The 72089-nt window shown below is 43.8% G+C and overlaps 2 protein-coding genes and 1 pseudogene across 2 annotated transcripts; all 3 read right to left on the bottom strand.

Annotated features, from left to right (window-relative positions):
- Nucleotides 1-28916: 28916 nt before the first annotated feature.
- LOC124664437 lies at nucleotides 28917-31036 on the bottom strand (annotated as a pseudogene).
- Nucleotides 31037-31146: 110 nt separating this feature from the next.
- On the bottom strand, nucleotides 31147-36779 carry LOC124664435 (endo-1,4-beta-xylanase 1-like). Its single transcript, XM_047201958.1, has 3 exons — nucleotides 36702-36779; nucleotides 35991-36179; nucleotides 31147-32766 (listed from the first exon to the last, which is right to left on the bottom strand). Exons 1-3 carry the CDS (start codon nucleotides 36777-36779, stop codon nucleotides 31147-31149), a joined length of 1887 nt encoding a protein of 628 aa, XP_047057914.1.
- Nucleotides 36780-40648: 3869 nt separating this feature from the next.
- On the bottom strand, nucleotides 40649-42460 carry LOC124664434 (endo-1,4-beta-xylanase 1-like). The gene has a single exon (XM_047201957.1). The coding sequence runs from the start codon at nucleotides 42458-42460 to the stop codon at nucleotides 40649-40651; it is 1812 nt and encodes a 603-aa protein (XP_047057913.1).
- Between the last annotated feature and the right edge of the window lie 29629 nt (nucleotides 42461-72089).

Here is a 72089-nt window from a genome sequence, read left to right as displayed (position 1 = left end):
CTTAATGGAGACATTGAGGAAGAGTTGTATATGGTACAACCCAAAGGTTTTATCGATCCTAAAAATGCTGACAAAGTATGCAAACTTCAACGTTCAATTTATGGACTGAAACAAGCATCGAGAAGTTGGAACCGACGCTTTGATAAGGTGATCAAAGACTTCGGGTTTATACAGTGTCATGCAGAGGCCTGTATTTACAAGAAAGTGAGTGGGAGCTCTGTAGCATTCCTGATATTATATGTAGATGACATATTATTGATTGGGAATGATATAGAACTATTAAGCAGTGTAAAAGGTTATTTGAATAATAGTTTTTCAATGAAAGACCTTGGTGAAGCATCGTATATATTAGGCATCAAGATTTATAGAGATAGATCAAGATGCCTAATAGGGCTATCACGAGTACATACCTGGACAAGATTCTAAAGAAGTTTAGAATGGACGAAAGTAAGAAAGGATTCTTACCTATGTTACTGTGCAAGGTCTTGAGTAAGACTCAAGGTCCAGCTACGGCAGAAGAAAGAGAAAGGATGAGTCAGATCCCCTATGCCTTGGCAGTAGACTCTATCATGTATGCCATGCTATGTACTAGACTGGATATAGCACATGCTGTTAGTTTAACTAGCAGATATCAAAGTGATCCAGGAATGGAACACTGGACAGCGGTCAAGAATATCCTGAAGTACTTGAAAAGAACTAAGGATATGTTTCTTTGTTATGGAGGTGACCAAGAGCTCGTTGTAACAAGTTACACCGATGCAAGTTGGAACACCGATCCCGATGACTCTAAGTCACAGTCCGGGTACGTGTTTATATTGAATGGTGCTGCAAGTAAGCTGGGCAAGCTCGAAGCAGTGCACGGTGGCGAAGTCTTCAACAGAATCGGAGTACATAGCGGCTTCAGAGGCTTCATCAGAAGCGGTATGGATGAAGAGGTTCATTGTAGAGCTCGGTGTGGTTCCTAGTGCATTGGACCCACTAGTCGTCTACTGTGACAACATGGGTGCCATCGCCAATGCACAACAACCAAGGTCACACAAGAGGCTGAAGCATATCAAGCTGCGTTATCATTCGATTCGCGAGTACATCGAAGATGGAGAAGTAGAGATTTGCAAAGTACACACTGATCTGAATGTAGCAGATCCGTTGACTAAAGCTCTCCCTAGGGAAAAGCATGACCAACACCGAATGCCATGGGTGTTAGGTACCTTACAATGTAATCTAGATTATTGACTCTAGTGCAAGTGGGAGACTGTTGGAGATATGCCCAAGAGGCAATAATAAAAGTAGTTATTATATATCTTTATGTTTATGATAAATGTTTATATACCATGCTATAATTGTATTAACCGAAACATTGATACATGTGTGATATGTAAACAACAATGAGTCCCTAGTAAGCCTCTTAATTAGCTTGTTGATTAATAGATGATTAGTTTCATAATCATGAACATTGGATGTTATTAATAACAAGGTTATATCATTATATGAATGATGTAATGGACACACCCAATTAAGCGTAGCATAAGATCACGTCATTAAGTTATTTGCTATAAGCTTTCGATACATAGTTACCTAGTCCTTTCGACCATGAGATCATGTAAATCACTTATACCGGAAAGGTACTTTGATTACATCAAACGCCACTACGTAAATGGATGGTCATAAAGGTGGGATTAAGTATCCGGAAAGTATGAGCTGAGGCATATGGATCAACAGTGGGATTTGTCCATCCCGATGACGGATAGATATACTCTGGGCCCTCTCGGTGGAATGTTGTCTAATGTCTTGCAAGCATATGAATAATTTCATAAGAGACCACATACCACGGTACGAGTAAAGAGTACTTGTCATGAGACGAGGTTGAACAAGGTATAGAGTGATACCGATGATCAAACCTCGGACAAGTAAAATATCGCGTGACAAAGGGAATTGGTATCGTATGTGAATGGTTCATTCGATCACCGAGTCATCGTTGAATGTGTGGGAGCCACTATGGATCTCCAGATCCCGCTATTGGTTATTGGTCGGAGAGAGTTCTCACCCATGTCCACATAGTTCACGAACCGTAGGGTGACACACTTAAGGTTTGATGTTGTAATAGTAGAACTTGAATATGGAATGGAGTTCGAAGTATTGTTCGAAGTCTCGGCTGGGATCCCGGACATCACGAGGAGTTCCAGAATGGTCCGGAGAATAAGATTCATATATATAGGAAGTCATATTCCAAGTTTGGAAATGATCCGGTGCATTTATGGAAGGTTCTAGAAGGTTCTAGAAAAGTCCGGAAGAAATCACTTTGGAAGGCGGAGTCCCGGAGGGACTCCACCACCATGGCCGGCCAACCCTAGGGGTGGAGTCCCGGGTGGACTCCACCTAAGGTGGCCGGCCACCCCCTCCCAAGGAAAGGTGGGAGTCCCACCTCAAGTGGGAATCCCACCTTGGGTAGGTTTCATGTCATATGGAAGGTTTTGGTTTGGGGTCTTATTCGAAGACTTGTAGACCAACTCTTGGGTGTTCCACCTATATAATGAGGAGCAAGGGGAGGGGGCCGGCCACAACAAAAGCCATTGTGGCCGCACCCCTCATAGTGGCCAGCCACCTCCCCTCTCCCAAACCCTAGCCGCCCCATCTCCTTCACCTCTCCCGCAACGCTTAGCGAAGCTCCACCGGAGTTCTCCATCGCCACCGCCACCACACCGTCGTGCTGCCGGAGTCAAGGAGGAGCTACTACTTCCGCTGACCGCTGGAACGGGGAGAAGGACGTCGTCTTCATCAACACCGAACGTGTGACCGAGTACGGAGGTGCTGCCCGATTGTGGCACCGTCAAGATCTTCTACGCGCTTTTGAAAGCGGCAAGTGATCATCTACCGCAGCAACAAGAGCCTCATCTTGTAGGCTTTGGAAATCTTCAAGGGTGAGTCTCGATCATCTCCTCGTTGCTCCCATCTTCTAGATTGCATCTTGGCTTGGTTTGCGTTCTCGCGGTAGGAAATTTTTTGTTTTCTATGCAACGTATCCCTACACGGCTAGCGTGATGGATGATATTAAGTTCATCACCATCCTGTTGGCACAAAGTGACTCCGACAGATTCGTGGCTTGCCTCACAAAGTAAATCAAAAGGTTTCTTCCAATCAGGTGGTTGTATCATTAGAGCTTTGAGTAGAGCTTGTTTAAAAATGTTGAAAGAATTAAGACAATTTTCATCAAATATAAACCGAACATCCTTTTGTAACAAATTAGTAAGGGGTCTTGCTATTTTTAGAAAAAATTCTAATGAACCTTCTGTAAAATCCAGCATGACCAGGGAAACTTCTTATACCTTTGATATCTCGTGGAGGTGGTATATTTTATTGCTTCCACCTTTGACTTGTCAACTTCTATGCCTCTTCCCGAGATCTTATGTCCAAGTACTATCCCTTATAGAAACATGAAATGGCATTTCTCCCAGTTTAAGACTAGATTGGTATCTTCGGATCTCTGCAACACTTTATGCAAATTACGCAAGCAATGGTTAAACAAAGTTCCATAGACGGAAAAGTCATCCATGAACACTTCCATTATGTGCTCAATATAATCGAAAAATATAGCGATCATGCATCTTTGAAAAGTAGCTGGTCCATTGCACAATCCGAAAGGCATTCTTCGATAAGCATATAATCCAAAAGGACAAGTGAAAGTTGTTTTCAATTGATCTTCCAGATGAACAACTATTTGGGAGAACCCATTGCTGGAGATATGCCCAAGAGGCAATAATAAAATATTTATTATTATATCTTTGTGTTTATGACAAATGTTTATATCACATGCTATAACTGTATTAGCCAGAAACATTAATACTTCTGTGTTTTGTAAACATAAAAGAGTCCCTAGTAAGCCTCTTGTTAAACTAGCTTGTTGATTAATAGATGATCATAGTTTAATGATCATGAACATTGGATGTTATTAATAACAATATCATATCATTAGGTGAATGATGTGATGGACATACACTCATAGTAAGCGTAGCATATGATCAAGTCATTTAGTTCGTTGTGCTTCAAGCTTTAAGATACATAGTAACCTAATCCTTCGACCATGAGATCATGTTAATCACCTACACCGGATGGATGCTTTGATGACACCAAACACTACTTCGTAAATGGGTTGTTATAAAGGTGGAATTAAGTGTTCGAAAAGTATAGGGTTGAAGCACGAAGATCAATAGTGGGATTTGTCCATCCAAATGACAGATAGATATACTCTGGGCCCTCTCGGTGGAATGACATCCAACTAGCTTGCAAGCATGTGACGGGCTCACAAGGGATATCATATCATGGTACGAGTAAAGAGTACTTATCAGTAACGAGGTTAAACTAGGTATAGAGATACCGACGATCAAATTTTGGATAAGTAAAATATCGCGATACAAAGGGAATCGGTATCGTATGTAAATGGCTCTTTCGATCAGGAAGTAATCGTTGAATATGTGGGAGCTATTATGGATCTCCAGGTACCACTATTAGTTATTGATCGGAGAAGAGTTTTGATCATGTCTGCATAGTTCACGAACCGTAGGGTGACACACTTAAGGTTCGATGTTGTTTTAAGTAGATATGGAATATGGAATGGAGTTTGAATTTTGTTCGGAGTCTCGGATGGGATCCGGGACATCACGAGGAGTTCCGGAATTTTCCGGTGAATAAGATTCATATATAGGAAGTCACTTTCCAAGTTTGATAATCATCCGGTGCATTTATGGAAGGTACTAGAATGTTCTAGAAACATCTGAAATAAATCACTATGGAAGGTGGAGTCCCGGATGGACTCCACCAACCCTAGCCAGCCAACCAAGAGGGAAGGTGGAGTCCATGGTGGACTCCACCACCTTGGTCGGCCAAGGAGCAAGGAAAGGGAGCAATCCCACTTGACCTAGGTTTCCCTATTATGGTAAGTTTTGGAGTTGGACTCCAAAGTGGTTTTTAGGGCAACCCTAGGGGTTCCACCTATATAAAGAGGAGGAGAGGGGAGGGGGCTGGCCACACCAAGCCAGCCACACCACCAAGGGCACCCAAGGCCGGTGCCACAAGTGCCCCCCTCTCCCAAACCCTAGCTACTCCATCCTCCCTATTTCTCCTGCGGTGCTTACGGCAAAACCCTACCGAAGATATCCACCACCAACGTCACCATGCCTTCATGCATGCGGGATTCCGAGGAGGATCTACTACATCTGCTGCCTGCTGGAATGGGGAGAAGGACGTCGTTATCAACACCGTATGTGTGACCGAGTGCAGAGATGCTGCGTGTAAAGGTTAATGATGACATTGGTCATTATTTCTAGACAAAAAAAGGTTTGCGCCAAGGGGACCCCTTTTCTCCAATGCTTTCTAATATTATAGTTGACATGCTTGCCATCTTAATTGAACGTCCAAAACAGGATGGCTAAGTCGGAGGACTTATTCCCCATCTTGTTGAGGGTGGTCTCTCTATATTACAGTATGCAGATGATACGATTCTTTTTTTGGAACATGACCTCCAGAAAACGGTTAATATGAAACTAATTCTATATCTGTTTGAAGAGCTATCAGGACTTAAGATTAATTTCCATAAAAGTCAGATTTTTTTATTTTGGAAAGGCCAAGGATGAGGAGGGCCAATACAAGCAGATCTTGGATGTGATGCTGGATCACTCCCCTTTAGATACTTGGGTATTCCTATCCATTACAGAAAGCTCCGGAATTTTGATTGGTATCCGGTGGAGACCCGGTTTGAGAGTAAATTGGGTTGCTGGAAAGGGAAATTACTATCCTATGGTGATAGGTTAGTCCTTATCAATTCAGTCTTGACTAGTTTACCTATGTTTATGTTGTCCTTCCTACAGATACCCGTTGGGGTAAAGAAACGTTTGGACTTTTATAGATCTAGGTTCTTTTGGCAGTCCAAAGAAAATAAAAGGAAATATCGGCTCACAAAGTGGAACATCGTTTGTCGATCTAAAGATCAAGGCGGCTTAGGTATTGAGGTTCTCGAAATCAAAAACAAATATTTATTGAGTAAATGGTTGTTTAAACTTCTTAATGAAGACGGGGTGTGGCAAGAGCTGCTACACAATAAGTACCTAAGATAGAAGACCTTATCTGAGGTACAGGCTAAGCCTACCGATTCTCCTTTCTGGAAGGGATTGATGGGGGTCAAAGTTGAGTTTTTTGTAGAGGTTTCTTCAAAGTGGGTAATGGAATTAGTACCCGTTTCTGGGATGATACATGGTTAGGAAAAACTTCATTAGCTCAGCAGTATCCATCCTTATATAATATTGTACATCACAAGAATGTAACAATAGCCCATGTGTTAGCCCAAACCCCGCTGAATATTACTTTCCGACGGGTGTTGAGTGATAACAAATGGACTTCATGGTTACAATTATGTCGAAAACTGATGACGGTAAACTTGAAAGAAGAGAATGATGATTTTGTCTAGGATCTGATATTCAATGGTTTGTTTACGGTGAAGTCTATATATGAGGATATTATGAATGACTATACCTCTTTTTTGAGAAAGTATCTCTGGAAGGTTAAAGTTCCCCTTAAGATAAAGATTTTCATGTGGTTTTTGAGTAACAAGGTTCTGTTAATTAAAGATAATTTAGCTAAACGTCACTGAAATGGGTGTACGAAATGTGTTTTCTGCGGGGACCAGAAAACTATTTAACACCTTTTTATTGAATGTCCTTTAGCTAAGCTTCTTTAGCGTATGGTTAATTTCACTTATGATATTCCACCTCCAACCAATATTACTAATATATTTGGTAAGTGACTGAATAGAGTAGATAGACAATCTAAGACTTTTATCCGGATTGGGGTTTCTGCTTTATGTTGGTCTATATGGAGGGTCAGAAATGATATCATCTTTTTAAAAAAATTCCTTTCACTTTTTGCAGGTTATCCATATGGTGGCACATTGGGTTCAGCTTTGGGCCCTCCTTTCACTGGAGAGACAGTGGGATACCATGTTTTCTGGATGCACACGGTTCTAGATAGTAGCTCAGGATATCTTGTGCCTGGCTGACTGGCGACATACTAGGAGACTATGTTGATGTGTAGTTATAGTATGTCTTGTTTTTTTCGCTGATTGATTTTTGTATCAATTCTTGGCGATGCTTGAGTTGTAACCAATACTGAAACTGGACACTTTTAATAAATCCGTGTGGATCATCGCGATGCAGAAACTGGGTACATCCCCATTTGGAAAAAAAGATACGAGGTGGCATACAAGATTCTCCATTCCTGGATGATTCGTTTGGGATGATTCTCCATTCCTGGAAATGCAGTTATCCGAAAGATTCAGCAGCACATCGACATCGGCACTTGCAGCTGCAGCTGCACGGATCTCCAAGCAAAATCGAAGAGCAGCAACCGTGTAACGAACTCCTCTACGGTTCTTCCTTCTTTCAAACAACCAGCTTCCCTCTTCCAGAACGCTCCTCGCTTCCGCTTCTTTTCTCCCTCGTCGTCCCACGCCAGATACTCAATCGATCTGCAGTTCCTCATGGACCAGGACGAGCGCGCGGTTTTTGATCCGTCCGAGGTGAGCACGGGGCAGGGCGGCGAGGCTCCTCTTGCTACGGCTCTCGACGGCGAGGTGGCCGGTGCCGACGAGCGCGTCTCCGAGGTGGACAGCTCCGTCCGCTTCGCCTCGTCGGAGGGCGCCAAGAAACTGGATCTTGAGGTCAATGATGCCGATTCAGATAGTCTGGGCGGCGCGAAATGCTCTCTTCTTGAATCTTGACGTGCTTCTTGGTTCGTCCCTTCCCCCGCAGGTGCCTTCGCCGGAGTCGGGCGCGCGACGAGGTCGCGGCGGCGTCATCGGGCGGTGTCGTGAGCGAGGACAGCGGGGCGTTCGAGGACCCTGTCGAGGCGCACTTCGGTAAGACTTCCAACCATGCATTGGCATGCGTTTCGCGGTGGCAAGAAGCGCTGGGTCTTCTGTTCTTGATTCTTGATTCGGTTTGCGCGATAATTTGTCAGAGTTCCGACCCGCGGCTGCCCATTTTCCTGTTCTCGGCGCGTCGTCGTCTTCCGCGGCGGCGCCGGCGACAAGTTCGCAGGAGGACGTTCCTGCAATGGCGGACGGCGATCAGGGCGCCGCACCGGGAGACGACAAAAAAACTGATGGTTGGATTCGGATGCGATACCATTCCAATTTTAGAGTACCCCCACAATACCTGATTATGGGTAAGGCTTTAGCTGGAAATTTATGTATGTTAGTATGGGTTTCCTCTGAACAAGCGTCATAGAGGTTATGCCAATGCTGCCTCCGTTGAAAGTGATATAACGTGAAAAAGAGATGAATGTCCTACCCAAGTCCTGTGCAGTTCCTAGGATGGCAGTTTTCCATCACTAGGAGGCCAAGCTCATAGGGGAGGTGCCTATACTAGAGTATGTAAGTGAAAGGTTAATGGATGATGGTCCACATACTGAGTTATGATGATTCAGGGCTATCCCTGATGGATGTAATCAAAAGTTGTGGCACAAGAGTACGACCTCTGCAGAGTGTTAAACTATTCGAATAGCCCCGTCCGCGGTCATGGACAGTTGGATGACCATACTGTTCCGTTGTCAGATGTTTTTTCTAAGAATGAATGATGACTTGAATGTGCGATTTGAATGTCGAAAAAAGGGCAAAGGTGATGGCAATATTTTGAACATCTTTGCAGATTCATCTTTCATTGTTTAATTAGCTGAACTAGTCAAGTATGCATGGAGCAAGGCAATGCATAAGTATGCTCTTTCCTAGTATTGATCTACGCATCTTATATTTACTAATTGGAGGCACCATAAAAGCCTCCACGTTAAGCCACATCATTAAGATAATTTAAAACAATTAGATCAAAAATTAAGGGCTACGATTAGCCGAGAAGGTTTCAATTTATAATGTCACGGAAGTAGTTACGTAGACACGTTACCTAGACACATAGTTTGTTTTTCCACCCACAAAAGTGTAAACACGTTATTTCTTTCATAATATTACGTACCGGACAGATTTCCGCGGTTAGTCGTTCAACTTGCAAGGCGCTAAAAAGTTGAGGTCCATAGAGTCCCACCTATACACGCCTCCCCAGATCATAGGTATGCCATCTATCTGAGTTTTTTTTCCTTACGATAAGGATATTGGCTATCTTATATTTAAAACGAATCACAGGGTACGATCGGGAATCAAACCAACCAATACATGTACGATCGGAAATCAGGAAATCTTCGTTTGAAGGACACGCGGAATTAACCTCCACATATCCTGTCTTCATGGGAACTTTTAAAATCTCTATATAATGCCAGTTTTCTTGCCGATCAAAACAACAAAAGCTCTAAACCTTTCTCCCTTGGTCGTTGCATCTTCTCCATCTTCTCCAGGCAATCACGACGCGCCGGCCGCAACACTGCCTGCCGACTTTCCACCTTTGGTTGTTGCATCTTCTCCAGGGATCACGACGTGCCGGCCGCAACACCGTCTGCCAACTTTCCAACGCCTCAAGCAACAGACGTCTTGCCGCCTTTCCAGGTTTGGATACAAAAGCTATCATGTAACATTATGAAGCATACTCATCCAAATATCCGTAACTATCTAATTTGATTGATGTTTCAGTTCAATGGTGAAATCTGCAATGACATGCAAAGCCTTGCGTGAGATTCAAGCTACCAGTAGAGGAAAGGAAATAACAATCAAGGCGAGAGTAGCAAGACTATGGGATTCAGTATTGATTAGTACTGGTGAATTAGTTAGTCTTGATATGATCCTTATTGATCAAGAGGTATAAAGGTTCTCTTATTGCAACTACAAATTTTCTGACTTATTTCAAATGATATTGTTTGAATCACCATGCTAATTACAAGTACAACAGGGGACCATGGTGCATGGAGTTATCAGCAAGGCCTACGCTGCGAAGTTCAAACCATTGATTCTAGAAGGCAATGTGTATACCATTACAAACGTGAGGGTCATGCCAGCACCACCTAAATTTCGACCAGTAGAAAATGACAAAATAATCAACTTCTCTCCCACAACCAATATAGAGGAGATCCAAGATAAAGAAGACATCCCAAAGCATGGTTTCAACTTTTCAAGCATAGAGGTGCTTTCTACAAGAGTAGGTGTTGACATTTATCTCTCAGGTATGATATTACAAGTTTTTTTGTAGATACATATCTCCTTTTTTGTGGGACATGTCATCTAAAATTCATGTTTTAACAGATGTTATAGGAATTTCAGCATACATAGGACCAATTGAAGAAAGTCAAACATCTTTTGGAACCTCAAAATATCGTGATATTCTACTTTGGGTCGAGTATGTGAAACAAATACGACATATTTGCAACCAAGGTGCTCAAGTTATATCTTTATAATTATTTTACTTTTTGCTCACAGAGATCAAGAAGTCAAAGTTAGATTATGGGGTGCCAAATCTGAACTAATTGATGCCAGGTCAACAGGAGATGTCATTATAATTACATCTACAACAGTCAAGAAATATGGAAGTATGTCTTCTCTTAAATTTGTTCACCCATTTTGTCATCTTACTTCTTGGTATTGCATATAAGCATAGTTATTATTTAAACCAATATGCAGGATATTCTCTATCGTCAAATAGTGCAACTCAAGTGTATATTAATTTGCCTATTCCTGAGACTATGGATATACAGAACAGGTAACGAAATTCCAGTACATATGTTTTCATTTAAATATACTATATATATATATCACTTCCATGATGATATTTTCTCTATCAAAATAGCATCTGTTCCCAGGAAAATAATACGAAAGAATTCCATATGGAGGAAGGGCATCTAAAAGGGACAATGGAAGAGCAAATGAGCTATAACAGAAAAACTTTACAAGAGTTAAATGATATTATATTTAAGTCATCAAATAAGGTTTGCAATCGATTAATAATCATGCATTCACTCAATAATGTACACATATTTATGTCATAAATCTGCAGGAAAGAATATTTACCGTGGAGGCAGTAATTGATGAAGTTAATACAAGATATAGCTGGTACTACATATCATGTAGCAAAGATAACTGCAAGAAGCAACTTGAAAAGAAAAATGATCACTATTACTGCAGCAAATGTGATAGAAAAGCTGAAGCCAAACCAAGGTAAAAGAGTTCAACAGAAACCATCTTAGAAATTTTGTAAGGTTTTTTTCCAATTAATTACTTACATAATTTGCAGATATAAGGTGAAGCTTGAAATAAGTGATCCAACTGCATCTGCATCTTGCGTTCTTTTTGATAAAGAAGCTCAACAATTAATCAATGAGCCGGCAGAAAACATGGTTGTGTCATCTTCCAATGAAAGTAATGAGCTTCCAAGACCAATCCAAGCGATCTGTGGGAAGATGATAATTTTTCAGTTTCGATTGACGGACTACAATTTTGAAAGCTGTAGACCAGACTACACAGTATCAAAAATATTTCTCCTGGATGACAAAATTTCATCTATGAAGATTGAGAATCATGATAAGGTATAATATTCACAGATTTTCTTCCATTATGTTATATTCCTCACATTTATAACTTATATGCACTATCTAATTCAACAAAATTCTATTGAATACAAAATCACTTATCCTCTGTAGAGAAACTCGAAGAAAACTTCCAAATGTGTTGTCATTAAAAAGGAGCCCAAAGAAGATATTGAAGATGTAGATATATGCGAAGATGACGATGATGAAGAAGAAGCATTCAAAGTGATACGCAGGAGTAAAAGGATAGAAAGGAATCAGAGGCATGTTGTTCATCTTGATGAAGATGAAGAATCGGGAGTCCAATTCAACAGCCAAAGGTCGAGAAAAAGACGAGCCTAGCAAATATTGGTGGCGGATGAAGACAAAAAACAATGTGGATATGAGAAAATTTATTGTTAGAATATAAACTATAGATCACTAGGTAGTGGAGGACAAGAATATTACTATTCTATATTACCAGAACTATTTCATAGATAAATTCATGATTGATGAACTACGATTTTCTTCTTTTAACTGAATACATGAGTTATTCTCCTTTCTATTTCGCTTGGGAGAAAAAATTTCTTACATAGATCATGTATAAAATTTATATAAAACAAGATAGGCCTTACCAATATACCTAAATGTCAAGCCAAAGCATCTTTGTGCTTTAAGTAGGATAGATAAGCTGACGAAGAGAAGTGCAACCATCAGGTCTAGCTATCCATAGTAGAACCAGATGGCTTGCTACAAAACCTACATATATGCAAAACTTTAGTTAGCGTTTGAAGTTATTGATCTCGATGACAGTTGTGTCCCTGAAATTTTACTCCTTCAAAATTATTGAATAAGTTTTTACATGGCAATATTAGACTAATTGAGCTTGGAAGAAAATATTCATTTTGATTTAGGGAGTGTCTAAGTGAGCATTATTTAATTATCAATCGATTTTAAAATTCATGCCGTATGTGTCAAACAAAAATTTCACAATGATGTAGCTACTTATTTCGGAGTTAGAAAAATGTGAAGTTTTGCATGAATCGGTAATTGATCTTGGTGCCGACTAAGAGTTAAGAGATTCTAAGCCTGACAAGTTTTCACAAAAAAAACGAAGAAAATCTAGAATCACATATACTAACAAAACAACATATTATTATAAATTCATAATTAAAATTCAAGAAAAAAAAGGGAGTGTCTAAGTGAGCATTAGTTAATTATCAATCGATTTTAAAAATTCATGCCGTATGTGTCAAACAAAAAGTTCACAATGATGTAGCTACTTATTTCGGAGTTAGAAAAAATGTGAAGTTTTGCATGAATCGGTAATTGATTTGGTGCCGACTAAGAGTTAAGAGATTCTAAGTCTGACAAGTTTTCACAAAAAAAACGAAGAAAATCTAGAATCACATATACTAACAAAACAACATATTATTATAAATAAATTCAAGAAAAAAAATATTTACTAGAGATTGAAAATTATCAGATTAGAAAATTCAGATTACCCTGCACCACACTAAGATATGGATGCCCGTATTACATCAGCTATATTATATCTCAAAGAATAGGAGTTTTGGTGTTCGACAAGTTCTCATGTTGAACAAGACTCAGATAGGTGTGAACATGAATTTGAGACACGCGTCCAGATATAATAATTAAATACAGTCCGTGGTAAACAAGTCTTGCAGAGTCCAACCCCAACACGTCTGATTGCCATTATTATATAAGAATATCTATGCATACTTTTTACCCATTAATACTCCAGATCTTCCGACGGACAGGAGACTAAAGAAACGCACAAGGTGGGATCAAGGTTATTGTAATTGTAATTCATGTTTATCTCACGTTGGTGTTTCTATAATTATGAGTGTCCATGATTTTACAGCACTATACATTAGGTCTGGAGAAGACAAAAAAGTTCTACGTTGTTGCAAAGGGATCGATCAAAACTTCTAAACTCAGCAGCAATAGCCTCGGCCTCCATGTCGAAGAATCATGTGCCTCTGCAACAAAAAGGAAATAAAACCAACCAAAGGTAAAATACATAATGGTGGCCGAGGCTACTGCAAATAAAGTGTGCACATATGATTCTTAGTATAATTTGCAATCTATTTTCATCTTATATTTGGAAAAGAAAAGGTTCTAATAGAGCCTATCGATTTTTTTTAATCTTAATATTTTCACTACTGCAGCTAATAGTTCATAACACATGCAGGGGTACTATCTTGGGCAAAAAAGATGCATCACCTGACAAAACAAAGGTACAACTTCACGAATATAATTCCATCATTTTCTTAAAAAGATGTTCCACGCATCCTTCAATATATTAACCTAATGCTCCAAATTAGATTTTCTCAAATTCTCAGGAAAAACCAGAAAATAATGACATAGGGGAAGGCAAAAACATCAGGTGAATTATCAAGCAATTTATATTATCTACCAGATCTATAGTGTCTTAAAACAGTAGAGTAATCTGCAAATAATCTACGAAATACTGTATGCAGACAAGCTCGGTTGAAGCGAAGTCAACCTCCAAATAAAGACAAATATATCAAGCGCCCAAAGTTATTAAAGGTTACATGTAACCAATCGGATATGCATGTCGAGCAAGATGAAGTACATCATCACAATGGAAGGTAATGCCTTGCATTGCGTGTTAACAAGGAAATAGTCCCAGGGGTGTGCTATAGCGTGTAGATATAACTGATCACTAAAAAAATATATTGCAGGCTTTTGACAGGCATATATACATCCACTGATGATGTACCTGACCAAACAAGAAAAAAGGTAATAATATACTGATGATCGTATTCTAATTTTGCCAAGTATGGTATGCCGATCAACTTTAATTCCTTTTCCATCCAGGAAATATCCAACAATCATTCTATAGAACTGCATGCTAAAACATCAAACAAGGAGAAAGAAAGGTGCCCACTATCACTATTAACATTATTATTATCATGCCCATTAGTAAATGTCCTTTACAAAGGACTATGAACAAGGCATTTGTAATGTTGCAGGACTTCAACAGGTCCAGATAAACGAAACCCGCCGAAGAGGAAACAGACGGTTCATGGAAATCAGTGTAGCAAGCGTGCAAGGTTGGTACAGAGCAAAAATAGTGAGGACCCAACAGTTGATGTACATGCTTCAGAAAAAGAAGTTTCGCCACAGACTTTGAAGATAGTGATTTGATTGGAAGAAGACAGATGAGTAAGTCAATTCGAGAAAACAGAATAAAGTTACAAGCAATGAAAAAAGTTGGTAAATCCCAGAGCCCTCCAACCGAAGTTTCGAATTTTGGAAAGCCAACTTGCATATGCCCATACTGTCAAGCTATAATGTGGCATCAAGAGAGAAGCAAGCATAACACGAACAAATCAAGGCCGACATTTGGACTCTGTTGCAAGGAAGGGAAAGTTAAATTGCCACCATTGAAAAAGCCACCCAGCATACCTTCAGCAGCTACTGAAGTCTAATGAAAAGGGAGATTCGTCAAATTATAGAGAAAATATCAGGAACTATAATTCAATGTTCGCATTTACTTCAATGGGTGGCCAGATTGACTACGAGATTAACAGACAAGGGGGTGCCCCTTATGTTTTTCGCTTGAATGGTGCAAACTATCATAAAATTGGCACACTCGCTACCTAAAGATAAAGGAAGTCCAAAGTTTGCTCAGCTTGTATATTTGTGATACCGAGAATGAGGTAAAGAACAGAATGCAGGCATCAACGTCAAAGGAAAGAAAAACACAGCTTGATGAAGGAATTGTCTCTGGATTACTGGAAATGCTTGATGAGCACAATGAGTTAGTGAAATCATTTCGCATGGCAAGGGATAGGTACAAGAAATCAGATCTGGAAAGTGTTAGGTTGCGGTTAATCGGTAAAAGATCAAACGATGGAAGACAATACAACCTACCAACTGCATCAGAAATAGCTGCACTGATAGTTGGGGAACAGACCGGAGAAAGTTTTGAACGTGATATAATAGTAGAAAACAAAGACAAACAACTCCAGAGAATTTCTGAACTTCATCCAAGCTTTATGTCTATGCAATACCCGTTGTTATTCCCTTATGGAGAAGACGGTTTCAGACCAGAAATAGAATTGGAACCCATAAAGGGTTGCACAGGAAAAAGAAAGCATGTTACCATGATGGAGTATTATGCATATCGTATCCAGCAGCGACTAAATCAATCGGTGGTCCTGCAAATGAGTGGCAAGTTGTTCCTTCAGTTCATAGTAGACGCAGCGAAGATGCATTGAGCAGATGGAGGCTGAATTGGTACAAGACGCATCAAGGCACACTTAGGACGGAGCTATATAGCGGCCTGCAAGACGCAATTGATAATGGTGATACGAGATCTGATCAAGTAGGTAAAACAATTATACTACCTTCATCATATAATGGAAGTCGTAGAAATAAAGTGCAGTACTACCAAGATGCTATGGCGATATGTCGATGGGCTGGATATCCAGATCTATTTATCACTTTCACATGCAACCCAAAGTGGCCGAAATACAGACCATGCTGGACTTCATCCCGGGCCAAAAACCAGAAGATCGTCCGGATATAGTAAATAGAGTGTTCATGATAAAGTTGAATGAACTTATAGAAGACATATACAAAAAGAAACGGTTTGGAAAAGCAATAGCAAGTAAGTCCACCCCGATTTTAACCATTTCCTACCCCAGACTTGACACCTTAGCGTGTCGATTCCGAAAGTATAGAAGTTCAATTTTTCGTATCATTATTTGTTATGAACCATTCAAAAAATTATATGTCAAACTAACACCACACATTGTTGCAGTTGTCTACACCATCGAGTTCCAAAAAAGAGGTCTACCTCATGCACATATACTTTTATTTCTTGATCCGAAAGACAGGGATGCTAGCCCCAGAAATATTGACAAAATCATATCAGCTGAGATTCCAGACAAGGCATAGAAAAAACAATGTTCACTGAATGGATGACCGCTAATCAGCTGTATGAGGATGCTCATGATCTAACATACGCAGAGTTTCCAACTAAGTGGACATGGCACGCAAAAACAAAAGAATGGAAACCAAGACAAGGCGGGAAACGATCTATTGGGAGGATTTACTATGCCCACCCGGCAAGTGGTGAGAAATATTACATGAGAATACTACTAAACATTGTCAAAGGATGTAAATCATTTGAAGACATCAAAAAAGTGAATGGTATTATACACCCAAGTTATAAGTCAGCGTGTTATGCCCTTGGATTGCTCGATGATGATAGAGAGTGGGATGATTGTATTAAAGAAGCATCACATTGGGCTTCTGCACACCAAATGCGACAACTTTTTTGCACAATACTTCTATTTTGTGAAGTGTCGAATCCAGGAAAGTTGTGGGAATCTGCATGGGAATTACTCTCTGAGGACATAGAACGGCGTCAGAGGAGAATTTTGAACTTTGAAGCACTTAAGCTTGATGCCGAACAAATAAAAAATCTCACCCTCATAGAGATAGAGACATTGCTAAGGAGAGGTGGAAAGTCGTTAAAAGGCTATGAAGGAATTCCTTTACCAGATAGAAACTCATTGCAAGGTCTAGAAAACAGGTTGATCCGTGAAGAGCTTAACTATGACAGAGCTTCTCTTCAAATAGAGAAAGTGCAATTAGTTGCAAAGTTGAATCCAGAACAAGAAAAAGCTTATGATGCAATAGTACAATCGGTCAAGTAACAAACTTGGGAAATTGATATTTGTAAATGGATATGGTGGGACAGGGAAAACATTTCTGTGGAAGGCAATCACAACATCCCTCCGATCGAAGGAAAAATAGTCTTAGCAAGTAGCATCCGAGTGCAATAGCAGCGCTTCTTATACCAGGGGGAGAACAGACACATTCAAGATTTCACATCCCGCTCAACATCACCGACGAGTCAACATGTGACATCAAGCAAGGATCCGATCTTGCAGATCTACTAAAGAAAACATCATTAATAATATGGGACGAAGCACCTATGGCAAATAAACATTGCTTTGAAGCACTTGACCGGAGTTTGAGAGACATCCTAAGGTTTACAAATGAGAATAGCGAGAGATAGACCATTTGGAGGAATGACAAGAGTGATGGGGGGTGACTTCGTGACAAATCCTTCCAAGTAATACCCAAAGGGCGAAGGTCTCATATTGTTGATGCATGTTTAAAACGCTCCTACTTGTGGAGGCACTTTGAGGAATACAAGCTCACTAGGAACATGCGCGTTACAAGCACTAATAGATACTCCAAAGGAACAAGAGAGGACTGCAGATTTTGCGGACTGGATTCTGAACATAGGCGATGGGTTAATAGGAAATGAGGAAGACGAGGCATGGGTACATATACCTAAAAATATACTCCTGCAGAAAGGAGGGAACCAGCTTGGAAACAATCATCAACAAGCACATATCCTGACCTATGGACTAACTACACAGATCGAAAATACCTTGAAGAAAGAGCAATATTATGCCCAAGAAACGAGATGGTAAATGAGGTAAATAATTACATCATGAGTAGAATTGATGGAGAAGAGGTAACATACCGAAGCTCAGATACGGTGTGCAAAGCAATGTCCAATACAGAAGATGGAGATCAGATGTATGCATCGGAGTTCTTGAATAGTTTGAAATTCCCTGGAACACCGAGACCACATATTACGGCTGAAAGTCGGCCTACCAATAATGCTCTTGCGAAATATCAATCAAAGTGAGGGATTATGCAATGGCACCGGACTAACTATAACACAGCTAGGAAAGTGGTTCATAGAAGCTCAAATAATAACAGGGACGAACATTGGAAATAAGGTCTACATTCCACGAATAATTATGTCACCAAATGAATCAAAATGGCCATTTGTACTGAAGAGAAGGCAGTATCCAATATCAGTTTGTTTTGCAATGACGATAAATAAGAGCCAGGGACAGTCATTAAAACATGTTGGACTATATTTGCCAAAGCAAGTGTTCACACATGGCCAACTCTATGTAGCAGTGTCTCGAGTCACAAGTAGAGATGGACTTAAGGTTCTCATCTCAGATGAAGAATCTCAACAAAATAATATGGCGAAAAATATTGTGTACAAAGAGATACTTTAGTTCAAGATAACTTAGAATATATATATACACTACTCTATGTACGGTCCTTAGGAACGAAATTATTATGGTTTTTATTTCATTAAATGTACGGTTCTTACAAAGGAATTTAGTATGGATTTTAATGTAATAATCATATATATTTGCAGACCTATGTGGCTACATTTAAATACCGGTCTATTGCACATGGACTTCCAGTTCTAATCTCAGCTTCTTTACTGAAACAGAGCTTACAATATTTCTATTTTACTCTATGTATATGTATCGTCCATGCCATGCATTTATATGGTTGACACTCAGGTAATATCTTCTCCCCGGTATAGATTGGCACACTGCTACCTACATGGCTATTGACGAATCTGAAAAGAGCAACGCAATATTCTGAAAAGGTCAGCATCTTTTACACTGCTTTCTTTCTTTAATCTATACATAACAATTTTCCGCTACTCAAATTCCTTCATCTGCTTTAGAGGAGTGCTCTAGCAAAATGGTACTGACGTACTTTCATTGCTAATGTTGCTAAATATATTCAAATAAGAACTGAAGTTTCTTGCTTAATTTCAGTTTGGCGTTTCTTCATTGGGTGACTATTTAAGTGTATATAATCATATACATTTGGTGTAGAACTCAGGTACGAACACTGATCACAGCTAGGAAAGTGGTTCATAGAAGCTCAAAAAATAACAGGGCCTTACAAACTTCATCTCATAGTGTATATAATTATATATAGCTGGTGTAAAACTCAGGTATGTACATTGATATGTTTTCCGTTTGAAGCAGCAACATTATAAACTTCATTTCATTTGTTTCCTTTGAGTGTTCGAATCCACTCTGGATATGATCGACAAAATACGAGTGCGTCCTCCGTATCATCCGGAGTCCGCACCGGAGCCCAGAAGCGCTAGGGAATTGATGGCCAATAGGAACACGACGGCATTGTTGGAGCGCTGCGCGGCGTCGGGGATGCGACCAAAAGGATTTAAACAATACGTACGTATCTTCGATTTTTAACTAAGTATATATGGAATAAAGATAAAACTGACATCTAACAGGGTCGTTGTATAGCAGAGGAACAAACACGCTGAGAATATTCGATGCCAGCTGAAGGCCTTATCTTCTCGTAAGTCTCAAAACCACTTCTATATGGAGAAGACTTAGAATTTGAGCAGTTTACAAGAAATTTTATTTGATAATTCAAGACATAAAAAATAAGTAGCACCGATACTAGGGTATTTTGATCTGAATTTGCATGCAGTTAAGTGTTGACATCCAAGTTGGTGAGAGTGAGCAAGAACCTGAGAATCACCGTGCGCGACATCTTCATCCAGGTCGGCGCCATGATTGTCTACGATGGCAATACCTCAATCGGCAACCTCAACATCATGCTGGGGCAGCTCTGCACAGCGGCTTCGCCAATCTTTGTGAGCTCAACGAGAGCCGCAGCCACATCCGCACCACAAGAAAAAGCTTATGATGCAATAGTACAGATCGGTCAAGTAACAAACTTGGGAAATTGATATTTGTAAATGGATATGGTGGGACAGGGAAAACATTTCTGTGGAAGGCAATCACAACATCCCTCCGATCAGAAGGAAAAATAGTCTTAGCAAGTAGCATCCAGTGCAATAGCAGCGCTTCTTATACCAGGGGGAGAACAAGCACATTCAAGATTTCACATCCCGCTCAACATCACCGACGAGTCAACATGTGACATCAAGCAAGGATCCGATCTTGCAGATCTACTAAAGAAAACATCATTAATAATATGGGACGAAGCACCTATGGCAAATAAACATTGCTTTGAAGCACTTGACCGGAGTTTGAGAGACATCCTAAGGTTTACAAATGAGAATAGCGAGAGATAGACCATTTGGAGGAATGACAGAGTAGTGATGGGGGGTGACTTCAGACAAATCCTTCCAGTAATACCCAAAGGGCGAAGGTCTCATATTGTTGATGCATGTTTAAAACGCTCCTACTTGTGGAGGCACTTTGAGGAATACAAGCTCACTAGGAACATGCGCGTTACAGCACTAATAGATACTCCAAAGGAACAAGAGAGGACTGCAGATTTTGCGGATCTGGATTCTGAACATAGGCGATGGGTTAATAGGAAATGAGGAAGACGAGGCATGGGTACATATACCTAAAAATATACTCCTGCGAAAAGGAGGGAACCAGTTGGAAACAATCATCAACAGCACATATCCCGACCTATGGACTAACTACACAGATCGAAAATACCTTGAAGAAAGAGCAATATTATGCCCAAGAAACGAGATGGTAAATGAGGTAAATAATTACATCATGAGTAGAATTGATGGAGAAGAGGTAACATACCGAAGCTCAGATACGGTGTGCAAAGCAATGTCCAATACGAGAAGATGGAGATCAGATGTATGCATCGGAGTTCTTGAATAGTTTGAAATTCCCTGGAACACCGGACCACATATTACGGCTGAAAGTCGGCCTACCAATAATGCTCTTGCGAAATATCAATCAAAGTGAGGGATTATGCAATGGCACCGGACTAACTATAACACAGCTAGGAAAGTGGTTCATAGAAGCTCAAATAATAACAGGGACGAACATTGGAAATAAGGTCTACATTCCACGAATAATTATGTCACCAAATGAATCAAAATGGCCATTTGTACTCGAAGAGAAGGCAAGTATCCAATATCAGTTTGTTTTGCAATGACGATAAATAAGAGCCAGGGACAGTCATTAAAACATGTTGGACTATATTTGCCAAAGCAAGTGTTCACACATGGCCAACTCTATGTAGCAGGTGTCTCCAGTCACAAGTAGAGATGGACTTAAGGTTCTCATCTCAGATGAAGAATCTCAACAAAATAATATGGCGAAAAATATTGTGTACAAAGAGATACTTTAGTTCAAGATAACTTAGAATATATATATACACTACTCTATGTACGGTCCTTAGGAACGAAATTATTATGGTTTTTATTTCATTAAATGTACGGTTCTTACAAAGGAATTTAGTATGGATTTTAATGTAATAATCATATATATTTGCAGACCTATGTGGCTACATTTAAATACCGGTCTATTGCACATGGACTTCCAGTTCTAATCTCAGCTTCTTTACTGAAACAGAGCTTACAATATTTCTATTTTACTCTATGTATATGTATCGTCCATGCCATGCATTTATATGGTTGACACTCGGGTAATATCTTCTCCCCGGTATAGATTGGCACACTGCTACCTACATGGCTATTGACGAATCTGAAAAGAGCAACGCAATATTCTGAAAAGGTCAGCATCTTTTACACTGCTTTCTTTCTTTAATCTATACATAACAATTTTCCGCTACTCAAATTCCTTCATCTGCTTTAGAGGAGTGCTCTAGCAAAATGGTACTGACGTACTTTCATTGCTAATGTTGCTAAATATATTCAAATAAGAACTGAAGTTTCTTGCTTAATTTCAGTTTGGCGTTTCTTCATTGGGTGACTATTTAAGTGTATATAATCATATACATTTGGTGTAGAACTCAGGTACGAACACCGATCACAGCTAGGAAAGTGGTTCATAGAAGCTCAAAAAATAACGAGGGCCTTACAAACTTCATCTCATAGTGTATATAGTTATATATAGCTGGTGTAAAACTCAGGTATGTACATTGATATGTTTTCCGTTTGAAGCAGCAACATTATAAACTTCATTTCATTTGTTTCCTTTGAGCGTTCGAATCCACTCGGATACGATCGACAAAATACGGCCGCCACGTCATCCGTATCATCCGGAGTCCGCACCGGAGCCCACGAGCGCTAGGGAATTGATGGCCAATAGGAACACGACGGCATTGTTGGAGCGCTGCGCGGCGTCGGGGATGCGACCAAAAGGATTTAAACAATACGTACGTATCTTCGATTTTTAACTAAGTATATATGGAATAAAGATAAAACTGACATCTAACAGGGGTCGTTGTATAGCGAGAGGAACAAACACGCCGAGAATATTCGATGCCGGCTGAAGGCCTTATCTTCCGTAAGTCTCAAAACCACTTCTATATGGAGAAGACTTAGAATTTGAGCAGTTTACAAGAAATTTTATTTGATAATTCAAGACATAAAAAATAAGTAGCACCGATACTAGGGTATTTTGATCTGAATTTGCATGCGGTTAAGTGTTGACATCCAAGTTGGTGAGAGTGAGCAAGAACCTGAGAATCACCGTGCGCGACATCTTCATCCAGGTCGGCGCCATGATTGTCTACGATGGCAATACCTCAATCGGCAACCTCAACATCATGCTGGGCAGCCTGCACAGCGGCTTCGCCAATCTTTGTGAGCTCAACGAGAGCCGCAGCCACATCCGCACCACAAGAAAAAGCTTATGATGCAATAGTACAGTCGGTCAGTAACAAACTTGGGAAATTGATATTTGTAAATGGATATGGTGGGACAGGGAAAACATTTCTGTGGAAGGCAATCACAACATCCCTCCGATCAGAAGGAAAAATAGTCTTAGCAGTAGCATCCAGGTGCAATAGCAGCGCTTCTTATACCGGGGGAGAACGAGCACATTCAAGATTTCACATCCCGCTCAACATCACCGACGAGTCAACATGTGACATCAAGCAAGGATCCGATCTTGCAGATCTACTAAAGAAAACATCATTAATAATATGGGACGAAGCACCTATGGCAAATAAACATTGCTTTGAAGCACTTGACCGGAGTTTGAGAGACATCCTAAGGTTTACAAATGAGAATAGCGAGAGATAGACCATTTGGAGGAATGACGAGTAGTGATGGGGGGTGACTTCGGACAAATCCTTCCAAGTAATACCCAAAGGGCGAAGGTCTCATATTGTTGATGCATGTTTAAAACGCTCCTACTTGTGGAGGCACTTTGAGGAATACAAGCTCACTAGGAACATGCGCGTTACAGCACTAATAGATACTCCAAAGGAACAAGAGAGGACTGCAGATTTTGCGGACTGGATTCTGAACATAGGCGATGGGTTAATAGGAAATGAGGAAGACGAGGCATGGGTACATATACCTAAAAATATACTCCTGCAGAAAGGAGGGAACCAGTTGGAAACAATCATCAACAAGCACATATCCTGACCTATGGACTAACTACACGGATCGAAAATACCTTGAAGAAAGAGCAATATTATGCCCAAGAAACGAGATGGTAAATGAGGTAAATAATTACATCATGAGTAGAATTGATGGAGAAGAGGTAACATACCGAAGCTCGGATACGGTGTGCAAAGCAATGTCCAATACGAGAAGATGGAGATCAGATGTATGCATCGAGTTCTTGAATAGTTTGAAATTCCCTGGAACACCAGACCACATATTACGGCTGAAAGTCGGCCTACCAATAATGCTCTTGCGAAATATCAATCAAAGTGAGGGATTATGCAATGGCACCGGACTAACTATAACACAGCTAGGAAAGTGGTTCATAGAAGCTCAAATAATAACAGGGACGAACATTGGAAATAAGGTCTACATTCCACGAATAATTATGTCACCAAATGAATCAAAATGGCCATTTGTACTGAAGAGAAGGCAGTATCCAATATCAGTTTGTTTTGCAATGACGATAAATAAGAGCCAGGGACAGTCATTAAAACATGTTGGACTATATTTGCCAAAGCAAGTGTTCACACATGGCCAACTCTATGTAGCAGTGTCTCCAGTCACAAGTAGAGATGGACTTAAGGTTCTCATCTCAGATGAAGAATCTCAACAAAATAATATGGCGAAAAATATTGTGTACAAAGAGATACTTTAGTTCAAGATAACTTAGAATATATATATACACTACTCTATGTACGGTCCTTAGGAACGAAATTATTATGGTTTTTATTTCATTAAATGTACGGTTCTTACAAAGGAATTTAGTATGGATTTTAATGTAATAATCATATATATTTGCAGACCTATGTGGCTACATTTAAATACCGGTCTATTGCACATGGACTTCCAGTTCTAATCTCAGCTTCTTTACTTGAAACAGAGCTTACAATATTTCTATTTTACTCTATGTATATGTATCGTCCATGCCATGCATTTATATGGTTGACACTCAGGTAATATCTTCTCCCCGGTATAGATTGGCACACTGCTACCTACATGGCTATTGACGAATCTGAAAAGAGCAACGCAATATTCTGAAAAGGTCAGCATCTTTTACACTGCTTTCTTTCTTTAATCTATACATAACAATTTTCCGCTACTCAAATTCCTTCATCTGCTTTAGAGGAGTGCTCTAGCAAAATGGTACTGACGTACTTTCATTGCTAATGTTGCTAAATATATTCAAATAAGAACTGAAGTTTCTTGCTTAATTTCAGTTTGGCGTTTCTTCATTGGGTGACTATTTAAGTGTATATAATCATATACATTTGGTGTAGAACTCAGGTACGAACACTGATCACAGCTAGGAAAGTGGTTCATAGAAGCTCAAAAAATAACAGGGCCTTACAAACTTCATCTCATAGTGTATATAATTATATATAGCTGGTGTAAAACTCAGGTATGTACATTGATATGTTTTCCGTTTGAAGCAGCAACATTATAAACTTCATTTCATTTGTTTCCTTTGAGCGTTCGAATCCACTCTGGATACGATCGACAAAATACGGCCGCCACGTCATCCGTATCATCTGGAGTCCGCACCGGAGCCCACGAGCGCTAGGGAATTGATGGCCAATAGGAACACGACGGCATTGTTGGAGCGCTGCGCGGCGTCGGGGATGCGACCAAAAGGATTTAAACAATACGTACGTATCTTCGATTTTTAACTAAGTATATATGGAATAAAGATAAAACTGACATCTAACAGGGTCGTTGTATAGCAGAGGAACAAACACGCTGAGAATATTCGATGCCAGCTGAAGGCCTTATCTTCTGTAAGTCTCAAAACCACTTCTATATGGAGAAGACTTAGAATTTGAGCAGTTTACAAGAAATTTTATTTGATAATTCAAGACATAAAAAATAAGTAGCACTGATACTAGGGTATTTTGATCTGAATTTGCATGCAGTTAAGTGTTGACATCCAAGTTGGTGAGAGTGAGCAAGAACCTGAGAATCACCGTGCGCGACATCTTCATCCAGGTCGGCGCCATGATTGTCTACGATGGCAATAGCTCAATCGGCAACCTCAACATCATGCTGGGCAGCCTGCACAGCGGCTTCGCCAATCTTTGTGAGCTCAACGAGAGCCGCAGCCACATCCGCACCAGGATCGTGGTCCTCCATCTCTGAATCGTGGTTGGAGTAGAGCTGACGCCAGAAGTCGTTGTGCAACGAAGGGACGAAGCTGGACGAGATCAGAAATAGCGGTGGCCGCAAAAGCAGGAGGTCAAGTTCCTGGTGCGGAGCCGCCGCTACACTCAACGCCGGGGAACAGCAAAATACAGCAGAGAATATGAAACAAGCAAGCCTCCACACCTGCTCCTCCTCAATCTCCTTTCCGACCCCTGTACATCCAGATCTAGCACCGATTTTGGGGATAGCTCATAGTTGACAGGAACGGGTACTAATGGAGAAGCTGATTGTTATATAAAAATAAAAAAAACTATACATAAGCAAAGGAATATGTATACAAGGCCCAGGTGTCGGTGTGCGTGTATCCTACACTAGGGATATGTATAAACGACTGAATGGACAATACTACCAGCACATACAAGTGCATCCATGCTACATGGAAATTTCTTAATTCTATTAATATTTAATGTACAATACAAAATGCTACTGCGAAGTTTTCTCTAAATAAAAAAATTACATGGACTCGAATGTATACTCACGTGTCCATCTATTTACACAAGCTATACTGAATAAAAGACACTATTTATATGAATACTAATGTTTAAAAGTCACCTAAGTCATATGAACTAAATGTATATTCCTCCCAGTATCCCAAAAACAATATCACATATTTATCCGAATTCAGATCTATCTAAAAATTAAAACTAATACTAATTTGAAACACATAACACGTAATAACAAAATATAAAAATTAACTAGCCCGTGCGGGCCACGGGTTGACGACTAGTTTACCTAAGGGCAATTGGTTTGAGTCTCAATTATGGCATGGGTTTATATTATGATCACCATAGTGATACCTAAACTAGAGTTGAGATATTCTAATACATATAGCAAAAACTTATAATCTTAGCTAGACCGTGCAGGAGCACGGGTTAATGACTAGTGATCTTTAATTTGGTTAAACACCAAGCCTAGTTCTCACAAGAAATTGCATGAGTACCAAGAAAAAATGGTTCTGAAGTATAAATAGAAACCTTGATTCATATGCGTGAGTATTTTAATTTGGTTATTAGATTTGTACATCCAATACCCCAATCATTTGAGTTAGGCTTACTTCCTTATGTTGATACTCATATATTAATATTGTATACGTTTGATAAAGCTAAAAATACAAATAGAAATATTATAATCAATAACTAACTGAAAAAGTACCTATACATATATATAGATCGATAAATATATATTGGATACAAGACTTGGCATATGTTATGATTATAAAATATGTATCTATACATTTTATTAATGTATGAACTTTTCTTATCGATCTACACTTAGAAATTTGTTGCTGATCGACTGTTTAATTGGTTGGTCGATGTTGGTGCTGTGTTGGCGATGAACCTGGTTACTAGTGCTGCTGAAATTTTCGTTGATATTTTGTAGTCGTTGTGGGTCTCCTTTGAAATTTACTTTTGCCAAATTTGCTCTAGAGATGAGCATTGTTTTTCTTTAGGATAACAAGGAGGACAGTAACCTCTGTTTTGGTTTCAAGTAGTAGATACATATTGACATGCTTCTTATGTTCAAGTGTTTTTGCTTACTGCATAACAAATGAATGAGCGAATGAAGGATGCATGTGTGTTTATCAGCGGCTCTTATTTGGAGTCTTGTATAAATCTCAGTGTTTGCTTTGTTGTGGACCTGACCATGGTTTGTCTTGTTTGGGGATAACGAGGACTGTACAACGAGAGCGGTGTGCTTGGTCTTGCACTCGACGTGTTTACCTAAGATTCCGGTTCCTCATAGCTCCAATTTGTTAGGCTTGTGTACATGGTTGGTTATGTAGTGTCTGCACGCGTAGACTGTACCTCTCCTTGTACATATAGATGGAGGCAAAGGTTGGAGGAAGAAAGGGCGGGAGATTTGGCCTCTCCAACAAAATTTGTTTTGGGGGAGAAAATGCTGGAACGGTCAAGATGGAGAGATGGGTCTGTTGTGATGGACCGTCCGGATGAAAAGTGCCATGGATCGATGACTTGGACAACGGTGGCCTCATCCGTGAAAACGCATGGAATCCTCCTAATTAGGGTGATCAGTAATGTTCGTGTTAATCCAGATAACTAATTTATTGCTTCGTAATTTGGTTCGGTTCAGTTTCTCGGCGTTGCCTAAACTGGGGCTAAGTTTCCCACCTTGCGTGCATGTGCTAGGAGACGAGTCCCTAAAAATCCTCCTCTTGCAAATTTCTTTGGCAATCAATCCTCTCTAAAATCCAATGGTCATGCTTGCCTACGAGAAGCACCACCAACAGCACCCAGGACAGGCGAGTGAAACGTCGCCAGCCAGATTGGGAAGGAGGATGCCCTTCTAGAGGTTGAAGTTCCCGGCCTCCAACCGAACCGCGGTCGTAGGAGCAATTCCCGCGGGAACAGAGGCGGACGAAGACGAGGCCATGGCCCCGACAGCAGTGGGAAGCTGGAGGGAGGACGTCATCGCGGCGGCAGCGGAGAGAACTCGCGGCGGCGACGATCGGATCTTGCAGCCGCAGCGGAGGAGGCTCACGGCGGCTGCGGCTCTGATACCAAGATTGAAAAGAGGGTTTAGGGTTTGTGCATGGGTTGTCAGCCCCGCACGGTCTCCACTTTATATAGACATGATCATACAAATACAAACGTATACGGGACGTACATCAGTTCCCGATTATAGCGGAAATGGTGGGGAGTGGAATCGTATGCGTCATCATGGGGTTGATAGGGGAAGAGGAAACGTAAATCAGCAGTGGCAAAAAAAAGACATATATTAGTTTAAAAGGAATGGGCCATGTACAGTATAAATCTGTTCTTTATTTACCACAATCCATGATACCTAACATATAGTACGTACAATACCTTCCCTTTTGCACACACTCTGAATAAATAAATCATATGCCTAATGGCAAAACATAACCCCATCTCTTCTATAGCTAGCTTAGGTCATAAATCATCCCAATCCCAATCCCAGTAGTAGCCAATAATAGTGGTATTCTGTATCGCACGGACATGTGTAACGGCGTTGAGTCGGTGACTCAGACGTTCATGTCGAGCACGAGTGGCGCGTCCCCCTTCTGCACGTCGAAGGCGCGCCTGACCTTCCCGCCGGCGCCGGCCAGTTCGAGCACGTACTTGCCGTGGAAGCCCCTGAACTTGAAGTTGCCGTTGGCGTCTACCGTCCCGCGCGCGTGCGACGTCCACTCCGTCCTGAGCCCGACGTATCTCCGGCCGGCCTCGCTGAGGAAGCCGTCGGCGTTGAGCAGCTGGCCGTTGGCGCGCCACATGTGGCCCTGCATGAACCCCCAGAGCATGATCCCCTCCACGGCCGGGTGCGCGAACGCCTCCCGCAGCACCGTCTCCAGGTCGTCGGCGCGCATCGCCTCGTCCGCTGCCGACACGTCCAGCTCCGTGATCCACACGGGGAGCTCCGTGGCGGCCAGCTTGTCGAGCGCGTCGCAGATCACGTCGCCGACGGGGTGCGTCACGTGGCCCTGCACCCCAATCCTGCCCACCGACGTGCCCCGCTTCTGCAGGTCGGTGACCAGTGCGATGTACTTCTCCGGCGTCGCGTTGGGGTCGTTGGCGTTCTCCACGTTGTAGTCGTTCACGAACAGCGCCGGCGCCGGGTCGATCGCCGCTGTCTCCCGGAACATGTGCGCGTCGATGTCGTCGCCGAGTCGCTGCCGGAAGAAGCTCCCGTGGAGCATCTCGTTGTTGACCTTAGCAGGGGAAGCGGCCGTTGTAGCGGGACACGAGGCTCTTGATCCGGGACTCCACGGCGGCCTTGAGCTGGCCGGGGTTCAGGGCGCGCACCCACGGCTGCACCGAGTTCTCCACCGCCCAGAAGATGCAGTGCCCGCGCACCGGCTTCTTGTGCCGGTCGCAGAGGGCGATGAGCTCGTCGGCGTCGGCGTAGCTCACCTGGCCCTGCACCGCCTCCGTGTAGTACCACTTGAGCTCGTTCTCCAACACCGCCCAGTCGAAGTGCTTGGTGAAGAAGTCCACGAAGGCCGGGTTCTGGACGGCCGACTTTCTGATGCACGCGCCGATCGGCACGGCATTGTCCACCTGGACCACCCTGATGGACGCGCCGTTCACACTCACCGCCGTCGCGTCGTGAAATAAGCTTAGATGCTTGAGTCTTCTTGAAATAAGCAGGGATGAATCACGGGGGCATCCCCAAGCTTAGGCTCTTCACTCTTCTTGATCACATTATATCACCCTTCTCTCTTGACCCTTGAAAACTTTTGTCACACCAAACTTCTCATAAACTTCATTAGAGGGGTTATTACTCAAAAAAAACTTTAACCCACTTTAGTCCTGTAGTGACACATTGCAAGAACTCAATAAAACATTAGCTACAGATCTCCACGTCTAGAAAGCCTTACTTAAAATCCACAAGAGACAATGCAAAAAACAGAGATATAATCTGTCAAAACAGAACAGCCAGTAAACACGAATTTTTTAGAGGTACTTCCGTTGCTCAAATCAGAAAACTCAAAACTAATGAAAGTTGTGTACATATCTGAGGAACACGCATGAAATTTTGCATAATTTTTAGAGTCTCCCACAGAGAGATCTACTCAAATTCGTGACAGCTAAAAATCTGTTTATGCGCAGAAATCCAAATCTAGTATCAACTTTATATTAGAGATTTTACTTGGCACAACAATGTAATAAACATGATAAGAAGAGGTTGCTACAGTAGTAACAACTTAGATAATTACTCTTGTAGCTCTGCTACCTGAGTTAGTCCTGTATAGTCCTATATAGTTGTGTTTTTCTCTTTCTTTTCCTTTACTCTTATAGCTCTGCTACCTCCTGTTTGCCCCCGTTTTCTCGACAGTTTTCTTTTAATGTATAATGACGCATGCTTTGGCATATGGTCAAGAAAAAAACAACTTAGATAATTATGACTCCACATTATATCCACAATATGATTACATTATGATTCCACACCCACTATGGGAGCAAGAAAGCTTTAGACCTACTAAAACATATTAAATAAAAAAAGGAATCGGCCATGTATAGTATAAATCTGTTCTTTATTTACCACAATCCATGTATACATAACATATACGACGTACAATACCTTCCCTTTTGCACACACTCTGAATAAATAAATCATATGCCTAATGGCAAAACATAACCCCATCTATTGCTAGGTCATAAATCATCCCAATCCCAATCCCAGTAGTAGCCAATAATAGTGGTATTCTGTATCGCACGCACGTACACGTGGTAGTGCGTTGAGTCGGTCACTGCTCAGAGGTTCATGTCGAGCACGAGAGGGGCATCACCCTTATGCACGTCGAAGGCGCGCCGGACCTTCCCGCCGGCGCCGGCGGCCAGTTCCAGCACGTACTTGCCGTGGAAGCCCCTGAACTTGAAGTTGCCGTTGGCGTCCACCGTCCCGCGGGCGTGCGACGTCCACTCCGTCCTGAGCCCGACGGACCTGTGGCCGGCCTCGCTGAGGGAGCCGTCGGCGTTGAGCAGCTGGCCGTTGGCGCGCCACATGTGGCCCTGCATGAACCCCCAGAGCATGATCCCCTCCACGGCCGGGTGCGCGAACGCCTCCCGCAGCACCGTCTCCAGGTCGTCGGCGCGCATCGCCTCGTCCGCCGCCGACACGTCCAGCTCCGTGATCCACACGGGGAGCTCCGTGGCCGCCAGCTTGTCGAGCGCGTCGCAGATGACGTCGCCGACGGGGTGCGTCACGTGGCCCTGCACCCCGATCCCGCCCACCGACGCGCCCCGCTTCTGCAGGTCGGTGATCAGCGCGACATACTTCTCCGGCGTCGCGTTGGGGTCGTTGGCGTTCTCCACGTTGTAGTCGTTCACGAACAGCGCCGGCGCCGGGTCGATGGCCGCCGTCTCCCGGAACATGTGCGCGTCGATGTCGTCGCCGAGCCGCTGTCGGAAGAAGCTGCCGTGGAGCATCTCGTTGTTCACCTCGTAGCACGGGAAGCGGCCGCTGTAGCGGGACACGAGGCTCTTGATCCGGGACTCCACGGCGGCCTTGAGCTGGCCGGGGTTCGAGGCGCGCACCCACGGCTGCACGGAGTTCTCCACCGCCCGGAAGATGCGGTGCCCACGCACCGGCTTCTTGTGCCGGTCGCAGAGGGCGATGAGCGCGTCGGCGTCGGCGTAGTTCACCTGGCCCTGCACCGCCTCCGTGTAGTACCACTTGAGCTCGTTCTCCAGCACCGCCCAGTCGAAGTGGTTGGCGAAGAAGTCCACGAAGGCCGGGTTCTGGACAGCCGACTTGCTGATGCACGCTCCGATCGGCACGGCGTTGTCCACCTGGACCACCCGGATGGACGCGCCGTTCACTCTCACCGCCGCCGCGTCGTCGTCGTTCGCGCCGTCCTCCGACCGCTGCTTGAACTTGAGCACCACGTCGCGCTTCCGCACCTTGTCCGTCTTCTTCCTGAGGTGCCTCAGCCTGGCGATCCTGTTCACGGCGCACACGCGCAGGTCCATGACCTTGATGTCCACCCCCGCCGGTGGACCGTGCACGTAGACCTCGGCGCCGCGCGGATGCTCGTCAACCCGGAATGCGCCCTTGATCTCGGCCCACTTCCCTTCCTCGGCCAGAACCACACCGCTACCGATGGCGGAGCCATCCCCAGTGCGGACTTCCACATGCACGGCGTGGCCACCGTCCGTGCAGGAGGCGGCGCCCTGTACAGACACCCACCCAGACACCCGGTACGTGATCTTGGGTTTAGGCGCCTGCGTGATCTCTCGGGAGAGCCCGTCCTTCTCATCGGCCCGGTGCCCGGCGAGGATGTACCGGCCGCTCGGCTTCTTCTTGCACTGGCCAGGCACGTCCTCCGCCGTGGCCGAGAGCGGGGGCGGCGCCGGGTCGATGTGCGTGGACAGCTTGCTCGAGCCGGCCGGCGCCCAGTGATACGCGTACAACACGCGTCCGTTGGGAACCCCAAGAGGAAGGTGTGATGCGTACGGCGGAAATTTTTCCCTCAGAAAGAAACCAAGGTTTATCAAACCAGGAGGAGCCAAGAAGCACGTTGAAGGTTGATGGCGGCGAGATGTAGTGCGGCGCAACACCAGGGATTCCGGCGTCAACGTGGAACCTGCACAACACAACCAAAGTACTTTGCCCCAACGAAACAGTGAGGTTGTCAATCTCACCGGCTTGCTGTAACAAAGGATTAGATGTATAGTGTGGATGATGATTGTTTGCAAAGAACAGTAAAGAACAATAGGAGCAGATTTGTATTTCTGATGTAAAGAATGGACCGGGGTCCACAGTTCACTAGAGGTGTCTCTCCCATAAGATAAATAGCATGTTGGGTGAACAAATTACAGTCGGGCAATTGACAAATAAAGAGAGCATGACAATGCACATACATGTGATGGCGTGTATTTCACACGTTCGTTGGGAAACCCCAAGAGGAAGGTATGATGCGCACAGCAGCAAGTTTTCCCTCAGAAAGAAACCAAGGTTTATCGAACCAGGAGGAGCCAAGAAGCACGTTGAAGGTTGATGGCGGCGGGATGTAGTGCGGCGCAACACCGGAGATTCCGGCGCCAACGTGGAACCTGCACAACACAACCAAAGTACTTTGCCCCAACGAAACAGTGAGGTTGTCAATCTCACCGGCTTGTCTGTAACAAAGGATTAACCGTATTGTGTGGAAGATGATTGTTTGCGAGAGAAAATAGTAAAAACAAGTATTGCAGCAGATTTGTATTTCAGTATTAAAAGAATGGACCGGGGTCCACAGTTCACTAGAGGTGTCTCTCCCATAAGATAAAAGCATGTTGGGTGAACAAATTACGGTCGGGCAATTGACAAATAGAGAGGGCATAACAATGCACATACATGACATGATAAGTATAGTGAGATTTAATTGGGCATTACGACAAAGTACATAGACCGCCATCCAACTGCATCTATGTCTAAAAAGTCCACCTTCAGGTTATCATCCGAACCCCCTCCAGTATTAAGTTGCTAACAACAGACAATTGCATTAAGTATGGTGCGTAATGTAATCAACAACTACATCCTCGGACATAGCGCCAATGTTTTATCCCTAGTGGCAACGAGCACAACACAACCTTAGAACTTTCCGTCATCTGTCCCAGGTGTCAATGCGGGCATGAACCCACTATCGAGCATAAATACTCCCTCTTGGAGTTAAGAGTAAAAACTTGGCCGAGCCTCTACTAGTAACGGAGAGCATGCAAGATCATAAACAACACATATGCAATAACTTGATAATTAACATGACATGGTATTCTCTATCCATCGGATCCCGACAAACACAACATAGAGTATTACGGATAGATGATCTTGATCATGTTAGGCAGCTCACAAGATCCAACAATGAAGCACAATGAGGAGAAGACAACCATCTAGCTACTGCTATGGACCCATAGTCCGGGGGTGAACTACTCACTCATCACTCCGGAGGCGACCATGGCGGTGTAGAGTCCTCCGGGAGATGAATCCCCTCTCCGGCGAGGGTGCCGGAGGAGATCTCCGGAATCCCCCGAGATGGGATCGGCGGCGGCGGCGTCTCGGTAAGGTTTTCCGTATCGTGGTTTTTTCGCATCGGGGGTTTCGCGACGGAGGCTTTAAGTAGGCGGAAGGGCGAGTCGGGGGCACGACGAGGGGGCCACACCATAGGGCGGCGCGGGCCCCCTTGGCCGCGCCGCCTTGTGGTGTCGCCACCTCGTGGCCCCACTTCGTATGTTCTTCGGTCTTCCGGAAGCTCCGTGGAAAAATAGGCCCACTGGGTCTTCGTTTCGTCCAATTCCGAGAATATTTCGTTACTAGGATTTCTGAAACCAAAAACAGCGAGAAAACGAGAGCGGCACTTCGGCATCTTGTTAATAGATTAGTTCCAGAAAATGCACGAATATGACATAAAGTGTGCATAAAACATGTAGGTATCATCAATAATATGGCATAGAACATAAGAAATTATCGATACGTCGGAGACGTATCAACATGATATGATGAGTATTGTGAGATTTAATTGGGCATTACGACAAAGTACATAGACCGCTATACAGCATGCATCTATGCCTAAAAAGTCCACCTTCAGGTTATCATCCGAACCCCTTCCAGTATTAAGTTGCAAAACAACAGACAATTGCATTAAGTATGGTGCGTAATGTAATCAATAACTACATCCTCGGACATAGCATCAATGTTTTATCCCTAGTGGCAACAGCACATCCACAACCTTAGAACTTTACATCACTTGTCCCAGATTTAATGGAGGCATGAACCCACTATCGAGCATAAATACTCCCTCTTGGAGTTAAGAGTAAAAACTTGGCCGAGCCTCTACTAATAACGGAGAGCATGCAAGATCATAAAAAACACATAGGTAATAGATTGATAATCAACATAACATAGTATTCTCTATCCATCGGATCCCGACAAACACAACATATAGAATTACGGATAGATGATCTTGATCATGTTAGGCAGCTCACAAGATCCGACAATGAAGCACATGAGGAGAAGACGACCATCTAGCTACTGCTATGGACCCATAGTCCGGGGGTGAACTACTCACTCATCACTCCGGAGGCGACCATGGCGGTGAAGAGTCCTCCGGGAGATGATTCCCCTCTCCGGCGAGGGTGCCGGAGGTGATCTCTGAATCCCCCGAGATGGGATTGGCGGCGGCAGCGTCTCGATGGGTTTTCCGTATCGTGGCTCTCGGTGCTGGGGGTTTCGCGACGAAGACCTTAAGTAGGCGGAAGGGCGGAGTCGGAGGGGTCACGGGGGCCCCACACAGCGGGGCCGCACGGGCCCCTCTCGGGCCGCGCCGCCCTAGTGTGGCGGCGCCCCGTGGCCCCACTTCGTCTTCTCTTCGGTCTTCGGAAGCTTCGTGGCAAAATAGGACCACGGGCGTTGATTTCGTCCAATTCGGAGAATATTTCCTTTGTAGGATTTCTGAAACCAAAAACAACGAAAAACGAGCAAGCGGCTCTTCGGCATCTCGTTAATAGGTTAGTGCCGGAAAATGCATAAATACGACATATAATGTGTATAAAACATGTAGATATCATCAATAATGTGGCATGGAACATAAGAAATTATCGATACGTCGGAGACGTATCACCCAGCCGGCCAGGTCGCCCTCGGCCTCCTCCGAGCAGCCGAACCAGAGAAGGTTCACGGCGTGGGCCGCCGCGTCCTCCTCCTCCGAGCTGATGCCGTCCTCTATCACATTCACGGTGCTGGCCGCCGCCTGTTCGTCGGTGATGTTGCCACCGTCCGCCATTAGCTTCATCACCAGTGCCACCTCCTCCTGCACATGTACGCACGTTCATACATCCTGAGGCTCAGGCATAACTCGGGCTGGGCCCTGACGCATGAAGATAAGGGCAATTTGATTTTCGATCACTTTTCCCAAACTCTCGGGCGGCCTCCTCCTCGTCCGTCGGACTTTAATTGGGAAGCTCTGAACCCTACCGCTCACCTTCTGGAAAATCTGGATCCCGCCTTCACCGAGGCGGAGATAAAGGAAGCTGTGGAGGATATGCCTATGGACAAAGCTCCGGGCCCTGGCGGCTTCTCTATAGCCTTGTTTCGTTCGTGCTAGGACATTATCAAGGACGACCTAATGAATACCATAAATGCTTTCTCGGAGCTTTCGGCGACCAACTTCCATATTCTCAACAACGCTAACATCGTGCTCTTTCCTAAAAAAGACGGAGCGGAATCCATCACCGATTTCAGACCCATTAGTCTCATACATGTGATCCCGAAGATCATAGCTAAAGCCATGACACGTCGTCTCAGCCCTAGAATGAACGAGATTGTGTCTCACAGCCAGAGTGCCTTCATCAAGTCCAGAACTATCCACGACAAGTTCATGTATGTCAGGAATACCGCCCGCCAGCTGCATCGCAGGAAAATTCCGGCCCTCTTCATTAAGCTGGACATCGCCAAGGCTTTCGACACGGTGCGATGGGATTATATTATAGATCTTATGCAACGCCTCGGCTTCCCCCAAAGATGGCGGGCTCTTATGATGACGCTTTTCTCCACGGCCTCATCCCGCATACTCGTTAATGGGATCCCGACAAAGATCATGAACATTGGATGTTATTAATAATACGATCATATCATTAGGTGAATGATGTGATGGACATACACCCATAGTAAGCGTAGCATATGATCAAGTCATTAAGTGCGTTGTGCTTCAAGCTTTCAGATACATAGTAACATAATCCTTCGACCATGAGATCATGTTAATCACCTACACCATATGGATGCTTTGATGACACCAAACACTACTTCGTAAATGTGTTTTATAAAGGTGGCATTAAATGTTCAGAAAGTATAGGTTGAAGCACGTGGATCAATAGTGGGATTTGTCTATCCAAATGACGGATATATATACTCTGGGCCCTCTCGGTGGAATGACATCCAACTAGCTTGGAGGCATGTGACTGGCTCACAAGGGATATCATATCACGGTACGAGTAAAGAGTACTTATCGGTAAGGAGGTTGAACTAGGTATAGAGATACCGACGATCAAACTTCGAATAACTAAAATATCGCGCGACAAAGGGAATCAGTATCGTATGTAAATGGTTCTTTCGATCACGAAGTCATCGTTGAATATCTAGGAGCTATTATGGATCTCCATGTCCCGCTATTAGTTATTGATCGGAGTAGAGCCTTGATCATGTCTGCATAGTTCACGAACAGTATGGTGACACACTTAAGGTTCGATGTCGTTTTAAGTAGATATGGAATATGGAATGGAGTTCGAATATTGTTAGGAGTCTCGGATGGGATCCAGGACATCACGAGAAGTTCCGAAATGGTCCGGAGCATAAGATTCATATATAGGAAGTCACATTCCAAGTTTGGAAATGGTACGGTGAATTTATGGAAGGTTCCGAAAGATTCTAGAATCATCCGGAACAATTCACTATGGCAGGTGGAGTCCCGGAGGAACTCCACCAGCCCTAGTCGACCCACCAAGTGGGAAGGTGGAGTCCATGGTGGACTCCACCATCTTGGTCGGCCAAAGAAGAAGGAAAGGGAGGAATCCCACTTCCTCTAGGTTTTCCAATTTTGGTAAGTTTGGGAGTTGGACTCCAAAGTGGTTTTGGGGCAACCCTAGGGGTTCCACCTATATACAGAGGAGGAGAGGGGAGGGGGCCGGCCGCACCAAGCCAGCCGCACCACTAAGGGCACCCAAGGTCGGCGCCCCAAGTTCCCCCTCTCCCAAACCCTAGCTACTCCCTCATCTCTCTCTGTCTCTCTCTCTCCCGCACCGCTTACGGCGAAACCTTGCCGGATATCTCCACCACCACCGTCACCACGCCGTCGTGCTGGCGGGATTCCGAGGAGGATCTACTACATTCGCTGCCCGCTGGAACGGGGAGAAGGACGTCGTCATCAACACCGTATGTTTGACCGAGTGCGAAGGTGTTGCCCGATTGTGGCACCGTCAAGATCTTCTACACGCTTTTGAAAGCGGCAAGTGATCGACTACATAAACCACGAGATTTATCTCGTTAACTCTTAGCGATCTTCGAGGGTAATGTTGATCTTCACCTTATTCCTACCATCTACTAGATTAGATCTTGGCATGTTATCGTTCTTGCGGTAGAAATATTTTTGTTTTCTATGCTACGAATTCCAACACTAGAATCATAGTTTGAGCGCCCAATTAGCTAGCTTCACCGCCATAGTCATACTAACCGTTCAATTTATACTCAAGAAGCTTCTATATAATTTCTTACGTGATCCTACACTGCACACCCACACCTTCAGTAAGATATTTGTTAGGTTATATGATTTATAAAATTATAACCCAATATATCTAGTAATATTAAAATAGATAATACAACAACATGCAGACATGCATACTAAACAATCCATCCAATTGTTAAGAATTATTTCAATGCCGTGTGTAATTTTTTTACTTTTTCGTGCTCAAAGTGATTTTGTTCAATATTTTTAAGGGGCAGTGTCGCTGACAAAATAATGCAATTTGTTCATCTTGAATTTTGCACAACATGTTTGTTTAGTGATATACAATGTAAATATTAATAAAGAGCATAACAACTAATGCTCTACAATGTTTTTGTGTGGTTCAAAATGCTAAGTAAGTACTACGAATTCTATAATCGATAATAATGTAGTATTATAAAATCATACGTTATATTGATAAAAAAAATAGTTTAGTATAAATATAGATGAAAAAACTAAGTTGTATAGGTGACAAAACTGATGTGTGGTGCTGAATGTAAGGAAGTAATTATGTTGACAATATTGCAAATGTTGACAAAAGAAATCCACATAACTCAATAGTGTATATATTGTATGTGACATACTGAAAAGTAAATTGTTTACTGCATGATGAATAAAATCAAAGTAATTTGGTGTTTCTGAACTTTGGATAAGCATTAAACAAAACATGAAATAACCAGAAAAAATCACACAAGGTATGTGGATTAATAAAAAAAACATCCACTTCCTTAAAAGGTCACCGCTCGACCGGCGCTTATAGGCGTCTTTAGAAGATGAAAGTGGCATCGTCATCTCGGTAGCAAGCTCAGCAATCACGGTTTAATAATTTTCAGTAAAGGCTCAACAATTTAGGTATACATATGAATAGCAATAGACCTAAGCAAGACAGACTAATGTAGAGAAAATGATACACCATGTAGTATAGTAGGCTTGGCCTAAATGTCTATCATATGGTAAGCTAGGGCCCATTAAGGTACTTGTTATTTTTATGTTGCTTATCTCTTTGTTTCCTTTTATTTTATTTTTTATGCTTTCTTATTTCCTTTTCTGGTTTTTATTAAAAATTGTTCATGTCAAATAAATGTCTGTCCAATTATGTTTGGACTTTCTTGTGCACCAACTTAATTACTAACACATTGTTAAATAAACCGGTACATCTGTCGGTTATTTACCACAATCTGTGTATATGTGAAGTATGTGAACATCAAATAGTAGATATTTTAACATTTTAAAATGTGTTGTTTTTACACTTTTATTATAATGAGTGCATCTACGGCTATAAACCAAAACACCACCTCCATAAATCTGTTGTTTATTTACGGCAATCGATGTATACATAATAGCAAATACTACAATACCTTCCCTTTTGCACACACTTAATTTACATAATAAGATCGTCACAAAGGATAAAAAAACACTAACACATCATTGCTAAGGTGATTTATACAATTAAACCGAAGTGAACTTATGTAGGAAACTACATGTCTTGCTTAATGACTTTTAAGATAATCTTGCTTAATGAGGATCCGCAGTTTATTATCTTCAATTTTATTTGTATTCTATAGGAATACTTCACATGCTTCGTGATTCGATCTTGCTAGTTGTCAGTTGCAACATGAGTTGAACCTGAGATTTGATGACATTATCTGACTGAGAACGAAGTTAGTTCTCATTCGACTTAGAAATAGCCACAAGTAAGACATATTAAATACAAAAAGGAATAGATCTAAAAAAAAAAATACAAAAAGGAATCGTCAATGTAGAGTATAAATCTGTTCTTTATTTACCACAAGCCATGTATATGTAACAAATACTAGTACAATACCTTCCCTTTTGCACACACCCTGAATAAATAAATCATATATGCCTAAAGGCAAAACATATCCCCATGTATTTTCTATATAGCTAGCTTACGTCATAAATCATCCCAATCCCAATAGTATAGCCAATAATAGTGGTATTCTGTATCGCACGGACATGTGTAACGGCGTTGAGTCGGTGACTCAGAGGTTCATGTCGAGCACGAGCGGCGCGTCCCCCTTCTGCACGTCGAAGGCGCGCCTGACCTTGCCGCCGGCGCCGGCGGCCAGCTCGAGCACGTACTTGCCGTGGAAGCCCCTGAACTTGAAGTTGCCGTTGGCGTCGACCGTCCCGCGCGCGTGCGACGTCCACTCCGTCCTGAGCCCGACGTACCTCCGGCCGGCCTCGCTGAGGGAGCCGTCGGCGTTGAGCAGCTGGCCGTTGGCGCGCCACATGTGGCCCTGCATGAACCCCCAGAGCATGATCCCCTCCACGGCCGGGTGCGCGAACGCCTCCCGCAGCACCGTCTCCAGGTCGTCGGCGCGCATCGCCTCGTCCGCCGCCGACACGTCCAGCTCCGTGATCCACACGGGGAGCTCCGTGGCCGCCAGCTTGTCGAGCGCGTCGCAGATCACGTCGCCAACGGGGTGCGTCACGTGGCCCTGCACCCCGATCCCGCCCACCGACGCGCCCCGCTTCTGCAGGTCGGTGATCAGCGCGACGTACTTCTCCGGCGTCGCGTTGGGGTCGTTGGCGTTCTCCACGTTGTAGTCGTTCACGAACAGCGCCGGCGCTGGGTCGATGGCCGCCGTCTCCCGGAACATGTGCGCGTCGATGTCGTCGCCGAGCCGCTGCCGGAAGAAGCTGCCGTGGAGCATCTCGTTGTTCACCTCGTAGCACGGGAAGCGGCCGTTGTAGCGGGACACGAGGCTCTTGATCCGGGACTCCACGGCGGCCTTGAGCTGGCCGGGGTTCAGGGCGCGCACCCACGGCTGCACGGAGTTCTCCACCGCCCAGAAGATGCAGTGCCCACGCACCGGCTTCTTGTGCCGGTCGCAGAGGGCGATGAGCGCGTCGGCGTCGGCGTAGTTCACCTGGCCCTGCACCGCCTCCGTGTAGTACCACTTGAGCTCGTTCTCCAGCACCGCCCAGTCAAAGTGCTTGGCGAAGAAGTCCACGAAGGCCGGGTTCTGGACGGCCGACTTGCTGATGCACGCTCCGATCGGCACGGCGTTGTCCACCTGGACCACCCGGATGGACGCGCCGTTCACGCTCACCGCCGCCGCCGCGTCGTCGTTCGCGCCGTCCTCCGACCGCGGCTTGAACTTGAGCACCACGTCGCGCTTCCGCACCTTGTCCGTCTTCTTCCTGAGGTGCCTCAGCCTGGCGATCCTGTTCACGGCGCACACGCGCAGGTCCATGACCTTGATGTCCACCCCGGCCGGTGGACCGTGTACGTAGACCTCGGCGCCGCGCGGATGCTCGTCGACCCGGAATGCGCCCTTGATCTCGGCCCACTTCCCTTCCTCGGCCAGAACCACGCCGCCACCGACGGCGGAGCCATCCCCAGTGCGGACTTCCACATGCACGGCGTGGCCGCCGTCCGTGCAGGAGGCGGCGCCCTGTACAGACACCCACCCGGACACCCGGTACGTGATCTTGGGTTGAGGCGCCTGCGTGATCTCCCGAGAGAGCCCGTCCTTCTCATTGGCCCGGTGCCCGGCGAGGATGTACCGGCCGCTCGGCTTCTTCTTGCACTGGCCAGGCACGTCCTCCGCCGTGGCCGAGAGCGGGGGCGGCGCCGGGTCGCTGTGCGTGGACAGCTTGCTCGAGCCGGCCGGCGCCCAGCCGGCCAGGTCGCCCTCGGCCTCCTCCGAGCAGCCGAACCAGAGAAGGTTCACGGCGTGGGCCGCCGCGTCCTCCTCCTCCGAGCTGCTGCCGTCCTCTATCACGTTCACGGTGCTGGCCGCCGCTTGTTCGTCGGTGCTGTTGCCACCGTCCGCCATTAGCTTCATCGCCAGTGCCACCTCCTCCTGCACATGTACGCACGTTCATACATCGTTGAAGCATGTCGTGCACGTTGGCTTTTGGGGAAGAAAGAAAAATTAAGAAATTGTTGCAATGCCCAGATGTGGTTGGAGAAGTCCTAGCCCTGTTCTTGTTGGGATCGGACAGCCATGCAATGCAAGCACGACAAGTGTAACGAGACATATATCCTTAGCTTGTTCGACCAGTTGCTTGGCTTTGAAGATGAGAATCGATCTGGAAAACAATGCGCGGCGGCAGAACGACAGAGCATGAATCTATGATGAATATTACTTGGAACCCACATTTCGTCCACAGCGGAACTGGTGGAACTTTTCGACCAACCTTCAAATTTGCACCACTACTATTGCATGCACGAGCTGCGTACACCACATGCAGCACTGGACATACATATAAGGACATTTTCTCCAAGCTTTCATCCATGGAAAACACCATGTGCATGTTCCCTCGGTTCCCAGTTATAAGATTGTATCGGATATTTCAACGTGAACTACATATATACGAAGTTTAACGAGCAAGCATGCATAGTGGAATGTGTCTAGAAATCTAGATACATATGGTACACAAAAAGCTAAAACATCTTATAATTTGAAACGTACTCATAGATTGTAATCCTGAGATCAGAAGATACTAAGATAGCCATGACAAGGGCAGGTCACATACCTCAGCAAATGCCATGTCGATGAAGCCAAAGGACGACGTCGTAGCTAGAAGGCGAAACGTGTTGTCGATCGCTGCTGCTGCTGAAGATGATGATGTTGTTGTTGTTCGGATTGTGAGTGAGGGGTCGTGGGCATGCAGGGGGTGCAATTTATAGGCAGTTTGGCCGGCCATCCTGTTATAAGGCTGCTAGGGTTTGGGAGGGAGAGAGAGGGCTGCGAGGGCGCGAGAGGGCCGGCCGGGGGCCTTGCCCACGGCCGGTGGCAAGAGGGAAGGGATTTCCTTCTTAATTCTTGCTTGATTAGATTGATACATCTCCTCTCCATATATAGAGAGGTTTACTTGACTCCCAAGCAAGCCTTACTTGACCCCTAAGCAAACCCTAAGACTAATGGGCCCAGGCCATGACGTACTCTAACACTACACCCCACCTGGACATGCAGCTCGTCCTCGAGCTGCAACCTAAACAAACCATGACTCGACGCAACACAACCCTAACACCTAAAAACGAGCCTTTTACATCTCGGCTTGTTTTATTACTCTCAACCTGAAATAGGCTCGGGACGCTTTATTGTTGACCCCTGAAAATAAAGTGGACACCATCCGCCCGTCGGACGTGCACCTGTACAGCCACCTGGATCCCATGGAAACCAGCGGGACAAAAGGAGCCCGCGCGGCGGCCGGCGGCGGAATGCAGTGGTGCTACGCAGTGCGCTCCTATCGGTGACACCATGCCTTCTCCCCGCCGAATGACTGTCGATGGCGCAGACTTTGAGGTCGCTGCCCGCGGGAAAAACAACATGTCCGCCGCCCGTGGGGGAAACCGCACGCCCAAGATCCCCGACGCAGCGGACGAGATCGAGGTCCCTTGCGCAACGAAGCGTAACTTGGAGGAGCTGCAGCTGCAGATCACGCATCTCCCGCACACGCCGACGCACTAGGAGGCCGCGCGTAGCAGCCTGCAGCCTCACCGCCGCCGATACGTGGCGGATAGCGATCCAAGCAGGAAGCGGTGACGGTGACGGAGGGAAACGGACCTGGTGGAAGAGCATCCCAGGCGGTGTCGATGTAGAGCCCGGGGCCAAGGTCTCTCCCACACCGCCGAAAGGCAGGGACGACGTCGGTGGCGGCGGTGTTGGTGGCGGTAGCAGCCGCTGCTGCGCTGTTGGTGGCGACGGCAACTGCTGCTGCTGCTGTTGTTGCAGCTGCCCACCGAACGGCAGGGACAGCGTCGGTGAGGACAGCAGCTGCAGCGGCGTTGGTGGCGGCGGCAGCAGCTGTTGTTGCTGTTGTTGCAGCTGCCCACCGAACGGCGGGGACAGCATCGGTGAGGACAGCGAGCTGCGGCGGCGTTGGTGGCGGCGGCGGCGCTGCCGTTGCTTGTAGCGTCCCGGTGGGGAAGAAGGCGGTCGGCTGCTGGAGAAGAGGGACCCCGGGCACCGAGGTAGGGCCCGGCCCGAAGATGGTGGACAGCGGCAGCGGAGACTGCAGCAGCCCGACGTCGGGTGGCGGTGACGACAGTAGCAGCGCCGGTTGCAGCGGCCCGGCGATCGCGGCGGAGGCTGCCTGGTGCGTCGGCTGCCACGGCGGCAGCGCCGCCGGCGGCGGCGACCCGTAGGGACCGGCCAGGAAGAGGCGGATCTCCTGGACAGCAGTGGTGAGATCGCGGAGGGCTGCGGTGATCTCCGCCGGGGAGAGAATGGCGGGGACGTCGGAGTGCAGCGGCGGCGGGTGGGAAGAACTCGGTGGAGGGCTGGACATGATCGAACCCGGGAAAGCTGATACCAAGTGTTATAAGGCTGCTAGGGTTTGGGAGGGAGAGAGAGGGCTGCGAGGGCGCGAGAGGGCCGGCCGGGGGCCTTGCCCACGGCCGGTGGCAAGAGGGAAGGGATTTCCTTCTTAATTCTTGCTTGATTAGATTGATACATCTCCTCTCCATATATAGAGAGGTTTACTTGACTCCCAAGCAAGCCTTACTTGACCCCTAAGCAAACCCTAAGACTAATGGGCCCAGGCCATGACGTACTCTAACACATCCACATCCGTGGCGACAGAGGGGAAAAGGTGGCAGAAACCCGTTGCTAGGCTAGCTGTAGCCTGTAGGAAACCAAACCTTTGGTGCTCCATGCCACGGCCAATCTGGGCTACCAAACTCGTATCTTTCTCCCTATCTTTTGTGCAACGCTCAAGTTTGGGCAACGCAGGATTGGAAAAAAATCCTATGAGACCAGGTCTATCATCTCAGCAGGATAGACCCACCCCGATGGATGACACCTGGCCACTCTAATCTAAAAGCACGCATGTCTCACTTACCGGCTCCGATGGATTAGTCAATCAGGCCGGGCCGCCCGGATCGTGTCGCCGACATACCGGACCTGTACTGTGATATCAACAGGATCAGTTGGTTGATTAGCTTCATAATTACTTTTGTTTTGACGTTATAATCATCATTTCCAGCATCCATCCGAAGCATCTCCCAACTCCGGTCCTTTTCTTGGCTTTCGGAGGAGTAAAAGTTGATCAATCCTTCCTTCGATCGGTCGTTGGTACGCCATTGCGTTCTACTATTATATTTGCAATACATGTGAATGTGATCGATGGCCAATAGGGTAATTAACAACATCGGACGACTAGCTAGCAAGGTGTTCGGCCGTTTACTTGTGACGGTATTTTCCTCTATCACCGCCATTTTATTGATTGAATTTCTTCATTTTTTTAATTTATCGAATATGGATAGCGATGGTGAGATGAGGATGCATCAGTTTATGGATGAGGAAGCCATTGGCACCACTGATGAAGAGGAGACTTTATCTTCTTGCTGCTCTTCGTCAATTACAAGCGGATGAGAACGCCACTCTCAAACGTGGAGGTTCGAGCGGAAGCGCAATTGCAAAATGATCTCGTGGTGCACCTATGCATCTGTGGAGGTTTAAAGGGACACCATTTGATTAAGTTAAACTTAGTTTTTCCTTTTTAGTTATTGTAAAACTACATATTCCATTATTTAGAATCATGGTTCAAATTGCAATTTCTTTTTTGAAAAACTCTAGCGGAATCGGGTGTTTGGGGGGCACGGCTAGGCTCCAGTGCCCATAGAAGAAAGCCGCCAGGGATACTCTTAGATTGATCGGTGTCCAGCCGCCTCTCTTGATTAGCTTCATATATAATTACTCATGTCATGACGTTAATCATCGTTTGCAGCATCTCCCAACCCAGATCCTTTTCTTTGCTCTCGGAGGAGTAAATTTTGGTCAATCCTTCCTTCGCTTGTCGGTACGCCAGTGCGTGCTAGTATTATATTTGCACATATGTGAATATAATGGCCGATAAGCTAGTTAACAACATAGCTACTTGCCGTACACATGTACTTTTTGAAAGTTTTTGGAAGTACAAATGTGCTTTTAGCACATGATGGTACATCTACAGGCACTAGCTAGCTAGAAGATATAATATGTTTCCCGATCTTGGAGGAGTGTTTCGTCATTGCAGGGGCTACTCGCAGCCGTCCCATGACATACGTGATGGGCATCTCCACTTTGATTTTTCTGTTCAGATCGACAAAAGCGATGTAAGTCGCAAGGCCGGCCATGGCGTGAAGCTACAAAAATCGGCGAGGTATGCATGCATATCCACCTTGGACTATCGAGTGATCCGTGACGTCCATTCACGAATCTTGACGGCACAAGCAAGCTCATCAGCATGCAAGCCGAGTTGCTGACCCAAAGATATGGAGGACCAGAACGCACGGGCATCCTTAGTCGCTTCAAAAGCATGGAAACACGTCCACGAGAAATTAGTTAATGCGCCTAACGAACGATCATGCAATCTGCAAATCGCAATAACTTCGTATCTTCCTCAATAAATCGTTTCCGTGCGCTGACAAACATGTATCTCTACGTCTGAAAAGACGATTCAATAGTGGCTAGCTATCACGTATCTTCTCTGAGCTAGTGCCTTTAGGCTGGTCATAGTGCATAGTATCATATACTAGTATCATGCATATGATATTTATCTATGATACTATCTCTATAATGGGTGGTATTATAGAGTAGTATCATATACTTCTAAATTTATTGTTTTGTAGAATCCCAATGTAAATCTATGTACAAGATCAATTTGGCATTTACTTTTCTCGTAACGTGCGCTATGATACAGTATCCACCTATGTTATTCCAATCATCTCTCCTCTTTAATTAGATGCAACATCATCATTTTTGTGGGCCTAGTATGCATGATACCAGCTATGATACTAGCACTATGACCAGCCTTAGAAAAGAAACGAGGGTGTCTTAAGTCTCGGACGATTGATATTTCACTAGGTCTCGCTCAATTATTGTAGACAAATATATATGTCAAAGAGTATGATGTAATTTTTTTTTTCATATAGTGCAATAAAATATGATGCTTGTTTTCCTTGAGTTCAAAAAATACAAATATGAATTCTTACACGGCTGTCAAGGTTAGAGAGACGATTCTCATCGTCAACTTGGATTTAAGAAATTCTCGAGCGATTAAGAATCGGAAGGAAAATAAAAACCTCTTGGAGGGTATTGGTTTGGCATGCTTGTGTGACGGTGGAGGACATAGTCCAAGGGTTTGAGGACCTAGACATTGACATTGCTACACCTGAAGGGGCGAGAAGACTTGGAGATGTCAAGCGCCAGTTCATTCTATGGCAAAAGAAGTTTATCAAGTTTCCAGGCGAGGCGCCAACAAGTCCACCCCCCTAGGGTGGTGGTGGTGGCGGTGGCGGCGGTGGTGGTGGTGCTTCACCTACACCTCCTTCACGTCAGCCGACGGCGCCCCCCAATTCACCTCCGGCGGGTAAGCAGACGCCGCCCCCTAGTCCGCCCCGGGCGGGTAAGCAGACGCCGCCCCCCAATCCACCTCCGGCGAAGAAGCAGAAGCAGCAGTCCTGGACTATCAACCCGGACCCTTATGTACCTAAGATCACAAAGGTACCGGAGCCATCACTGAAGCCTCTCCCCACGAGGCCTTGGGAACGTACTGCCGAGGAAGTCGACGCGGCCGCGACTCGCGATTATGAGAAATGGAAGGCGGACTGCAAGAAGAAAAGAGAGCCCGAGCCCAAGCCAGTATTTTCTGATGAGCAAAAGAAGTGGGCTAAGTCATTTTTGAGCACACCGTCCCAAGCCGCGAAGAATCTGCCTGACGACTATGCACGTGAACTTCGTAATCAGGCACGCATGTTCAAGGAGAAGAAAGAGGAGGCCGAGAAAGCGGAATTAGAAAGTAAAAAAAGCGGGAAACGAGTTGCCCAGCTCGGGGAACAAAGTAAACAATCGATTGCCCCGCTTATAGTGACAGCCGCTGGTCCGGATGCCCCCGATATCCTAGAAGCTGCGGCAGCACAGGGATTGACTGTAACGAGTGCCAGAGAACAAGCGGCCAACTTAGGTATTACTCTTCGTGAACTGTTAGGCCTTGATGAGGCGCCAGTGAAGGAGGTAGTACTTACATATGTGAAGAATGGACCTCTCGTCGAGCCTGCGCAGGAAGAGGATCTACCTCCACAAATGAAAGGTCTGCTGAAATGGTACAAGGGTTACATAAAAAATAAAAACGCAAAGAATATATTTATGCGGAAGTTGGATATGAGCATCACTTCAAACATTACTCTGTACAAATTCATCTGAGTTAATTGTTCCAGCTTTTCAATCTGTGCGAGCTCGACAAATCTATCATCAGTTGCTACGTTCTGTAAGTGATTTATTTCTACCCCATCTCGTTCATATTGCCTGCACAATATATATGTCCTAACCAGTGGCGGAGCCACGTTGTAGCAGTGCTGTCAAGCGACAACACAGGAATTTTCCAAATCGATTACCCCCGCTTATATATGTATACCCCACTGCTGAACGGGAAAGCACTAAAATTTGACCACACGTGCTCAGCTGTTCGTATCTCCTGTATAATATTTGGTTGTGCCATATAGCAAAACGATCAACGAGGCCTAGCTAGTAACTTTCCAGGCTCCCCGCGATGCATATCCAGGACGTATCACTCGATGCAGTACTACATCGACAGCTGATTTCTTTGGTCTGTTTTCCTTCTCTTCACATTACCACTTTACCAGAATGTTAGCTTAGTTTAAAATACATAATTGTTGTTTTATGTGCTGCTCTTGTACTCCTTCCGCCTTCGTAGTTAAATTTTGTTAGGGTAGTTTTATTCCTTTATAGGAACTTTATCTAGGTTGTACTAGTTTTTTACTTTCGCGGGTTTATGTCCAGTTTATTAGTACTATCAAGGTAAGCATGATCGTAAAGGGATTCTACCATAAATATATTGCAGTAAAGAGTGATATTTTGTGCATTCATTTGAGCCTACACAAATGTGCTAAAAAAATCTTAATTTTAAAGCTTGACATCACAACTTTTGTATCCTGGCTCCGCCACTGGTCCTAACTATATTGTTGTGTCCGCTATTATACATGCAGATTGAAGATTAAGGAATGCAGAGTAAGGAACATCCATGATGTTGGGTTCATTGACCCACACATCGTTAATGGATATACGTTACAGCATCACCCCACCGACGTGGAGACAGACCTGTGGCAGTTTCTTACAAAGCAGGAACTCAAAAGTGATATTCTATTTACTTACCATTTTGGGTGAGTGTTTATGTCTTGAGCACATTCTCTTTTGTTTACTCCATGCATGGTATGTGGCCGGCTAATCGATGAGTTATGCATGACGTGCCTGTGCATGTATCGTGTCCGCAGGTTCCACTGGATTCTGCTAGTAATTAAAATTGACAAATCAGAATGTCTCATCCACGACTCTCTGAATATGGATCCGGCGCTTTGGGCCGACATGAGAAAAATGATTCAAAAGTAATTGTTTTCATTCATTTGCGCTCTATATCGATCGGCCTATTTCGTTCATTTCCTAATTAAGCTTCAAGTAATTAACTAATAACTCTCTTGTTCATTTAATTTTCTTTGCCTCGTAGGGTTTGGAGACGGTTCTCGAGATACAAAGGTCGGTGAATTCAAAAAGAGCTACATTTCATGCGGTCAAAGGCTAAGAATGGTGGCGATATTCAGCCACCGGGGACCAATCTATGTGGATACTATGTACGTGAGATGATCCGGAGATACACCTGCGAGCGCGTTCCGAGTGATACCAATGCTCAGAGGAATAACCTCCGGATGATGCTTAGTCCAGAAGCTCGCTTCCGACCACTTCAAGAGGAACTAGCTGGATGGTTCAGGAGGGAATTGCTCGATCCTAAAGGAGAACACCATTACGAGGATGTAGAACTATACATGCATTAAATTATGTGTGGAAACTTGTTCAAACTTGTATATGGTCATCCGATGATATTGAATATATATTGTATATTCCTCTTGAATTCTTTTTGGTTCTAATTTCAAATTTGTTTGAAATTGTACATTCATATGCATGTATGTAGTACAGTAGAATATGTGAAACTCCTTCAAAATTACAATAGAGCACAAAAGAAATAAAACAATACAAATTAAACAGAAAACCGGTTTAGGGGGGGGGGGGGCAGGTTTAGGGGGGGCCTAAAACCCTAAACCTGCGGCGGCCTTTAGTCGCGGTTGGCAGAAGAACCGCGACTAAAGGTCCTCCGCCCCGATGGTCGCCTGGCGCCCACGTGGACGGGCCTTTAGTCGCGGTTCGTAAGCAACCGCGACTAAAGGGGGTGGGCTTTAGTCGCGCTTATTTGGTCGCGGTTGCGCAACCGCGACTAATGGCAGTTGCGAACCGCGACCAAAGGCCCTTTTTTCCACCAGTGGTGTGGGGTGGGGTGCGGTGTGGGCGGGTAGGGTGATAAAGTTTTGGACATCACATACAAAGTGACGCACACAACAGTGCGCTATTGCTATTTGCAGCATAGTGGCGCACCACATATAGGTGTGTTATTGCTATTCGAATAGAAATGGCACACCTATATGTGGTGCACCACTTCTAACCTGAGACCTATCTGTAATTCAGCTCAAAAATCAGTAGTGGCCTATCACTATAGTAGTGCGCCATTTCTAATAAGCTACCAGTAGAGCACCACTTTTGGTGTGCCACTGCTATATAGCAGTGGAGCACCAATAAAGTGATGCTCCACTGGTAGTTTTTTACGGCTAGCCCTTTTCCTAGTAGTGGAGGCTCCCAACGCCACCTACAAACTTGTACAACACCAAGCAAACCTCGTGATGGCCTCACAACAATAATCTCCACAAAGTAAATCTAGGCTCATACGTTCCACGATGAAATCAAGAGGAAATTCAAATTGGTAACAATTGAACTAGGGGAAAAGTTCCCCAAAAGGGCGCCTTCACAAAGGGAATGGCTTGTGAGCACTGCTACGATCCACACAAGCATGGGTGGGTAATTCCAGGAAGTACCTTCAATATATTCCATCGACATCACCATTCTTAATATACCGCAAGTTATAATTTTCAGCATGCCTTTTCCTATCATTTGTCTTTACAAAAATAGTTTACTTATCCAAATTGGTTATGTTCGATTTACATACATGTAGGTGCTTTTTATTCCCGCCGCAACGCGCGGGGTATCATCTAGTGTAAACAACAAGGACTCCCTAGTAAGCCTCTTGTATAACTAGCTTGTTGATTAATAGATGATCATCGTTTCATGTTCATGAACATTGGATGTTATTAATAACAAGGTTATGTCATTGATGAATGATGTAATGGACACACCCAATTAAGCGTAGCATAAGATCACGTCATTAAGTTCATTTGCTATAAGCTCTCCGATACATAGTTACCTAGTCCTTCGACCATGAGATCATGTAAATCACTTATGCCGGAAGGGTACTTTGATTACATCAAACGCCACTACGTAAATGGATGGTTATAAAGGTGGGATTAAGTATTCAGAAAGTATGAGTTGAGGCATATGGATCAAGAGTGGGATATTATCCATCCCGATGACGGATAGATATACTCTGGGCCCTCTCGGTGGAATGTCGTCTGATTAGCTTGTAAGCATATGAATGGTTCATAAGAGATGACATACCACGGTACGAGTGAAGAGTACTTGTCAGAGACGAGGTTGAACGAGGTATAGAGATACCGATGATCAAACCTCGGACAAGTAAAATATCGCGTGAAAAAAGGAATCGGTATCGTATGTAAATGGTTCAATCGATCACTAAGTCATCGTTGAATATGTGGGAGCTATTATGGATCTCCAGATCCCGCTATTGGTTATTGGTCGGAGAGAAGTCTCAACCATGTATGCATAGTTCACGAACCGTAGGGTGACACACTTAAGGTTTGATGTCGTTTAAGTAGATATGGAATATGGAATGGAGTTCAAAGTTTTGTTCGGAGCCTCGGATGGGATCCAGGACATCACGAGGAGTTCCGGAATGGTCCGGAGAATAAGATTCATGTATAGAAAGTCATTTTCCAAGTTTAAAATGATCTGGTGCATTTATGGAAGGTTCTAGAAGGTTCTAGAAAAGTCCAGAAGAAATCACCATGGAAGGTGCAGTCCCAGGTGGACTCCACCTGGCATGGCCGGCCAACCCAAAGGGGGAGGAGTCCCAGGTGGATTCCACCCATGGTGGCCGGCTGATACGTCTCAAACGTATCTATATTTTCTTATGTTCCATGCTAGTTTTATGACAATACTCACATGTTTTATATACACTTTATATCATTTTGATGCATTTTCCGGTACTAACCTATTAACAAGATGCCGAAGCGCCAGTTCCTGTTTTCTACTGTTTTTTGTTTCAGAAATCCTATACAGGAAATATTCTCGGAATTGGACGAAACAAAAGGCCATGTTCCTATTTTTCCAGGGGCTTCACGGAGTCCGAAGGAGAGACGAAGGGGGCCCGCGAGGAGCCCACACCCTAGGGGGGCGCGGGACACACCTTGGCCGCGCCGCCAGGTGGGGACCCCACCTCGGGACTCCACCGACATCGCCCCTTCGCCTATATATGCTCCCAGATGTGAAAACCCTAAAACACCCGATGATATTCCACGAAGAGTTCGTAGCCGCCGCCATCGCGAAGACAAGTTTCGGGGGACAGAAGTCTCTGTTCCGGCACGCCGCCGGGACGGGGAATTGCCCCCGGAGTCATCTCCATCGACACCGCCGTCATCTTCATCGCCGTTGTTGTCTTCTATGATGAGGAGGGAGTAGTTCTCCCCCGAGGCTGAGGGCTCTACCGGTAGCTATGTGGTTCATCTCTCTCTCCCATGGTGTGATCTTTATGTGATCATGAGCTTTGTATCACTATTAATCTATGTGCTACTCTAGTGATGTTATTAAAGTAGTCTATTCCTCCTCCATGATGTAATGTTGACAGTGTGTGCATCATGTAGTACTTGGCGTAGGTTATGATTGTAATCTCTTGTGGATTATGAAGTTAACTATTACTATGATAGTATTGAAGTGATATATTCCCCCTTTCAGAACTATTGTTGACAGTGTGTATGCTATGTTAGTACTCAGTCTAAATTGCAACGGTATTGTCTTGGATTATGATTTGATGAGGATATCCCTATGAGTGGTGTTTGTCAAGTACTTGATGAACTTTGAGCTGAGCTTTTGTAGCCACTACATGATTAGTGATTCCAATAGGAGAGTAATTCAGAGTAGCACAAGTGAAGAGAAGTTATTTATTTATGTGATCATTGTTGAGAGTGTCCACTAGTGAAAGTATGATCCCTAGGCCTTGTTTCTAAGCATTGAAACGCCGTTTCCAACAAGTTCTGTTACATGTTTGCTTGCTGCCATCTTTATTTCAGATTGCAATTACTACTTACAATCATCCATATTACTTGTATTTCACTATCTCTTCGTCGAACTAGTGCACCTATACATCTGACAAGTGTATTAGGTGTGTTGGGGACACAAGAGACTTCTTGTATCTTAATTGCAGGGTTGCTTGAGAGGGATATCTTTGACCTCTGCCTCCCTGAGTTCGATAAACCTTGGGTGATTCACTTAAGGGAAACTTGCTGCTGTTCTACAAACCTCTGCTTTTGGAGGCCCAACACTGTCTACAGGAATAGAAGTGTGCGTAGACATCAAGCTATTTTCTAGCGCCGTTGTCGGGGAGGTAAGGTAAAAGGTATTCACATCCTCCGACTACTAAGCTATTTCCTAGCACTGTTGCCGGCGTGTGAGTGCTCGAAGCTATTTCCTTTAGATCCTGCAATTGCATCTTTTTGTTTCTTGTTGTTTTTTCACTAGTTAGGCATAATGGAAAACAACAGTGAGCTTTTTAATCTATTTCCTGAGTTAAGTCATGAATTCTTTCATGCGAAAATTTAAAAACCTATGGAACCTTATTTGCATGCTAGTAGCAATGTTATTAGTATGAACGCAATTACTGCTAATGTTATGGAGAAGTCTAAGCTTGGGGAAGCTAGTTTTTATGATCTTTTTAGCTTCCCATCTTTAGGGGGAAAATTTGCTACGATAATACTTTATCTCCCTTATGCGATAACTCTAATGATGCTTGTGATATTTTAAATCCACTCGCTGAAAGTATTCCTTTCAAGATACCTATGAAAATTGTTGAACTTGCTATGAACAATTGCTATTTTGGAGATGGGACTGTCCATCCTAGTGATCATTTACTCTTTATACATGAATTATGCGAGTTGTTCGAGAATGCAGGTATTTCAAAGGACAAAGTTAAGAGGAAGCTATTCTCTATATCTCTGAAGGGCAGAGCTGCGGAATGGTATAAGATGCTGAAGAATGGTCGATCTCTTGGTTGGGAGGAAATTGTACCTCTCTTTTATTCTAAATTTTATCCTCCTCATGAAGTGCATGTTGATAGGAATTACATTTGTAACTTTTATCCTCGTGATGGAGAGAGTATTTCCCAAGCATGGGAGAGATTGAAGTCACTAATTCTCAAATGTCCCATTCATGAGTCCCCCCGTAATGTTATTATTAATAATTTTTATGCAAGGCTTTCAGGACACCACAAGGACTATATGCCTGTTTGGAGGGATCTTTCACAAGCAAGGAGGTTGAAGCTAGATGGGATCTTCTTGAAAGAATTCAAAGCAATACTGAAGATTGGGAGAATGACAAAGGTAAAGAATCAGGTATAAACTACGAGTATGATTGCATTAAGTCTTTCGCTCAAACTGCTGATTTTCAAGAGCTTAGTGCTAAATATGGTCTTGATCCTCAAATTATGGTCGATTGATATAGATCCTTTGCTTCTCATATTAGTGTTCCTAAAGAAAATTGGTACATGTATCATGAAACTTTTAAAGACACTTGCGTGGAAAATGGAATTGTTGTTAATGATTGCAATGAACATGCTCAAACTTCTGAGAATGCTATTTCCTATAAGCATGTTAATTTTTGTGGAGTTCATAGACCTTGTGAAAAGAATAAAATTGAAGAAGAATATTGTATCCATCACAGGAATGAAAAAACTAGAAAGTGGTCTAGGGCTCTAGATGATCTTGGTGAAAAAGTTTGTGCCCTCTATCCTTTTATTTGTGAACTTTGCCATAAAGTGAGTCATTTTAATTTTCAATGCTCCTCCAATGATAATTCGAACCTCATGAGTGCTGCAAATTTGTATTGTGATGATGAAATCACTCCTAATCGGCATGATGAACTTACGATATTTTTGGAGTGTGAAGAGTTATTGAGAAAAACTTCTTTGGTGGATATGAGTGCTCTTGATATTAATAGTGTCCTGCATGGGTGTCTTTCTTATTGCATTGATAATTTCCATACAAATACTTACATACAAAATATATTAGAAGATGACACTTTGCCAAAATATGATAGGACCGCTGTGTGTTTTGAACTTATTAATGAAAAGGAGGAATCCTCCCAAGTTTCTTCTATTGCTTCTGGAGATAAATCAGGTTATGTGGAGAAGCCTCCCTTCAAGCCTCTTCCTCCTAAAGAAGGGAACGAGGAGAAGGAAAAGAAGAAGATGAAGGGAACGAAGAAGAAGAAGAATAAGAAGAAGAAGAAGAGGGGGAATAAAAAGAAAGAGGTAACGGCATATCCCCGCATGTATGAGATAACGATAGGTAACCGCAAGTATGTTGCTCCTAATGATTATTATGATAATGAATCTGAGTACAATGATCTTCCTATGCCCTTTACTTATATTAGTGATTATGATTTGGAAGAGGACACTACTTTTGATACTGAAAATCTCTTTGGTACCGATTATGAAAGTAATGATGTTAGCACTATCCATGTTCCCTCAAATGATGATATTATATCTTCGGGCTTAGATAATCGTTATAGAGACGGCTATGACACAGGTTATAATTATCCTTATGAAACTTTTCATAGTTATGATGGGATTTCCAAAAACCATTCCCTTAGTATGCAACTTGTTTACCATGTTCAAATTCTTGATAATGATCCTGCTCCAATTACTATTAATGAGAAGAGTTTTTCTTATGACAAAAATAATGATACTTTCATGCATATGAACCATGATAAGAATGTTTTAAGTGATGGTTATATTGTGGATTTCATCAATGATGCTACTGAAAGTTATTATGAGAGAGGGAAACATGGTTATATGCATCTTAATAATATTAAGTTTCCCCTCTTTATGTTGAGAATCTTGAAGTTGCGCTTGTGTTGCCTTCCTATGCTTATTGCATTATGCTTACATGACTTGTTTATTTACAAGATTCCTTTTCATAGGAAGTGAGTTAGACTTAAAAGTGTATCTTATTTACTTTTGATGCTCTCTTTTGCTTCAACTCTTATTTCTTGCGAGTGCATCATTAAAATTACTGAGCCCATCTTAATGGCTATAAAGAAAGCACTTCTTGGGAGATAACCCATGTTTTTATTTTGCTACTGTTTTGTTGTGTCTTGGAAGTTATTACTACTGTAGCAACCTCTCCTTATATTTATTTTATTGCATTGTTGTGCCAAGTAAAGTCTTTGATAGTAAGGTTGATACTAGATTTGGATTTTTGCGCAGAAACAGATTTATAGCTGTCACGAATTTGAGTAGAACTCTCTGTAGGAAACTCAGAAAAATCTGCGAAAATTCATGAGTGATCCTCAGATATGTACGCAACTTTCATTCAATTTGATCTTCTTCATCTGAGCATGTTAAGTGCCTCTAAAAAGTTCGTCTTTACGGACTGTTCTGTTTTGACAGATTCTGCCTTTTATTTCACATTTTCTCTTTTACTGTGTTGAGTGGATTTCTTTGCTCCATTAACTTTCAGTAGCTTTGGGTAATGTCCAGAAGTGTTAGAAATGATTGTGTCCTCTCTGAACATGTGAATTTTTGATTATGCACTAACCCTCTAATGAGTTTGTTTTGAGTCTGGTGTGGAGGATGTTTTCAAGGATCAAGAGAGGAGGATGATATAATATGATCAAGAAGAGTGAAAAGTCTAACCTTGGGGATGCCCCCGTGGTTCATCTCTGCATATTTCAAGAAGACTCAAGCATCTAAGCTTGGGGATGCCCAAGGCATCCCCTTCTTCATCAACAACTTATCAGGTCACCTCTAGTGAAACTATATTTTTATTCCGTCACATCTTATGTGCTTTACTTGGACCGTCTGTGTGCTTTTATTTTCGTTTTGTTATTTTCATTCTCTGAATAAATCCATGTGTGGGAGAGAGACACGCTCCGCTTTTTCATTTGAACACTTGTGTTCTTCGTTTTACTTTAATATTCATGGCTAAAGTTGAAAGCCGCCTCATTGCTATTTGGTTGGAAACAGAAAATGCTTCATGTGGTAATTGGTATATGGTCTTGAATAATTTGATACTTGGCAATTGTTTTGAGCTCTCAAATAGATCATGTTTAAGCTCTTGCATCATGTAGTTTAACCCTATTAGTGGAGAATTACTGTAGAGCTTGTTGAAATTTGGTTTGCATGATTGGTCTCTCTAAAGTCTAGATATTTTCTGGTAAAAGTGTTTGAACAACAAGGAAGACACTGTAGAGTCTTATAATGCTTGCAATATGTTCTTATGTAAGTTTTGCTGTACCGGTTCATACTTGTGTTTGCTTCAAACAACCTTGCTAGCCAAAGCCTTGTACTGAGTGGGAATGCTTCTCGTGCATCCAAAACCTTGAGCCAAAACCTATGCCATTTGTGTCCACCATAACTACCTACTACATGGTATTTCTCTGCCATTCCAAGTAAATTTCTTGCGTGCTACCTTTAAAATTTGTTGAATATCATGTGAGTTGCTATGCATGTTCGTCTTTGTCTGAAGTAAGGGTGATTTATCATGATTAAATGGTTTGAGTATGCATATTGTTAGAGAAGAACATTGGGCCGCCAACCAAAGCCATGTATCATGGTGGAAGTTTCAGTTTGGACATTAATCCTCAAATTTCTTATGAGAATATTATCTGTTGTTGAATGCTTAAGCATTAAAGAGGAGTCCATTATCTGTTTTCTATGTTGTCCCGGTATGGATGTCCTCAAGTTGAGATCTATCAAAATCGAGAAATCAAATGCGACTTATCTCCTTGGACCTTTGTACAGGTGACATAGAGGTACCCCTTTGTGACACTTGGTTGAAACATATGTAATGCAATGATAATACATGGAAATCCGAGCTAATTAGGACAAGGTGCGAGCACTATTGGTATTCGATGCATGAGGCTTGCAACTTATAGGATGTCTTATGCATAACACATATGAATTATTACTACCATTGACAAAATTGTTTCCATGTTTTAAAAATAAAAATCTCTAGCACATGAGTAATCCCTGCTTCCCTCTGCGAAGGGCCTTTCTTTTACTTTATGATTCAGTCAGTTTACCTACTCCTTTCCATATTAGGAGCAAACACTTGTGTCAACTGTGTGCATTGATTCTTACATACTTGCTTATTTGCACTCATCATATTACTGTGTGTTGACAATTATCCATGAGATATACATGTTGAAAGTTGAAAGCAACTGCTGAAACTTATATCTTCCTTTGTATTGCTTCAAAACCTTCTATTAAGAATCTATTGCTTTATGAGTTAACTCTTATGCAAGACTTATTGATGCTTGTCTTGAAAGTGCTATTCATGAAAAGTCTTTGCTATATGATTCAGTTGTTTAGTCATTATCTTTACCATTGCTTTGAATCACTTCATTCATCTCATATGATTTACAATAGTATTGATCAAGATTATGATAGTAGCATGTCACTTCAGAAATTATACTTGTTATCGTTTACCTACTCGAGGGCGAGTAGGAACTAAGCTAGGGATGCTTGATACGTCTCAAACGTATCTATAATTTCTTATGTTCCATGCTAGTTTTATGACAATACTCACATGTTTTATATACACTTTATATCATTTTGATGCATTTTCCGGTACTAACCTATTAACAAGATGCCGATGCGCCAGTTCCTGTTTTCTGCTGTTTTTTGTTTCAGAAATACTACACAGGAAATATTCTCGGAATTGGACGAAACAAAAGGCCACTTTCCTATTTTTCCAGGGGCTTCACGAAGTTCGAAGGAGAGACGAAGGGGGGCCGCGAGGAGCCCACACCCTAGGGGGGCGCGGGCCACCCCTTGGCCGCGCCGCCAGGTGGGGACCCCACCTAGGGACTCCACTGACATCGCCCCTTCGCCTATATATGCTCCCAGATGTGAAAACCCTAAAACACCCGACGATATTCCACGAAGAGTTCCGTAGCCGCCGCCATCGCGAAGACAAGTTTCGGGGAACAGAAGTCTCTGTTCCGGCATGCCGCCGGGATGGGGAATTGCCCCTGGAGTCATCTCCATCGACACCACCGCCATCTTCATCGCTGTTGCTGTCTCCTATGATGAGGAGGGAGTAGTTCTCCCCCGAGGCTGAGGGCTCTACCGGTAGCTATGTGGTTCATCTCTCTCTCCCATGGTGTGATCTTTATGTGATCATGAGCTTTGTATCACTATTAATCTATATGTTACTCTAGTGATGTTATTAAAGTAGTCTATTCCTCCTCCATGATGTAATGTTGACAGTGTGTGCATCATGTAGTACTTGGCGTAGGTTATGATTGTAATCTCTTGTGGATTATGGAGTTAACTATTGCTATGATAGTATTGAAGTGATCTATTCCCCTTTTCATAGCTATTGTTGACAGTGTGTATGTTATGTTAGTACTCGGTCTAAATTGCAACAGTATTGTCTTGGATTATGATTTGATGAGGATATCCCTATGAGTGGTGTTTGTCAAGTACTTGATGAACTTTGAGCGGAGCTTTTGTAGCCACTACATGATTAGTGATTCCAATAGGAGAGTAATTCAGAGTAGCACAAGTGAAGAGAAGTTATTTATTTATGTGATCATTGTTGAGAGTGTCCACTAGTGAAAGTATCATCCCTAGGCCTTGTTTCTAAGCATTGAAACGTCGTTTCCAACAAGTTCTGTTACATGTTTGCTTGCTGCCATCTTTATTTCAGATTGCAATTACTACTTATAATCATCCATATTACTTGTATTTCACTATCTCTTCGCCGAACTAGTGCACCTATACATCCGACAAGTGTATTAGGTGTGTTGGGGACACAAGAGACTTCTTGTATCTTAATTGCGGGGTTGCTTGAGAGGGATATCTTTGACCTCTACCTCCCTGAGTTCGATAAACCTTGGGTGATTCACTTAAGGGAAACTTGCTGCTGTTCTACAAACCTCTGCTCTTGGAGGCCCAACACTGTCTACAGGAATAGAAGCGTGCGTAGACATCACCGGCCACCCCCCCCCCCCCCAAGGAAGGGGTGGGAGTCCCACCTTGAGTAGGAGTCCCACCTTGGGTAGGTTTCCCACCATATAGGCAAGTTTTGGGTTGAGATCTTATTCGAAGACTTGTAGTCCAACTCTTGGGGGTTCCACCTATAAAAAGAGGGACAAGGGGAGGGGGGCGGCCACCCCTAAGCCACACCTTGGCCGCACCCCTTGAGGCCGGCGCCCCCCTCTCCCCAAACCCTAGCCGCCTCTCCTCCTCCACCTCTCCCGCAGCGCATAGGCGAAGCCCTGCCGGAGATCTCCACCACCACCGTCACCACGCTGTCGTGCTGCCGGGATTCCGAGGAGGATCTACTACTTCTGCTGCCCGCTGGAACGGGGAGAGGGACGTCGTCTTCATCAACACCGAACGTGTGACCGAGTATGGAGGTGCTGCCCGACTGTGGCACCGTCAAGATCTTCTACGCGCTTTTGAAAGCGGCAAGTGATCATCTTCTGCAACAACGAGATCTAATCTCGTAGGCTTTGGAAATTTTCAAGGGTTAGTCTCGTGATCCCCTCGTTGCTACCATCTTCTAGATTGCATCTTGGCTTGGTTTTCGTTCTTGTGGTAGGAAAATTTTTGTTTTCTATGCTACAAATCCCATCACCTTCCAATTAGACCAGGACTGCAGAACAAAAACATAGCAAGAAGCAAATGCCTGAAATATCAGAACCTGTGGTGTCTCAGTTATGGAAGGATTTTAAGTATTACAATTGAAGACAGTTATCACTGGAAAAAAAAAACATGGGCGAGCTCTGCACTGACGGCGGCGTCGGTGGCGTCAGCCGCATCGTCGATGCGGAACAACGGCTGCCTGGGATTTTGTCCCACCGCATGGGGCAACGGCGGAGGTGCGTGCATCATCAACACAGAGAACACAGGCAGGTGATTTTGAATCCATGTCGCGGGGAACAAAAACAGCGGAGGCGATGTTCCTCGCGTAATGGGCGATTTAGGGCAAGGCGGAGCCGGTGATGGTCAGTCACGTGGTGGCCTACAGTGCGGCGGCGACGGCGATGGTCGCCCATGGGCGGCGTGCAGCACGGCGGCGGCATAGGGCAGGGCTAGGGGAAATTGCGGTTGTGGGATTGATTGTGTTCGAAAAAAATAGGGGCAGCGTGAGTGGGTTTGTGGGCCAAACATCGGCTTGTTGTCTGTGCGGACTGATGAGCCGTCAAACACGGACTAATTCTGGACCGCTGGATTTGGTGATTGTACGGTCAAGATGCTCCGGATCAGCCCCTCTCGTTCTTTTTATAGTAGTGTGATTTGTGAATCCTTTATTGGAATCCATTAAAAAATCCGTTGATGTATTTTTTTAACCCATGAACATATTTTTAGCCAATGAGAACATATTTTAGAAACTAGGGAGCTTCCTTGAAAACTCGTCAACACTTTTTTTGGATCAACCCTAACATGTTCTCGAACACTACTTGAACATTCAATTGAATACATAAATTTATTTTTTCAAAACCACGGGCATATTTTTGAACCACCTGAATATATTTTTGAACCCAAAGAATAATTTGAAAACTCAGTAACAATTTATGGAACATGCTAATTTATTTTTTATTACATGCATATTTTTTCAAAAGCATACTCTTTCATAATCATTTTAGAAAACTTGATCACTTTTTAACACTTGTATTTTAGTATAAAACAAAACAGAAAAAAATAAAATAACTAAAAGGGTAATGAAAATGAAAGAAAATAGAAAAAAGAAACGAAACCGAAACCGAAACATAACATAAATGGAAGAAAAGAAAAAGAAACAAGATTTTTTTTTGAGCGGTTGAAAAAGAAACAAGATGAGACAGACGCCACAGGACATTTGTTCTTTGCTGGACTCGCACACGACCTAACCGAACGGCCAGAGTGAATATACAGGCCAGGCCCAGAAAACGAGTGACCTTCCGCGCCGCTTTGGGCAGACCAGAACTGCAGCGGGAGAGTCACCAGTTGGGCCTCAGTCTCGATCGCCCACGGGAGAGTCTGCGAACTGCGCCCACGGGCCAAAAGTAGCTGCTGCCTCATGTTGCCAAACCGATAGTGGGCTGCGCTGGTGAGCGTCACCCTGCTTCTACGGCTCCGTGTAAGGAAAAGGGTGCCCCTATCGTTCATGCTCTGTTTCGGCAGGACAACATGCATCGGAGACCAAGGTTTCGAATTCGGTAAGCGGAAAATTTTCGGTGACCAGCAAAATTAACGAAATTTCGCAATTGCAATCTCAAATATTACGCTGACGAGGACTCAAAGTCGATGCGTCTTTGGGCAGCATGCAATCTCGAACATTTTCAACGTGATTCATGAGCAAAATCTTCTCTTACTTTTTCTAGTTCATGAATTACTTGAAATTTCGAGAACCCAGGTGTAGGTTTGGGTAGTAATCATGATGAGGCTCAAGTATCTGTTAGGATTCTTAAACATGTTGAGTAGATCATTTAATTTTACCCTAAAATTAAAAGTTTATCTGACCGATCCTGACTTACATGAGGAGGTAGTGGATGACAAATATGATGACCCAGGTGTAGTTTTTTATTTAATCTTGGGAGGGGGGAGGGGGTGTTGTCAGTGGTTAGAGGTGGGATTGAACGAGACTAGGCTGAGGTCCAGTTGTGCCTTAACAACTTCTCGCGAAAATCTAAATCCTCTTAAAACGATTAACAAACTGTCCAAAAGGGCGAGAGTATCGAAAACAACAACTGTTTCCTCATGAAAGGTGAATTACAAAACAACAGAGGCCTTCAAGACTTGGCTAAACAGTTACATATTATTGATCGTCTATGAATTTACCTAGCATTGGATACCTCCTCGTGGTAGGTCAGGTGGCATCCTACTTGCATTAAAACAACATCTTTGGAACTATATTGGACTTACTCTGATGGTGAAATCCATATTAAATTTCAACACTGAAATATGATTTCACCTAGAGTCCAGTTGTTGTATATGGAGACGCCCAAGATGAGCACAAGGCTACTTTCTTGTCTGAATTGGTCAATATTGCTAATTAAGGATAATCCATACCATGTTCTTATAGGAGAGGGTTTTAATATCCTAATATTTCAGCAATACAAGAACAATGGCCGGTTTGATAATTATTGGCTTTTCTTATTCAATGTTGTCAACAACAAACATTATCTAAGGGAGGTTAATATGTCAAGTAGGTAATATACTTGGGGAAATAATAGGCCACTACCAACATACAAGAAGCTCGATCATGTAATAATGGACACATAATGGGTTTCCAAATAACCCATGGCACAATATGCGCGCTTGAACATATAGAGGCTCTCTCTCTCTCTCTCTCTAACCATTCTCGTTTACTTCTTGACATTCGAAAAGCAAAGCTTCATGGGAAGGCGGCGCAATTCAAATTTGAGTTTGGTTAATGAAGTATGGAACATGCCGGTGACTAGACAATACCCCTTCCAGAGGTGGAATAATAAAATGAGTGCATTGCAGAAACATCTACGAGAAGCGGAGCTCAGGTGGGATCAAAGATCTAAAGCCCAATGCATCTTAGAAGGAGATAGTTATTCAAGGTATTTTCATATGTTGGATAATGGTTGACCTATGAAAAACTATATACACAATCTCAACTAAGGACATGGCATTATCTAAGGTGAGGACGAACTAAAAGAGTACATTACAAAGTACTACAAAACTCCGTTCGGAGCACCCGAAGAAGGAAAATTTTCTTTGAACGAATCACAAACAGAAGACACCTTGCAATTATCCAATTAGGAGAACACTTTTCTCATAGATCCTTTCATGGAAGAGGAGGAGGAAATAGTTATTTTCCAAATGAAACATAATAAAGCTACTGGCCTTGATGGCCTTCTAGCAGAGTTTTATCCAAAATTTTGGGATATATTTAAGTTCGATATATTGGAGTTTTTCAATGTGTTGCATGCTGGACAAATTCAACTGTTTACATTGAACTTCGGGGAGATCATTCTGTTACCTAAGAAAAAGTAGGGAGAGAGGCTTCAATAGTGCAAACCAATATGTCTCCCAAATGTTAATTCCAAGATGTTCACAAAGGTTGCAACCATGATGCTAAATTTCGTGGACAACCATGTGGTTTAACCAATGTAAACAACCTATATGCAAAAAAAATTCTAGATGGAGTGGTCATATTGCGGTTCATGAATTACACTGAAGCAAATCAGACAGTGTATTTTAAGATCGTTGTTGAAAAGGCATATGACAAGGTCAAATGGATTTTTTGACAACATGTACTAAGAATAAAAGGCTTCTCCGAAGCTTGGTGTGCATGGGTCCATAACTTTACCACGGTTGGTAATGTAGTCATTTAAGTCGATCATTATGTTGGCCACTACTTCCAAACGAAGAAAGGACTATGTCAAGGTGACCCAATATCACCGAGATTATTTGGGAATATCGATACATTATCCTAGTCTCTCAAATTCGAAGTGGAAAATGGTTTAGGAACATCTAGAGAAACGTTTGAGCAGCTGGAAAGGGAAACTCATGTCTGTTCGAGGATGATAGTTATCATTAACAAAATACTCATCAACATGGTGTTATATATGTTGTATTTCTTTCAAGTTCCAAAAGGGAGTAGTCAACATTTGAATTACTTCCGATCAAGGTATTTATGGCAGGGGATAGTAAAAAAATATCGATTGGCTAAATAGAATGTTCTATACCATCCAAAAGACAAGGGGTGGGTTGGGGGGGTGGGGGTGGTGGGGCTTGGAATTTAGGACCTCGTCGCCAAAAATACCGCTCTTCTCAACACATGGCTATTCATGCAACTTACTAGTCATGGGGTATGGCAAAACATCTTGAGAAGGAAATATGTGGGATAAACAGCAATATCACAACTCCATTTTAAACCACGCGATTCACACTTTTGGGTAGGTCTAATGGCGTCGAAGAATCATTTCTTCCGTTATCGATCTTCCCTCATTAAGAAGGGCTTGGAGATTCGTTCATGCATGAAAGGACTCTTAGCTTGGAAATTCTCCTATTTAGGAACAATATCCATCTTTGTACAACATTGCACGAAATAAAAGTGATGCAATCGCAGAGGTGTTGGAAACATCCCCACCTAACATCTAAAATGACATTTAGGTGGGATCTTGTCGGTATGCGACTTGCATCATATCATGCTCTAAAAGAGTTGTTCGCCGTTGTCCAACCATCACATGAACCTGACATGTTTCAATGAAACCTACATGAGAATGGAAATTATCTACGAATTCCATTTACAAAGCACTAGTGTATTCCGATGCTCGAGGAATAAACAATAAAAACATCTAGAAAATGAAACTTGCACTTACAATAAAAATCTTTACTTGGTATCTTTTTCGAGGTGTTATTTAAAAAAAAGATAACGTGGCAAAGCGTAACTGGCAAGGTAGTAGAAATTATTGCTTGCGTCATCAAGACAAGAATATAAACATTTGTTTTTCCAATGTCAATTTACGCGTTATATATGGTCATCCATTCAAGTGGCTTCAAATCCTATATCCCCATGCTATGTTGCTAATATTTATGGCAATTGGTTGAAAGGCATAGATCCGAGGGATAGAATCCTAATTCTGGTGGGAGCGGTACAATTAGTATGGTCGCTACATAGAAATAACATGGTTTTTAATGCGAAACAATCTTCCGCTAAGCAGGTTATTTTGCAGTGTGCTCACTATTTCCAGGCATGGTCTATTCTTCAGAAACTATAACACCGCATCATGTTTACAAAGGTATGCTCGCGTTTGGAGCAAGTGCCGAAGGATACTTTTATCTCGCATGGGTGACGGCATAGTCCACGGATTGCCATAGGGCGTTTTCATAGTCTATATGACATGTATCTTGGCCTTATGATTTGTTCTTATTCTTTATTTTTCCGTAATTTATTTTCTCTTTCAGTTGATGTGTGCATCCTTTTCATTCACATGCCAGGTGTGGGCTCAAGTCTATTAAAATCGCTCTTTATCGGAAAAAAGGTTGGTCCTTAATGTTTCACCACACTTCACTCCCTCCACAATTGAATTTCTGTCACGGGTAAAGAATCAAACTAGTTTTTTTTAGATAAGGGCCGACAGCGCTTCCGACGACAGCGGCAAGGGAGGAGGGCGCCCTAGGGAGGGAGATGGAGGCAGGGTGACTGGGCCCCGGCGCGGCGCGGGGGGGGGGGGGGGGAGGAGGTTAGGTTGTCTACAATCGTTTTGCAGATACCTAGAGGAATTCTCGACCGATAAACCTACGGCATGCATTTCGGTTATTGGAAGTGATCGTTTGCGTCCGTGTACGTTAGTTCGTGGACATGAATTTAACTTTTTTTTACTTGTTGTATGTGTCCGCCCCTCCTCAGGTGGTAGTGTGCTTGTTTTTTTACCGCAAATGACAGGTCAGTATAGGCTATGCATTAATTAAGCAAAGAGAAAGCAGATGAAATCTTTTGTGTGTCTATCAATGTGACATACATTAATTTGGGTAGGAGAGAGAGGGGTCAGACGGGCCATGTGACGGCCACACGGACTGGGGACAGTGTTCGTCTAGATGTAAATGTGACCTAAATTTGATTCATGAATGTGTTGGTGCGGATAGACTGGTCACTATATGTCAGGTCGCTGAGCTGGAGGCAAACCCTCTTTTTTTTGTCTGCGGTAACGCAAATAGATGCTTTTTAGTCCTTTTATATTATTTATGTAGAGCCGCTGGAGATGTCCTTACTTGAACTCCACTTCCTCCAGCTAACACTGACACACCATCGGCAGGGAACACAGCGTAGCCATATGCTAAAATAAGACGTTATTTTGAAATAGACGTACTAGTCGATAGAGCATTTTAAGATCCGATGATCGCCGGTTTACGCCAAAAATACATGCATTAGCCATCACAGGTGTTGTGCCGTCTGGTTTGATCAGAAAGGGCACAGATCAGAGGCGTACAAATCGTCATGCGGCACCGTGTTGAATTTTCTGCCTCAGATAATACCTACCTACCGAGTGTGACCCATGGCTTGGGATAGATCCACTTGTCCATTCTGGTGATACATACTTCGTGGATGCAGGCAGCATTTGCGGACCCCTCTCCGTCGATTGGTCTCCAAAACTTCGATAATCGACGGCGTGAATGTGATTTGTCATTTGAAGGTTGAATTGAATTGAATGGCGATCATGCTACAAGAAACAAATAAACGATCCGGTAGCATCTGCGAAAGAAAACGTTGGGGATTTCAACCTGAGTATCAGACCAACGACTTCCAGATTGCTCGGACCAACGGAAACAACGACTTGTCTCTCGTTTGGCTCTGCCGCTTAGAGAAACTCTAGCAGACACTGGTAGAAAAACGGCCATTGGTCGCGGTTCGCAACTGCCATTAGTCGCGGTTGCGCAACCGCGACCAATTATGCGCGACTAAAGGCCCCCCCTTTAGTCGCGGTTCCTTACGAAACGCGACTAAAGGCCCGTCCACGTGGGCGGCAGGCGAGCGCTAGGGCGGAGGACCTTTAGTCGTGGTTCTTCTGGCCAGCCGCGACTAAAGGCCTCCGCAGGTTTAGGGTTTCCCCCCCTGATACGTCCAATTTGCATCACTATTTTATATCATAATTTGCTGTTATTCATTGATATATTTCATATTGGGACACAATACTTATGTTATTTCATCTATTTTGCATGTTTCATGATTATTTGGAGATCGAGCACCGGAGCCAGGATTCTGCTGGAAAAAGCACCGTCAGGATGCAATATTTCGGAAGATCAACTCTGGAAGGAAGTTTTGACGTAAAAATCCTATTTTTCCGGATGACGGAGGAAGCCGGAAGGGGGAGCCAGCTGGACCCGGGGTGGGCCCACACCATAGGGTGGCGCGGCCCATGGCTCCGGCCGCGCCACCATGTGGTGTGGAGCCCCCTCGGCCTCTTTCGCCTCCTTTTCTTCGCGAAACCCTTCGTCCCGAAGACCTAAGCCACAGAGGAATCCTCACGAAGGGTTACAGCCGCCTCTGCGGGGCGGAGAACACCAGAGAGAAAAGAGCTCTCCGGCGGGCAGGAATCCGCCGGGGAAATTCCCTCCCGGAGGGGGAAATCGACGCCATCGTCACCGCCATCGAGCTGTACATGCGTTCAACCCCAAAACAACAACTCACGTTCAACCCCAAAACAAACCAATCTCGGCGCATCGCCAACTCCTTCGTCTCGAGGGTTTCTATCAGGTAAGCGACATGCTGCCTAGATCGCATCTTGCGATCTAGGCAGCACAAGCCCCACGTTGTTCATGCGTTGCTCGTACTGAAGCGCTTTTGATGGCGAGCAACGTAGTTATCATTAGATGTGTTAGGGTTAGCATTGTTCTTCGTTTAAGCATGCTTACGTAGTGCAACCCGGCGCTTTAGTAGGACCCATCTGAAATAAAGCAGTTCTGATCTCTTCATCAGTGTATGCCTTGGTCAAGTCTGCGTTCATCTCAGCAGATACTTTGCAAGGGATAGCATCAATAACAGCATCGGTGGCCAAAGTTGGTTCAGAAGTAAATAAATTCCCATAAAACTGCTGTACCATACCTTTGACCCCCGCCTGGTCATTGCAGATAGAACCATCATCTCGTTTCAGAGACTTGATCCTGTTGGCTCGCTTGCGTGCAGTGGCTCGTGCATGGAAGAATGCCGTGTTCCGATCCCCTTCACGAAGCCACTCGACACGAGACCGCTGGCGCGCCATAACCTCTTCGCGTTCGAAAACCTTACAAGAATAATACAAAAGATCAATCTCGAAGCAACTTTACTATACCTACAGTGGAATGAAGAGGGAGGGTGACAATACACCAACTCACATCATCGAAAAAACTAAATGCCTTCCCAAATCGCCCAATAGCAGGTGAGAAGCACATTCAGTCAAGCAGACTCTGCACGCCAACACACACGCCACAGAAGTTGCTCCCGCTGTCTTCCTCTACTCCATCTTCAAGAGAGATCATCGCATTAACCTTGCAAGACCTACCGTCGATGTCACCATGACGCCAGACGGCTCCACCATCCTGCACGTATACATCATCCCGCAACTTTCGTCGATACCCTTATAATGAAATAGATGTAGTACTCGATAGAGCCTTGTAAGATCGGATGATCATAGGTTTGGACCAAAAATACGTGCATTAGCCATCAGGTGTTGTGCCCTCTCGTTTGATCATAACGTGTACAGTGCCACAGATCAGAGAGGCGTGCAAATCGTCATGAGGCACCGTGTTGAATTTTCTGCCTCAGACAATACCTACCTACCGAGTGTGACCCATGGCTAGGGATGGATCCACTTGTCCATTCTGGTGATAGATACTTCGTGGATGCAGGCAGCATTTGCGGACCCCTCTCCGTCGATTGGTCTCCAAGACTTCGATAATCGACGGCGTTGTGAATGTGATTTGTCATTTGAAGATTGAATTGAATTGAATGGTGATCATGCTACGAGAAACAAATAAACGATCAGGTAGCATCTTCGAAAGAAAACGTTGGGGATTTGAATATGAGTATCAGACCAACGACGTCCAGATTGCTCGGACCAACCGAAACAACGACTTGCCTCTGGTCTGGCTCTGCCGCTTCGGGGGCTCTGATCGAACCGAAAAGGGGAGGCTCGACACGCTTCGGTTACAGGCCCGTTTTGCATGATCTGCTTGGCCTGGGCCTGATCTGGACCATGGCTCTGATGTGTGTTAATCTGACCTTCTTCCTCAAGTTATATATTTTCGGCCCAAAAATTAGAAATTCTAATCATATACTACACCGTTCCAAAATAAGTGTACGTATGTAGTTGTATTTTAGGTCTAGATAATTTTATATCTACAAAAAGCTTAGATGCATAGGGGCTATTTTACCCCACTCCTAGACAAAGTCCTCAGAAAGTTAAATTCGTGACAAGTACCAGTGGCGGAGCCAGGATACAAAAGTTGTGATGTCAAGCTTTAAAATTAAGATTTTTTTAGCACATTTGTGTAGGCTCAAATGAATGCACAAAATATCACTCTTTACTGCAATATATTTATGGTAGAATCCCTTTACGATCATGCTTACCTTGATAGTACTAATAAACTGGACATAAACCCGCGAAAGTAAAAAACTAGTACAACCTAGATAAAGTTCCTATAAAGGAATAAAACTACCCTAACAAAATTTAACTACGAAGGCGGAAGGAGTACAAGAGCAGCACATAAAACAACAATTATGTATTTTAAACTAAGCTAACATTCTGGTAAAGTGGTAATGTGAAGAGAAGGAAAACAGACCAAAGAAATCAGCTGTCGATGTAGTACTGCATCGAGTGATACGTCCTGGATATGCATCGCGGGGAGCCTGGAAAGTTACTAGCTAGGCCTCGTTGATCGTTTTGCTATATGGCACAACCAAATATTATACAGGAGATACGAACAGCTGAGCACGTGTGGTCAAATTTTAGTGCTTTCCCGTTCAGCAGTGGGGTATACATATATAAGCGGGGGTAATCGATTTGGAAAATTCCTGTGTTGTCGCTTGACAGCACTGCTACAACGTGGCTCCGCCACTGACAAGTACAGTACAGTAGGAGTGGGGACTGAGAGGATACAGTATCTACAAAAAGCTTCCGTCCAGGCTCGGGAGTCGGGACTGAGAGGATTGTTACTAGGAGAGGTAATGCGTTCTGGTGGGCCTGGGCTTAGATGCAGGCCATAGCCCGGTTTGGCCAAAGGAGCTCCGCCAGTTTGTGTAAGCGTCTAGAGAAGTAGTAACATTGTTAAGTGCAGGTTTCTTCTCCAGATTACCCAATTAAGAACTATATTTGGTACTGCAAGTAGCATAAGTGAGGTAGATTCGTGGAAGGAGCCACGGTGGCCAGCAAGTACAGTACGCAAGTACACATCTACGCTCGTGTGCAGTGCACTGTCAACTCACAACTGTAAATATAGTGCAAATATTAGCCCACAAAACAGCGATGTCCTATTCTCCACAGTTGGTAGGCGACGATGATTGCGCTTGGCTCAAGCTGGGTAACCATATTGCAAGCAAGCTGAATCTAAACTAACCACTGAATGATCACACTGACATAGACGAGCAAACATGCAATAATGGGATAGATGCAATTTTTAAGATACAAGGACAGTGTATCACGCCGCAACATGTAGTACAACCAGTAGTAGAAATGAAACAGTAACAACACAACTATGATGTAATAGGTCGACGCATATCGATAACAGTTCAAT

This window comes from Lolium rigidum, chromosome 6 (genome assembly GCF_022539505.1).
Source record: "Lolium rigidum isolate FL_2022 chromosome 6, APGP_CSIRO_Lrig_0.1, whole genome shotgun sequence".
NCBI classification, from domain to species: domain Eukaryota; kingdom Viridiplantae; phylum Streptophyta; class Magnoliopsida; order Poales; family Poaceae; genus Lolium; species Lolium rigidum.
The sequence above is the reverse complement of the archived record's forward strand: the minus strand, read 5'-3'. Positions and strand labels throughout refer to the sequence as shown.

What these genes read in the sequence shown, in the direction of transcription:
- LOC124664434 (XM_047201957.1), bottom strand. Translation starts at nt 42,460, where the DNA reads ATGAAGCTAATGGCGGACGGTGGCAACAGCACCGACGAACAAGCGGCG.
- LOC124664435 (XM_047201958.1), bottom strand. Translation starts at nt 36,779, where the DNA reads ATGCAGCTGGCGGGCGGTATTCCTGACATACATGAACTTGTCGTGGAT. An exon ending in TTGATGAAGGCACTCTGGCT is followed by an intron (nt 36,180 to 36,701) that starts GTGAGACACAAT and finishes GTACATGTGCAG; the next exon opens with GAGGAGGTGGCACTGGTGAT. An exon ending in AGGGCGACCTGGCCGGCTGG is followed by an intron (nt 32,767 to 35,990) that starts GTGATACGTCTC and finishes GGCTCGAGCAAG; the next exon opens with CTGTCCACGCACATCGACCC.